This window comes from Erigeron canadensis, chromosome 6 (assembly GCF_010389155.1).
Source record: "Erigeron canadensis isolate Cc75 chromosome 6, C_canadensis_v1, whole genome shotgun sequence".
NCBI lineage: Eukaryota > Viridiplantae > Streptophyta > Magnoliopsida > Asterales > Asteraceae > Erigeron > Erigeron canadensis.
In genome coordinates this window covers 22,343,583-22,415,056 of record NC_057766.1, presented here as the reverse complement: position 1 = coordinate 22,415,056, position 71,474 = coordinate 22,343,583, and the positions used below count along the sequence as shown (strand labels likewise).

The 71,474-nt window shown below is 33.2% G+C and overlaps 6 protein-coding genes and 1 long non-coding RNA gene across 9 annotated transcripts; 5 read left to right on the top strand and 2 right to left on the bottom strand.

Annotated features, from left to right (window-relative positions):
• Positions 1-795: 795 nt before the first annotated feature.
• On the bottom strand, positions 796-9,501 carry LOC122602568. The gene is made up of 2 exons (XR_006324321.1): positions 9,388-9,501; positions 796-843 (listed from the first exon to the last, which is right to left on the bottom strand). It is a non-coding gene; the product is annotated as an uncharacterized LOC122602568 (long non-coding RNA).
• An 8,853-nt stretch (positions 9,502-18,354) lies between these two features.
• On the top strand, positions 18,355-20,429 carry LOC122605544 (DNA polymerase epsilon subunit 3-like). Its single transcript, XM_043778500.1, has 3 exons — positions 18,355-18,689; positions 19,564-19,682; positions 19,937-20,429. The coding sequence occupies exons 1-3, from the start codon at positions 18,490-18,492 to the stop codon at positions 20,173-20,175; spliced, it is 558 nt and encodes a 185-aa protein (XP_043634435.1). The 5' UTR covers positions 18,355-18,489; the 3' UTR covers positions 20,176-20,429.
• Positions 20,430-23,237: 2,808 nt separating this feature from the next.
• LOC122606107 (uncharacterized protein At2g27730, mitochondrial) lies at positions 23,238-36,381 on the top strand. 2 transcript variants are annotated; one of them, XM_043779072.1, is made up of 5 exons: positions 23,238-23,358; positions 24,431-24,545; positions 25,953-25,991; positions 26,422-26,464; positions 36,193-36,381. In XM_043779072.1, exons 2-5 carry the CDS (start codon positions 24,444-24,446, stop codon positions 36,366-36,368), a joined length of 360 nt encoding a protein of 119 aa, XP_043635007.1. In that variant the 5' UTR covers positions 23,238-23,358; positions 24,431-24,443; the 3' UTR covers positions 36,369-36,381. The 2 variants fall into 2 exon arrangements, with proteins under 2 accessions (XP_043635007.1, XP_043635006.1); XM_043779071.1 differs by lacking the exon at positions 36,193-36,381 and having other exon boundaries at positions 23,254-23,358; positions 26,422-26,840.
• A 3,310-nt stretch (positions 36,382-39,691) lies between these two features.
• Positions 39,692-48,496, top strand: LOC122606247 (vesicle-associated membrane protein 714). Its single transcript, XM_043779205.1, has 4 exons — positions 39,692-40,075; positions 42,232-42,422; positions 46,169-46,332; positions 48,195-48,496. The coding sequence occupies exons 1-4, from the start codon at positions 39,859-39,861 to the stop codon at positions 48,283-48,285; spliced, it is 663 nt and encodes a 220-aa protein (XP_043635140.1). The 5' UTR covers positions 39,692-39,858; the 3' UTR covers positions 48,286-48,496.
• Positions 48,497-50,192: 1,696 nt separating this feature from the next.
• Positions 50,193-59,404, top strand: LOC122603470 (mitochondrial fission protein ELM1). 2 transcript variants are annotated; one of them, XR_006324462.1, is made up of 11 exons: positions 50,193-50,555; positions 54,076-54,314; positions 55,224-55,320; positions 55,532-55,681; positions 55,795-55,921; positions 56,677-56,789; positions 57,036-57,099; positions 57,206-57,299; positions 57,683-57,791; positions 58,558-58,755; positions 58,891-59,404. XR_006324462.1 is itself a non-coding variant. In XM_043776181.1 (10 exons), exons 1-10 carry the CDS (start codon positions 50,370-50,372, stop codon positions 58,657-58,659), a joined length of 1,281 nt encoding a protein of 426 aa, XP_043632116.1. In that variant the 5' UTR covers positions 50,193-50,369; the 3' UTR covers positions 58,660-59,404. The 2 variants fall into 2 exon arrangements, 1 of the variants encoding a protein (XP_043632116.1); XM_043776181.1 differs by having other exon boundaries at positions 58,558-59,404.
• Positions 59,405-61,675: 2,271 nt separating this feature from the next.
• On the top strand, positions 61,676-65,943 carry LOC122605140 (aquaporin SIP1-2-like). The gene is made up of 3 exons (XM_043778020.1): positions 61,676-62,018; positions 63,534-63,806; positions 65,453-65,943. The coding sequence occupies exons 1-3, from the start codon at positions 61,713-61,715 to the stop codon at positions 65,603-65,605; spliced, it is 732 nt and encodes a 243-aa protein (XP_043633955.1). The 5' UTR covers positions 61,676-61,712; the 3' UTR covers positions 65,606-65,943.
• Positions 65,944-66,624: 681 nt separating this feature from the next.
• On the bottom strand, positions 66,625-70,073 carry LOC122605327 (mediator of RNA polymerase II transcription subunit 22a-like). Its single transcript, XM_043778254.1, has 4 exons — positions 69,923-70,073; positions 68,693-68,878; positions 67,599-67,664; positions 66,625-67,043 (listed from the first exon to the last, which is right to left on the bottom strand). The coding sequence occupies exons 2-4, from the start codon at positions 68,852-68,854 to the stop codon at positions 66,804-66,806; spliced, it is 468 nt and encodes a 155-aa protein (XP_043634189.1). The 5' UTR covers positions 68,855-68,878; positions 69,923-70,073; the 3' UTR covers positions 66,625-66,803.
• Between the last annotated feature and the right edge of the window lie 1,401 nt (positions 70,074-71,474).

Sequence of the window (71,474 nt, the reverse complement as noted above, 5' to 3'; positions counted from 1 at the left end):
ACGGTTTGTGAATTAATACATTTTGAATGATTTGGGTGAATTTTATTATTTAATTAAAGAGATAAAAAGAGGAAAAGAATGTGTGGTCCAGAATGGTTCTTAAGTTTTTTTTTAGGAGTTCTCAAAATAACTCACCCTATATATATATATATATATATATAAAAGATTTAATGTTCTTAAACTCCTATGTATTTTTTTATTTGTTTCTTCCAGAGCATTGAAACTTTTTTTTTCTTCCTATCTAAATCGTCAAAGCTTTAAAATGTATATTTATAGGCCATTTTGTTAACAAAACAACGTTGTCTTGCTAATAAAAATGCATGTATTGATGGGAATTATTAACTTAAATAAAAGAACATATATAAAAAATTTAAATCTTTTCATATCAAAAATTTATTTTTGAATTTTATTTTATGCTAACTGTAAATTAATTTAATATATCTTAAAGAAAACACTTTTATCAAACTATTAATTAAAGGAATTTACAAACTAGTGCCATTGGGACACTAGTTATATTGCATTTAGTGAAGTCAAAAATTTTTTAAATATAAAATCGATTTTTTATGATTCTTAAAAAAATGATAATTATCTGATTAAATTAATGAATATTGAATGTATTTATTTTTTAAATTAAGAAATTCATACTTCATTAAATGCACCACAACTAGTGAGTTACCCCCAACCTCTTTTTTTTTTAAGTTATATGATAGATTAATTTAGAAGTTATTTATAACTCTCTAAAGGAAAAAAGGCAATGCGGTTAAAAATGAAACAAATTATTGAAATTTTCCTTACCATGTAGTAGTAGCACTTTCCATAACTTGACGTAAATCCACCTGATGACTACAATGAGTAGTGCCAAAAGTTGAGTATGTTAATGCAGGATTAAATCTAATATATAAAACATTTAGCGAACACAGTCGAGTATGTGATCATAAACAATACAATTAACGTTAAGAATCTAATGGTTTCATTTTATTAATTAGGACATCAAGTCGGACGTGTCTATTCCGTTTCAAGATTTTTTATATACAAGAACACTTAAATATCCATGAATAGATGTTTTCTTATTAATAACAACGTGGTTTGGATAAGTGGTAAACACTTTCACATTTGGAAACAGAGATCAAGGGTTTAATTCTCATTCAATGCAAAAGACCGGAAGTCCTTTTCTACAATTGAAGTAGAACATAGAGGTAGTCTCTCTACTTTGGTAGGGATAAGATCTACCCAAATCTCAACCTCCTTCATATACAGTCAAGGTATTAGAACTCAAAACCTACGTAAAGCAACAGTTAGCAGTTTCTTTCTTTTCCTTTTAATATTTTCTTATAAATATCTACAACATATGAAATGGTAAAATATTGAAAAGGGGTAATGAAAAGGGGCTATTATATGGTTTATTGGAATTTATTAATTTTCAATAAATAAAAATGATTATTTATTGAGTCCTAATGTTAATTGTTGAGTCCTTCAACACACTTTTTAACTATTAGCTTACAAAGAATCAAAATAAAATAGTAAGTACCGATATATAATATTTATGTAGGGGTTGAGTATTGTAAAACAAGTATTAAAGTAAAACAAATAGGACAAGATCTTGACCCTTAGATCATGGTTAGATTGATGCACGAAGATTCACGAAGCAATTGATACACGATGAATTTTATGATGCACGATGATGTTCAGTGAAGAAAAACCTATTGTTTTAGTTGTTTTTACTTTAATACATGTTTTATTTTACCTAAAACATATATACACAAATATATATATATATATATATATATACCTATAGACTTTCCTTATTTTTAGAACTTTTTTTTTGTAAGAACCATGAGAACTCTCAAGTTATACAGTGAAACCCCTATAAATTAATAGTGTTGGGACTGAGATATAATTTTATTAATTTAGCGAGTTATTAATTTATCGAGTGTTGATTTTCACTAGTTATATGAAGTTGGGTCTTGACAAATTATTAATTTTATCGAGGTATTAATTTATCGATTATTAATATATAGAGGTTTGACTCTATATTGAATCACATGTTTTTTTGTTCATTCACATGTCAAATGATATAAAAAAGTATGTTGTAGAAGATTCGTTTACAAAAACCTTCAAAATAGTTTTTGTGAACTTGTGAATGAATAAATGAATATGTTCACGTTTTCATTCATATGTTAACAAATGGGTATATATAAGGTTTTGAAAAAAACTTTTTTCTGCAACATATATTTTTATAACGTTTCACGTGTGAATAAACAAAATAAAATATGTGATCCAATACATAATTTAAAAATTCTAAAGGTTCTTACAAAAAATTGGGTTCTAAAAATAAGGGTCCCCCTATACCTATATATATATATACACACGTCTCCTATATATATATATACGTCTCCTGTATATATATATATAGGAAAAGTTCATATGAGAACCATTTGAAGTGGAAGAACCATGAGAACCTCAAAATTTACTTGATATTCATATGTGAATGATGTATGTGAACAAAATTGTCACAGATGAACAGATCAAATTATAATTAAAATCACCTATGTTTATACATGAATAGTTCTTCAATGAACTTTCCCCTATATATATATATCTATATATATATATAAGAGTCTTAAAATCAACTTAAAAAAGTATGGATAAATAAGTTATTGTTGGAAAATTTATGTTACAGATGTATTTTGTTTTATATGTCAACTTAAAATAATTAAATAAATAGATAAGTTAAATTCTTTTGAAAAGTGTTGTGTTTGATGTTTAATTTGTCGCAAATTGCTATTTGAATAAACAATAAGTATGTTTATAAATAAGAGTGTTAGTGGTATATTAATTTCTTATTAGAAGTCACGCCCTTAGTTGACAAGGAGGGCACGAATGCAACAGGCCCGAGCATAGGATCAGCTCACCGACAATGAGGCGTAATATTGCATTTTAGTGGCTCACGCTCGCATCACGAGCCATTTTAGAGTCGCCTTTTGTTTTGTCTCGACCCGGCCAGCTTGCGCCTGGCTTGTTTCCTGGCTTAGTGGGTTAATGGTGCCACATGATGTTATTCTTGGTTGAACGGCACAGATGTTGCAATTAGGTGCACTGTGCTTCTATGGTATAGTATTATCATGCAACAACAACACCACTTCCACTAACCGATTAACACACACAGAATGCTCTAGTTCATCAACAAAGCTTTCCTTCCTCCTCTTTCATTCCATTATGTTCTTGAAGGTAAAATTCTGGGTGCTTGATTAACTCCAATAGTACACACATTCCATTATGTTCTTGAAGGTAAAATTCTGGGTGCTTGATTAACTCCAATAGTACACACTGCTTCAGCTGTTGTATTTTGGAAAACGCACTGGTTTACTTGGGTGGCTGAAAATTTGTTGTAAAATATGCTAAAATGTGTAATGAACCTTTATGTGAAATGGGAATGTAGGTATTGAGAGAGAATGTAGGTATTAGAACTATGAATAATTAATTGGTCAAAAGGTTAATATTTCATTCCATGAGAGGGTTTATATATGCTTATAATTTGCATATAAACCCCTTAACTAATTACAAGCAAGTACATGATTAATTACAAGATAAACCCCTTAATCTAAACATACTAAACACCAAGGACATATCAAATCCAAGTTTACAAAACACGCACTACTAAATATAAAGTTAACAATCTCCCCCTTAGTGCTGTTTTGTAAAATATCAACGATTAGATCTTTTCTTCTTCCTTTGGCGTCTATTTCGCTTCTTTGTTGATGATTCGGTTTTGTCGTGTAGAAAGGTTTGATCTTTGAAGGCTCGTTTTTCGTACTTGCGCTTTGATTCCTTCCAGTATTTCTTAGGCACAAAATGATATTTCGGGTCATCAGGTCGATTGGATGGTTCGATGATATTGTCGGCAAAGTTAACTGGGGGCATGTTGTGAAGGCCTTGCACATTATTGGGTGAATATCTGACCCATGTCCCCAGTGGATGATGAATCACACCTTCTTGTACTTTCGGCAATCTTGCTTCTTGAATTCGTCTTGATCTTGTTTTGTGATCCAATCTAGTCTTTATCCTTTTGATCACCCTTTCAATTCTCTTTCTTTCTTTGTCATTATCTTCAAATTCAATGAGGCTTTCAAACACTGCAATACACTGTCTCAACGTCCCATCAGAGTATTTACAAAGTTCTTCAAGTCTGATGAAGATTTTGTGTCCTTGATCACTAACGAATACAAATCCTCTCGAATTGTCAAATATAGCACCAGTGTTGAAGTTTTCTAGATTGATTCCTTTGATCCTTTGATTGGGTACCGGGAGGTTAACTTTCTTTCTTCTTTTCTCAATTGCCAATTGGAAGTCATTTTGAGTCTGACTAAGGACAAGACTGTCCATATATCTCTTGACAGCGTAATAAGCTTCTTGATTCTCAGGGTCCTGTTGAACAAGCTTACTTCCAAAGTGGTGAAGGAGAAAGATCAAGTCATCAGCAGATAGTAAATTAAGTCTCGCTTCTCCGAACATGTACTGGCACCCGTCTTATCTTTTAACCACAAACCACATTAGCCTCGGAGGTCTAGCAAACCCTGGTTCACGCCATTCTTTGAAGTGGAAACCAATTACTTCAACAATTTTCATCTTGAATTGGTTTTTCCACACTTTGTTTGCTCTTTGGCTTTTGGCTTTCAAAAGATCTTCTAAGTACTTGCTTCTTTGATGATCAAACTCATATGCTCTTCTTGCTCTTAGTTCATCAATGTTGATCTTTTTCAGCTCATGTTTTTCAGAGAAGATTTGAGGAGTCTTTTCTTCAAGGAATTTTGTTGATTTGAACAAGTTCGGATGAATGGTGAGATAATTGATTCTTCTCCTTTCATTTGGACGAAAGCCTCCTTCATTATTTTGGACTTGTGGTGCTCTAGGGTTGATATGAATTTGGGGATGATTGAGATGATGAATGAGTTGGTCAAGGTTCGTTTGATTGAGTGAAAGTTTTGGTTGAGGGACATTTGGATAATTAACAAAGCTTGGAGGAGGAAGATCGTCATTACCAAAAGAATTGTCGTCATCATTAGGATCAATTTCATTACCTCCAAAATCAAAATCATCAACATCTTGAGAATCATTATTTGCATCTTCAATAATAACAGTGGGATCAAGATTGAGGCCTCGAGACTGAGCATCATCTCTCATATCTGAACCATGAATAACTTCAGTTGCAGCGCTAGCTCCAGCCACTGACTCTTCAACATTAACTTCTTCAGTCCGTTCAATGTTCTCCCCCTCGTGCTGATCCTGATCATCACGCCTCTGATGAGTTACTGCAGTTGATTTACACGAAGCTTCTAGCTCGGTTATTCTTTTAAGTGCCGCTTCGAGTTGAGCTTCTTTTAAGAATAGATCTTGAGCTGCTTGATCTTGAGAAAGCTTGAGTTGGTGCATATGATCAAAGCGAGCTTGAATGGATGCTTGGATTGCAAGATCGAAAGAATCGGTTTGTCCCTCAAGAGAAATAAGATTGGCAAGAAGAGAATCGTAGAGAGAATTAAGATTTGCACGGCTTTCGGGGGGCATTGGACCAGAGAGTTTTTTAGGGAGCGAATCGGATGAAGAAGAAGAAGGTAATGAGTGAGGCGAAGATGGTTCAAGAGGTAGTGTTGGTTTTGTCGGGCGAGGATTAGTATGTCGTTGATGAAGGAGGCCTTGAGCATCTAAGGCCGCAACAGCTTCTCACTCTTCTCGATTAATTAGGATATTAACTTGTTCGGAGACAACTGAGGGCTCATAGCATGAAACAGAAGGGATGGCAACAACTTTTCCTTTTTCAATACGGAGCACTTCGGCTTGTGTTTCGGGAGACAGAGGAAGACCTTGATAGACTGACGTAGATGTCGTTGTCACAACTGTAGGCTCCGTTAGGTTTACAGTGTGGCCTGAATGGTGTGAGCCATCAAGGCTTCCCAATGATTTATGAAGCGATTACTCGACATTGGTTGTTGCAGAACGAATTGGTTTAGCACGAATGTCGAGCACAATGTTCCGGTTGGTGGGACCTCTAGAGTTTCCTAAAGAGCCCGTTGGACTGGGAGTTTTACTTCAAAAATGCACGGCAAACCTTGCTTCTTCAAAGCTTAACTCCGCAGTGCCTGTCAAGGTTACTTGTGGTATGAACACATAGACAGGACTTCCAGACACTCTTGAGACGGTGAAACCACCGACTCTCGGTCCGTTGAAGCAACATTCAAAGAATGTGCGTGCTCAGAAATATGTGTCCTAGGGGATCTAGACTCTATTGTGTGAGCAAATGAAGTTGGGAGAGAGGCAGAAGTCTCCACTGTTTCAATATCAACGTCCTCCGAATGAGAAGTCGATAGTGGATGCGGTTGGTGCCTGTGCAATGATGAAACTGGATCCTGTTGAGAGGATCCAGAGTGGCGAGAAGGTGTAGAATGCGAGGTTGGGGAGTCCTCGGCTTCTATCCTAGTGGTGGCATCCCGGTTAGTTGGTTGAACTGTCGGAGGGCCATCGTTTTCTTTATGCCCTATGCTTATCCCGGACCACACATTCTCTCCATTATGTTTTTCGATCTCTCCCTCAAGACCACCTTGTTCCTCCGGAATATCAAAGAGAACTTCATTCAAGGGAGGTTCATCATTACTGTCATCATGATGAGATGAGGATTGTTCTTCATGAGATTCCTCAAGAATAGGTAGAAGAGGAGTTCTCACACGGACAACAAATTTGGGAATTGGAATGTGCCTTTTAGCAGAAGATGGTGAAGAAGGAGTTTCAGAGGAAGAAGATGAAGTAGTGAGTGGAGAAGGAGCAGTGAAGGATGAAGTTGTTGTTGATTTAGACTTTGATTTGGAAGATTTATGTTTCTTTCATTGTGGAGCAGATGATTCTGGTATGTCGGTTGCAGAAGAAGAAGAAGATGAAGGAACAGATGAGCCAGGTGCCGATTCTACTCCAGGCCCCTCTTTTCTTTTCCTAGACCTATGACCCTCTCTTGGCGACCTATGCGAGCGTGGGGAAGGCACAGCTAATTTGTCTTAAGAGCCATTTGTCTAAGAGAATCCTTACCCAAATGCCCTTTTATTTTGTTCTTTCTTTATGTCATTTTGATTTCTGTAATCATAGTTTTGTAGTTCTATTTCCGTTACATTGTATTCGCTAATTTATAGTTACATTGTATTCACTTGTGGTGTAAAAATCATTTTCTATATCAGAAGTGGTGCACAGATAAAAGTAGTGATGTAAATATCATTTTCTATTATGCGCCTCGAAGGCATAGGCCTGTTGGAAATAGGCTCAAATTTAGACACTCACACATACTCAATTCACGTATATATGTATGTATAAATATAAAATTATAACTTGCGGGAGAAAACTTGCTTTATTTCTTGCAAAAGAGTGTACATAAAACTATGCTACCTACATCCTATTTATAAGAGTATAAAACACATGCATATAAACCCACTAACTCCTAATTACCTGGACGAAACAAAGACTCCTACAAACTTGCTAGCATCTCTAAACTCTCCTAACTAACTGGTCAAAATAATGACCCATTACTATGGGATGGCAACGGGGCGGGGGTTGTCGGGGATCTCTATCCCCATTCTCGTACCCGATTTTAAGTTGTAATCTTCATCTCCGTTCCCATCCCCATCCCCGTCGGGTAACTAAATTACATCTCCATACCTCCATCGGGTGTCGGGGATCCCCGTCGGGTATTGGGGATATCTTTTTTGAATGAACATGAATTTATCTTAATCGAAGATATGTAGGAGAATGTGTATTTTGACATTTCCTTTCCATATATAAACAAATATATATGTTAAGTAAATGATTAATAAAGTATAACACATAAAAAGTATTAAACAAAAGCTTTAAACTTAAAATTGATTCTAAAATATAGATAAGAACTTTGATTCTAGTAAATATATATAGTATTTTCAGGTTCGGGTATGGGGATTGGGGATTTACGGTTTCCCATCCCCGTCCCCTTTTCCATCGGGGATTAGATTTACATCAACATACCCGTCCCCATCCCCGGTCAACTCGAGAATTCCCCAGTCAAATCGGGTGCGGATATCGGGTACGGGTTTTTTTGCCATCCCTACCCATTACTCTATTTGATCCTAAAAATACGGTCAACACAACTTTCTATCATTTTCAAATTTCTAATAAAAACATGACTATTACTTATTCAATAACCAACTAAAATCTAAGACTAAATCTTACAAGGCCAGGGACATGCGCTTTATGGAATTATGGGTCTTCATGTTACAAGTTCGCGTCGTGGATGATTCGATTAAAATACATATGAAACAGTTAAACAATAAGGATTATTAAATGTCTAAGAAGTTTAAAATAATAGCTTGATTCATATATTGAAGTAATTTAGTGTCAATGGATCAAGGTATATTAGGTTCCTCATGTTTATAGCAAATAGATATCCAAAGGATGATTAATTGATTCAGGCTCCTCTTTCTTGCCTCTTAAGGGGGAATGAGTGGTACCAATAGGGCCGTAAACGAATCGAACGAACACAAACGGGACCTTGTTTAACTTAACGAACGGTTCACGAACAGATAAACGAACAAAATGACTTGTTCATATTCGTTCGTTTGTGTTCATGAACGATTGTTCACAAACACAAACGAACGAACGCTAATGAACAAATACAAACGAACGAAATATATACAATTTAAGTATTTTTATTTAAAATTTTTCTTAAATAGTTAGGTATTAATAATATATATATTATATAAAGCAAATACATATATTTGTAAATGAACATAACGAACAAATGTTCACAAACATAAACGAACGAACGTTCACGAACAGATTATCGAATGTTCACGAACGTAAATAAACGAACGAGAGGTTTGTTCATGTTCGTTCATTTAACTAAACGAACGAACACGAACGAACTTCCCGTCGAACCGTTCATGAACTGTTCAGTTCGTTTACAACCCTAGGTACCAAGTATCCAACCTTACCCAATTCTTCCTCCAATCAAAATTAGTCACAACTATCTAATTCTACCAACTCTTAGCCAAATCCTGGGCATAACATACCCAATTCATTAAACTTATCCAATTTTAACGGTCATTTTTTACCCAACAATCGGTTTCCCTAATCTATCTACTACCCGAGCTTTACCTGATTGGTGGCAGCAGTGTAGCCGATCAGGTTCACTGAAACTAAGTCCTAACCTAGGGGTACTCTCTCCAACCTTAATCTCCATCTAGGTTGGCATCTTGTAGGTTAGAACTTATAGGTAATTTGGATTGGCCATGATAATCTTTGCTATCTTTAAAATATGTTTTCGGCTATTATTTCATTATCATCTATTTGATTGAAGTGATATTAAGTTTTAGAAGCACTAACCAGAATAGAAGGAGCTTCGTCTACCCTTGGCAACAGGTGTCGTGGTATGTTGAGCTTGATTCTCAATATCGTGACTAATCACATGTGCATTGTCCAGGTTGGAGTCCTCTATTGGCACATCTTCAAAACAAACAGAAATATTATACTTTGAGTCTTTGAAAACATGGATAAGTGATAAACACTTTGGTCTTTAAAGACAGCGGTTATGAGTTCGATGCTCATTCTATATTTCCATGCAAAGGTAGGGGACCTTTTTTTTACCATTTAGGTAGTAAATGGAAGCAACCTCTCTACTTAGGTAGAGTTAAGGTATGCCTACATCTTAACCTCTCCCATACACTGTCAGGTATTATGACTCAAAACCCACGGAAGACGATACTGAATAGTCTCTTTCTTTTTTTCTTTGTCAGGGTAAAAGTATGTATTGTTGTTGTTGTTGTTGTTATTATTATTATTATTATTATTATTATTATTATTATTATTATTATTATTCGAAAAAGTGATTGAGTTCAGTATTAAAAATCAATCAATAGTTTATAGTCTTCATGATGCATTTAAACTGACAAATATAATTTAAAGTGACGGATCTTACAATGATAAACAAATTTTTGGTAGAAGTTGTATTTTGTTCCACTTAAATACGCGTCCGACTTTCCAGCAATAGACTTCAATGGAATATAAGCGTCCGACTTTGTTCTAGCCATGTGAGGGTGCTTCTTGATCAACTCATATGCAATTTCTGCAGATAAAATAAGGTTTATAAAACAAATATATACGTAGGAAAATATTTAGTGAATACATATATGTATGGGAAATATTACATGTGTTTCTTGATATCTGCTTAAGTTTATATCCATTTTAATCAAAGTAAAGGTTGAATATATAGCCATTTCAACATTTAAATGTTTTATGTGGAGGTCACGTTTTGTACATACCCGACGGAAAACAAAAGTAAATAAATTAAAACTTACTGAATAACCCGTTACCAATTATACTATTGAGAAGCGCGGCAGTATTATATATCGTAAACGGATCTTGTTGAGAGTGCCTAACATGACTATTTGTAACCTCTAGCAAATACTTAAAAGTGTCTGCATGAGCACCAAAAATGGCTCTATGAATGGGTAAAAGATCCTTCTTATCAGTCTTGTATAACAACGTTGGGTTTTTTTCAACCAACATTTTGGCGGCGTCAATGTTGCCAACAATTGCAGCACGGTGCAACGGGTTTTGTTGTCTCTTACACACTAGATCTGGAAGTGATTCTGAATTTATCCATTTCAGAAGATACTCAACTAACTCGATATTTTTACAAGTACTAATTCCGACATGTAGTGGGCTTTCGTCATCATCGTTGATTTTAACGGTCAATGCATCTTTGTCTTTGATGAAATATTCTTTGGCTTCATTCCAGGGGCTATTTAGAATAGCTCCATATAATGCTCTATACTTTCTTGAATCTATTAGCATTTAAAAACACACATTCAAAAAAAATGGGTAATATATACTAATAGAAAAAAAAATTTTGAACAACAAAATATATTTTACATCAACTCTTAAATTACACGAATGTCTAATGGAAGTAACCCTATTTGTCAAAAATATTCGAACTAGATAAAAGGATAATTTATAATTATATGTGGAAAGCAAAATTTGTTGCCCCGTTTAAACTTGGTAGTTGTACTAGCCTATAAGTTAAAATATGATTGAGATATTCTTTTATAGACGAGCATGGTACCCGCGCAATGCGGCGGTGGTGGTGGAAAAGACGGTCTAGTGGTGTCGGTGACGGTACTATTGGTGGTGGTGGTAGTGTCAAGTGGTGTAAGTGGAAATTTTTAGAAGATAAGGACTTAAAGTGTTAAGTATTAAAATAAGGGTTTATGGTGTAAATTAATTCATTAAAGGCAAAGTTGGTAATTTATAAAACTCTTTCCATAGTGGGTTTTTATTAAGGAGCAATTTAGTAATTTCATATGTGACATATGAGTAACAATTTCTATTTTGAGGGGGTGCATAATCTTTATATAGGAGTATAGAAGTATAGATAAATAGTGTTTTATTTGAACGACACGTGTACATTTTAATGTGCATTTGAAGATCTTACTTTTAGATATTGTAAATAGATAAAGCTTTTGAATTTGAAAAATCATGAGAATTTCTTTTTTTTATCCCTCAAACATTATGAATATTACTTTTTAAATAAAATTTAAAAAACACATTTTTTTGGAAACTATCCATCCATTAAACTGGGTTGAAAACTAACGTTTATATGTAAATGGTTCTGACATGAATTTTACCATATATATATATGGGAAAAAGGAATATAAAGTTGTTCGACACATAAGCTTAGGTGTGGAACCCCTCACATACTAATATTTTATTATTTCTTGTTAGTGAATAAATGCATGATCCCTCATATGCATGATCCCTCATGATTTTTATGGATTGAAAATAAGAACCCCTAAAAAGACAAGAACTTTTAAGAACCTTTTTTAAATTCAAATTATTCACTATAGTATTGCTTACACATGTTCAAATGGCTATATAATTGCTTAAAAATGTTCATATAACCATCTATATACATTTGATCATTACCAATCTCATAAAAATATTATTTTACAAAAATACTTGCATACATATGATCGACCTGCATATATGTGATCATAACGTTATTCGTGCACATGTGATCATAAAATTCATGTCTCCAAAAATTACATAATGGATGATAATCCATGTTTCTACATAATTATAAGATCTAAAATTTTATCTAAACAATTCAATAACAATCAGAAAACAATTATCATGTAAATAATAATTAAGGATTAAGCTTGATTTAAAAAGTTCTTAAAAGTTCTTACTTTTTAGAGGTTTTTTAAAAGAACTTTTTCACTATATATATATATATATAGTGAAGATCCTGGAAGAAGGTGTCTTAAGGAGAGAAGGGATAGAAGGTCCTATTAGCTAATCAGAACACGACATGTGGCAAAATTAAAAAAAAAAAGCACGGTGACAATTTTGTAAATAAATGAAAGTTTTGTGAAGCTTGGTCAGCTTGGGATCTCAGTGGGTTGGGTCAGCTTGGGATGGGTCAGCTTGAGTTGGATCAGCTTGGTTTGGGTCAGTTTGGTCAGTCAGCTTAGGTCTGGGTCAGTTTGTCTGGGTCAGCTTGGGGTCTTGTCAGGTTTAGGCCAACTTGGGGTTGGGCCAGTTTGGGGTCTAGGTCATCTTTGGTCATGGTTAGGTCAGCTTGGGGCCTGGTTCAGGTCAGTTTGACACAATTTACACATAATCTACACAACTACACAAATGTAGATTAATCTACACAAATGTAGATTACGGGTTTGGGTCAGCTTGGGGTTCGGTTGGGTCAGCTTTGGGTTCGGTTGGGTCAGCTTGGGATGGGTCAGCTTGGGTTTGGGTCAGCTTGGGCTAGAACCCAGACTGATCAGATCCCAAGCTGACCCAAAACCAAGCTGACCTAGAACCCAGGCTGATCAAGCTGACGCAACCAAGCTGACAGACCAAGCTGATCATAACCCAAGCTGACCCAGACCTAAGCTGACCCAAAATCATGCTGACAAAAGTTTGATTTATTTACAAAAATGCCACCACGTTTTTTTTTTAAATCCACATGTCACGTTGTGATTGGTTCATAAGACCTTCTCTCTCTTCTCTCCTTAAGACACCTTCTTATATGATATCTCTCATATATATATATATATATATATATAAAAGATGGTAATACGTGGTTGTCATTTTGCCATCATAATTTTATACTAAGGTGACGTTGTTACCAATAACAAAAATAATATTAGATCTTGGTCTATACTTTAATGACACACATTTATATATATTACTATTACTATTAGGCTGCAATTTTTGAAATACATGTGATAGAGCATCTTCAAACTTTATATTCTGTTAAAAAAAAAAATCGATTTGTGATATATAAAATTTATCCGTATATCGTACATATATGACATTCAAATTATTCTTAAATATAAATATAAATGACTAATTCGCTAAACATAGTAGATGGCCAGATGCTATATATGTTGTGCAATACTTGTATACATGTCAATTTAAGCATAATTAGTTAAAAAAAATTAATACCTCGGTTATTGGGAGGATCAGCCAAAATTTCGTACTTAACTTTAAGCTGCTGCCACACAAGTTGACTTGTATCTAGGCCGACCACTGTATCCATAACATTTTCACTTAACGAACCAAAGATCCATCCTTTGACTAAATTGTCTGACCTTTTCCATTCCATATAATTATTATTGCTTTCAGAGACACCCTTTCCACGATTATTGCATTTTTCATCAATAATAATGAATCCTAGCATATCCTGGCTTGCCAAGAGACACTTCATTTGTTCTTGCCATGAACGATAATTCGTTTTGCCGGATAGCTTGATCGAAATAAAGTTGGCCGTATTCACGTGATTCACATTTGGGTATTGTCGAAACTCTGAAAAGTATGTAGATGATAAATTAATCTCTACATATATTAATTTCAAAAACGTATCAAGTATATTGTACTATATATATTTTTAAGGAAAATGATAATGACAGCCGCTGTCATTAACAACTTATTACATGCTTAAAAACTTGTACATTATATATTAAAAACCGCCTTCTGATTTTTCTAACAGAAAGATACCAATTTTAATGCACCCAATTAATTTTTACTGACAACCCTAAGGGCTGTCACTAACAAAACCCTATTTTTAATAATAACATTGACCGCATATATATACCTTTGCTATTGTCGGCGTTGCTTGAAGAACCCATTAGCTGACACAGTAACAAAGTTTCTAGTAGTGAAGACGGTATATTTATTCTCTCATTAGACAAATGGGGAAGGTTGAACTAATTAAGTAAAGACTGGGGAAGGTTGAAGATTAATTCTGCTATTTTTATGGGTCTTTTCTTATGTTTACCTTTTGATGGTCCTCAAGAGAGACTGGAACTAACAATTTTATAGTGTTTTAGTTATATCGGGTAAGTAGACATAAAGTCAAAAAGAGGAAGAAGACAATTTATTACCTTATTGGTCCTCCTGAGATTCTGGAATTAATAATTCTATATTGTTTTAGGGGAAATGATTAAATTTTATAAAAGATTTGCTAACTAGTGCCCTTGGGGCACTAGTTAACAAGCATTTAATGAACTAATTATTTCCTTATTAATCAAAAATTATATTTAATGTGTATTAATTCAATCTAACAATTTCTATTTTGAAATGAATAGTTAATACATATTTTCATATTTTAGGAAAGTTGAACTTTATTATATGCTTCTTAACTAGTGCACTAGGAGCACTAGTTAGCAAATCTCATTTTCTAATTAAATAGCCTAATAATCTTCTTAACTATGAGATGATGACATATGAAAAAATCAGGGGGTAAAATTAAGAAAGAGAATTAGTGGATATCACATGTTACCTTCTTAATGTTTTATGAGGATCATTAGGCTATTGGGTTAGGGGGATTTATCATTTTTCTTGTTTTAATTATATGAAAAATTTAAATGAAGTCCTTAGGGTTACAGTTAACGTGGATAAAAAAAGTTGTATTTTTTCATATGAAAATCCATCCCTAAATTTTATGGCAAAAATACAAGTATTTAATACAGCTTAATGAGGTTTATAGTTTTGAGGATATTTTTGTTTTGTATTTTCATAAGTTTGTACATAATAATTTTACATGAGATGTGTATTATTTCTAACTATTGAAGATTGTTATTGCCCATAATGCAATGATATGAATTGTTAATCTATGAGAAATCAAATTCTTAATATTATTCTTAGACATTAACTTTAGAGTATTTTGACTAAAAAAGCACCCATAAAGATTAAATCTCGTCCCATTGTTCAATTTGGGTTTTCCATTGAAAATTAAAGGTTTGATTACGTATAAGATTGAATATGTTTAGAAATAGGATTCGCACATCCAGGCGTTAAATCGGGTATTTTGCCGACCTTAAAGTTTGAAACGGACTTTATGTATATACAAATACATGTTTTATGATTGGATTCGAGTCTTGTTGATATTAGTAGTTTCATAGGTTTTAAATAATGGTAGGTGAAATATGACATATTATGGTGGTAGTACTTGTCATTAGCAGTTAGATAAGAATGACAAAAGAACTTTGTTTAATACTTAATTAACTTAAGAGGAAAAAAAATCAGTTCAGCAGAGATAAAAAGGTATATTGGAAATTTATATTAGATATATATGGGATGATTTCTGTAAAAACTTTATCTCAATAGAAATAATTTGCAAACATTTTTAGCGGCGGTTACAAAACCAACTAACCAAGTGAGTTTACTTGAATTAATACTAATCGTATGGCCGCATAATACGGTGATATAGGTGGTAACGACGGTGGTGTGATGGTGGCGGCGACAGGTAGTAGTGGCGGCGGTGGCGACAGTGTGCTGGTGGCGGAGACGGGTGGTGGTAACGGCGGTGGCGACGACATATGGTGGTATGATTATTAATATAAAAGTTATTGATGTAAAAAGGAACAATGTAATTATTTGAAAGGTTAAAAAAATGTATCATAAAATAATTTATTAAAGCTAATTTAGGTATATTATACAATAGATGGGATATTAGAAACTTGGAATAGAGTTTAACGCTCTATTCTCGACTTTAAAATATAGGAAAAGAAAGGATAAGAATAGATAAGGGAAGAAAAGAAAAAATATTCTATATATAAACGGCCTTCTTGAGTTAAAATGAACGAGAATGGTACTCGCGTAAATGCGGCGGTGATGGTAGTGACAGTGATGTGGTGGCATCGACGGATGGTGACGGCAACGACAACCGTTAGCGGCGGCAAATGAGTCAAGTTATGTAAGTATATAATATAAAGATATTTGATTTAAAAGAGTAGTGGATATATATTAGAAGATAATTGAATAATTGTGTAAGTTAATAAATTTAGGGTAAAATGGTAATTTTTCATATCCTAAAATTGTTAACTTTTCAACACTTTAGGATAAAGAGTGTTATTTCTTTTATATAATAGTATAAAAGTATAGATAGATAAGAAAAGAAAGGATAAAATATACTAAATTTACAATTATATTCTACCATTCATAGTTATGCACTCATACATAACCATATGTATCCAAAATATATTGATAATTTTTCTATAAAAAAAATATAATTGATATTAATAATTAAAAAGCTACATCATCAATAAATTAAAGATGTCGCAGAAGATGTATATGTATATCATTATGATGCAATTAAAAAAAAAGAAACCTTACTTTGTAGAGATCTGAAACAATCCACCTCCTCTCTGGCTACTTCACTTTCATGCCTAAAACCTAATATCATGGGACTATTTGGCAAGAGCTTTCTAAGGGTTTTTTAGGGGCTAGAAGATGGAATTGTACAAAAAATCTCCTATAACCTTGTTTGGAAATTAAGACTTGGGCTTTTAAATTTAAAAAAAATATCCCCAAAAAGCTTATAAAAAAAAAAGCTCATGGAATAAGCTTTTTAATAAAAGCCCCAACCCTTGTTTATCAAAATTACTCAACTACCCTCAAATAACTTGCACTATCATGTTCGATCCATATTCCAGAATATGCTCTTTTACTTTGTTGGGTATAATTTCATCTTTGGGTTTTAAGAAAATTTATAAAAATAGGCAACTTCCTCTACTTCAACTCTTTTCCATATAGAACTGAAATGGTTTTCTTTATTCATGAGCATAATCGTTATCAATTTAACTTTTTACTACCATGTCTCTTAACTACCATAATGATTTTTAATTCATTGAATTCACAATTATCCTACGCCCATGATATATGTGAAATTCAGTAATATTCTTTTACTGAGCATAATTCCATCGATCACATATAAGTTTTATAAGTTTTTTATGTTTTTCTATAAAAGTTATATATTTATTAATGTAATTATACATTTTTTAGCTACATCTCGAAGCTTATTTGCCAAACAGTTTTATACAATTAGAGGCTTCATTTTTACAACCCAGTCTCTAGCTCCAACCCCTAATTTCAACCCCAGCCTTTAAGTTCAGCCCCAACTAATTTTGCCAAACATATCTAATATCAAGCGTCTCACAGGCTTTCTTTACCATCCTATCAAATTAAGTACCAGAATTAAAATCCACCTTTCATTGTTTGTCTTTTCCTACTTCACCTACAATATATATAGATCGAGTTACAGGGGGATTGATGGTTGATGTGACTGCAGAGGAATTCAACCTCTGGATTTCAGCAACAAAACAAGAGATAAATTGGTACTTTCATACTTGGATGTCAATCTTTCCTTCCAAATCCGGTCATATTTGGCTGGAAAATTTTGGAACAAAAATTATTTAAGTTTTCTTATCATTTATTTTTCTTTCTTGCTTTAAAAAATCTCAAGAATGAAAAAGTTGGTTTTTTCCCTATCTTTTCTTTTTTTATCCCTTTAAAAAAAAGTCAAAAATGCAGTGTAAAAGTAAGCGATAAATTAGTCAACTCTACTAGCATTTGTTGAAAAAGGTGGATGGGTTTCTCTTGGGAAAAATAATGAATAATCTATTTTTAATTTAATATAAAAATAATGCCCAATATGGCAATATCGATTAAGTTTAACAGTTGGATTAAAAAATTGAGTTCAATAGTAATACGAGTAGTTTAATAACATGTTGAAATTGTCGACATGTTAAAAGAGAATACTTTATTAATTAGGTTTACAAATCCATATAGTAATAACATCGATAAAATAAGGAGTTTGCTAAATACAGTTTTTACGGCTATGTTTAAGATACATAAATTGTTTGTACATTTATCATGAAAATTAAGGATTGTATTTAGCATTTCCTATAAAATAGAAGCAGATAAAATTGAGTAATTGTCTAATTGGCCGCGTGACTCCGAAAGTCCGAATCGTGAAAAAGAAGACCCATTGGATCCGAACGTTGATCCATAAGATCCAATTGATCAAAATCGGATCTCCCCATAAAAAAAAAAGAAAAGAAAAGTCCCCAAAAGCCAATGGCGGGAACAAAACCCTAGATTAACAAATCAAAAGCCCTCCAAATTTCCTTCAATCCATCAACAACAATGGCGACATCAACACCAATTGCGGCAGGGGAGAAAGTGGTGGCAGATGCTGAAGAGCTCCCAAAGGCAATTGTTAAGAGAATCGTTAAAGATAAACTTTCACAATTATCACAAGACGGCGCTGATATTCAAGTTCTGAAAGATCCCCTCTCCGCTTTTTCCGAAAGCGCCCGGATCTTTATTCATTACCTTTCGGCTACGTTAGTCTTCATTTCTCTCTCTCTCTTTTTTTTTTTTTACATATCATATATGTATATATTTATTGATAAACATAGATTAATAGTGTATCTATATCTTTATTTGTTTTGTTGGTGGGCCAATTAAATTTGGAGTTTGGACTATACAATATATAAAAAGGAAAATGATAATACATATTAAATGCTTAAAAACGTGTACATTATGATTTTTTTACTGACAACCCTAAGGGCTGTCACTAACAAAACCCATATAAAAATAGTACTAGATATATGGAGTTTTAATAGACATTGTCGGCGAGCGACGAAGAAATATAGGTCTCTGATTTTCATAGGCGACATAGAAGCCTCCGTGTTTGAGCTAGACAAAGGGCAAAAGTGTGTGTTTAAGCAGTATTATTTAGTAAAAAGGATAAGATCCCATTTTATTTATTTGTTAACGTTATGGTTATCGTTTTTCTGGCTGTAAAAGAAACGAAGTTTGATATCAAAGCTACACGTAACTGTGTCTAACTTCACTTGAATTGCTATAGTAAACTATGATTATTTTACCTTTTGATTTAAATTGGTTACATTCATTTGTAAAATAGGAAAAGAAAAAGGCTGTTATGTCGAAAGGTTAAGTTTTATGGTACAACACATACGCTAGCAATTCAATGTCAAGCTGCAGACTTTTCTGTATAGTTTGCCCTTTAGAGGTAATAGGTATTGGTTTTTCTCTTTTTTGTGATAGTATCCACTGTGGGAGAATAAAAAAGAAAGGATGGTGTGTTGGACTGAGGTATAGAGGTCCGGGCTAAGTCCGTTTTATAACTACACATGATGTGGGAATATTGGTTGATCTTTTTTCCTAACATCAGTTATATCTTGTTTTTTGCAGGGCGAATGATATATGCAAGGAATCTAAGAGACAAACGATTAGTGCTGAAGATGTGTTCAAGGCGCTTGAAGAGATAGAGTTTCCAGAATTTGTTGGTTCCTTAAGAACTTCTCTTGCAGGTTAGAACTTAATTGTTCTGTTCTTTTTTTACCGTATCATTACAAGTACAGTACCTTTTTTTTCCTGGGTAAAGCTAAATTGAAATGAGCTCGTTTGAGGTGAAACTGTCGATAATAGTAATGACAATAATAGTAGCAATAAAAGCAAATTTTATGATAATTTGGTCTAAGATAACACAGCAATGATCATCATAGAAACCTTAGTTTATTGTGACTTAAAGCGTCATGCTAACAGCTTCTTTTTATGCCGCCAGAGTTCAAGAGAAAGAACACTAAAAGAAAATCCGACTCTACTAAATCAAAGGAGGCTAAAAAGGGAAAAACAAAAGAGGCTGGAACCGAGAATGGAGAAGCACAGGATAATGTTGATGAAGATGGAACAGAAGATCCTGAAATGGAAAACGGAGAAGCACATGAAAATGGTGATGAAGATGAAACGGAAGAGCCTGAAATGGAGAATGGAGAAGCAGAGGAAGATGGTGAAGAAGATTGAAAAGAAGTTTCCGATAGTTGGTGAATTTTTATGCTCCCTGTTTCCCATGTGGTTTCTTTTTATTCGCGACTTGCAGGGGAAGCTCTATGTCAACTTTTCCCTTGTAGTTCTTTTAAGTAACTTAGGTTATGTTTAAGAGCGTTTTCATTGAAATGTTGACCAAATTTTACATTTGGATCATTATGGCTCTTCAAAAACTAGAAAATACTGCAAGTTCTGATATGAAATTATGAAGAAGTGTGACTATATTTTAATGCTTGGTGCTCACAAGACAGCTAATATATGTTAGTTCTGTTTTGATGGTGTTTTTCCATATGTAGTATTTAATATTGGATATTTCCGATTTTTACCAAGCTCTGTTTCGGTCTATGACCAATGTTCTAAGGTCTGTTAAAAGCTGCTTAAGTAGCTGTCTATCCACTGCCATTCCGATCAATATATCTTCTTAACCAAGGTACTTTAATTCCACTTTTGCTAGCACCAAACTATCGTGTTAAGCACTAGGCAGACGGTACATTATATTTACCCTTGAGCTGTATTCGTCAAATGTTAGACTTTTTAAGGACATAGTTAGGTGTTTTGAGTAAAATAGAGAGGTGAAGTGGGAGTGTTTTTTATGTTGTTAGCAATGGAACTCAACTGGCACTTGGCAGGCAGGATTTCAGTTAAAAATTTTTGCCTTCTTCCTTAAAATTTCAATGGACTTTGATCCAAAGTCCAAACTGATAGTATACATACGATATCAAGGAAATAAAATCTATTAAAAGGAATATATCTTGAACAAAATTTATATAAGGTATAATACTTGGAATAAAGTTTATCCAAAAGAATATTAAATTACCTTTTCAAGTCACCAAAAGACACCCTTATTAAGAGTTACCCTTTCAACTCACCAAGGAACACCCTTCCAGGTCATCAAGACATTTGAAAAGACACCCTTATTAAAAGTTACCCTTTCAACTCATCAAGGAACACCCTTCCAGGTCATCAAGAGATACATTTTCAAGTCACCAAATGTCACCTCAATCAATATTAATCAGAGACGGAGCCAGGAATTTTGATTGACGGGGGTCGGATTATGAAAGATACAGGGTCGGGCTTGAGTTATCTAAGACCCTAGGCGAGATAACTAGAATATGCGTCTAGTAAACAAACAACCTATGCTTTTATAATATTGTAAAGCTAAAGGCTCATTGGTACACAAATCCAACTTAAATAAATTTATTGTTATAAAACCTACAATTTTTATATTTGGTGCAAATGACCAAATATCAAATTCATCTCTTGTAAACAACCAAAAATAATACTCTTGTGCTAGAAAGAAAAAAGAATAGATTGAAATTTCATACGCAATCATCATTTAATTTCCAATTAAACTTTGGTTAAAAACAAGCCCCACAAGTCGTCAAAATATCTATATCATACCCACTATTATCTTTATATTTAGATTATTAAACCCTCTTAATTTTCCTCTATGTAGTACTAGTATAGTAGTATTCAAATCCATACAAATGTCTACAAGTTCATTCAGGGGCTAAATGAAATATACTTATAAGATAAGATCTGAAAAAAAGATTTGACAATAATATAGGGGTTATAACTGAAAATTGTTATATAATATCTAAAAATCATAAAGCACTTCATCTTCCTCACATGCCTCCAAATAGATTACAGCGACACCAACAAAAAGCTTATACATCTACTTGATTTTAATCTCAGTTCTTATAACTTCCGCCAATTCTCTCCGCTATAAAAATATGAAAGGCATAAAAATATTTATATCAAAGGTTTGGTTACTAGTTAGGGGTGACTTGACACTTGCAAATCTCCCAATTTTCTCCGGCATACCAATAACCTCCGGTGAAAAATATGGTTGTTAGGGGGGGGACCAAACACCCCCTAGCCCCCCCTCTCCCTCCGTCTCTGATATTAATAGTGACGAAAATCACGAAGGGGAGAAGAGTTTCACATAAACTCTATGCGAACACTAAAAATTATCAGAGTAACAACTCTCAAATCATCATCTATGAAACATAGTAAAAACACTTATCATCACCATAGGATTTGATGATGTAAAACCGTATACATAATGCGAGTCCCAACGGGAAATCGCCGCCCAAATATTATGATCTCCACTACAACTTCTCATGCTAGGTGCCTAGGTGGCATGGGATCTGTGTTGTATAGTGATATCATATTATCAAAGGGTGTAAATAAATCAACGTATCATCACAAACCAAATATATAAAGGGAAAAAGCCCAAAGATAAAGTAACGACACTTTAAAGACATCGTATTATAGACAATAATAAGTAGTTTTTTTTTCTTGTGAAGTTTCTAAATCATATATCAACATAACACGTAACATCTTTTGTATAACATTTATATTAACTTTTCATACATGGTGTCAAAAACAAACATAAAAATATAATAATCACTTGTACTATTATCTATATGAAGCAAAAATTAAATGAAATAGTAACTATAATTATCTAAAATTTTAATAAGAGACGGTAAAAAAAAACAGAAATGAAAAACCAAACGAAACAAACCAAAAAATAACTACAGCTCGATCATGTACAACTTGGTTATATAAATGATGCTTTTCGAGTCTGAGCAAGCGAGGTTTTACCTCTAATTTAACGTCGTGCATTTTGTAGCGGTTAAATTGGTGGGTTTTTCCTCCCTTGTGGTCCCTAACTTCGTGGATCGGTCGGTAGTGACTACCTGCCTTTATGGATGTAACGGCTAGCCATCCGTAACACGAAACTTAAAAAAAAAAAAAATAGTTTAGGAGGTGATATAGATACAATTTTGTTCAATTTATTAACTATAATAATAATAATTTATAATCTTTACACAGATTGTACACATAATCAAATTATCATCTCTAAATTTGTTACTTCATTATTAAATAACAAAATAATATTCAATTTTGGAGGAAAAAAATAAAATAAAAAGTCGAGCACATTCCTAATTTAGATTGGGCCAAACAACAAATATCAAGTAAAAACATTTATGAAAGCCCAAAAGTTACTATAATTAAGTAAGATCAGCCCAACAAAAAGTAGTGTGAGCTGCTGAGCAATAAAACGGGTGGGTGTCCTTTACTTTCCTTCTAGAATCTTGTTCAAAACCCCCAAAACCTCCTCTCTTTTTTTCATTTCATTTCATCTGTGATTTTGTAAGTTTCTTCTCTCATTCTCTTAATCTTATTTATTTCTGACATTTCTTCTTTCTTTCTTTCATTTATTATATATATGATGTATAATTGTATATGTATATATTGCATCTATTTGTGCTACTTATTTTTCAAAAAATTGTAGAATATTTTTGATTCTGAGTTTTTGAGGGTTTTAGGTGAATGTTTTGATATTTAAATCAGAGTTTATTTTACATCAATGTCATCACATTCTCTTGTTTTATGTATGTGTATATATATATATATATATGGCATCTATCTGTGTGTACTTATTTCTCAAAAAATTGTAGAATATTTTTTATTCTGAGTTTTTGAGGGTTTTGTGTTAAGATAGGTTTTAGGTGAATCTTTTGATATTTAAATCAAAGTTTATTTGACATCAATGTCATCACATTCACTTGTTTGTTATAAACAGTTACTAGCCTTTGGTGTCGGTTAAGTCTCATAGCGTCTGGCAGTTTGCAACGTGTTTCTTTATATGTTATTGTGTTTTCCGGTATTTTTTAAGTGCTTCCGAGCAGGTTCCGTTGTTGGTCACAGATGAACTGCGGTGGTGTCGGTGTGATCTTATATTTTGTATGTTTTGTGGGCATGGTTTAGATATAGAAGACCTCATTTGTTACATTCATTTTGTCAAAATATTGTTTATATGGATTAATCTATGCGTTTGAACTTTGAAGGTACCAAATGAATAAAATGCATCAGTGTCCACTCAAAAAAATCTACACCATGGTCAATGGTAGTTTATAGCAGACAATTGAAGTAACGTGCATTAAAGCGTCAAACATTGCAAAAGTTAATTTTCAAAATGTAGCGTAATCTTTGTGCTTGGTTTGAGTTTTCTATTTCGTTGATGCCTGCATAACCTGTTTTGGTTTACTTATATGTGTGTAAGTTTTAGTATGAATTTAGATGAACACGGTAAGCATTTTGTTTGTTTACTAACTTTATATTCTGGATGACATAGTTATAATAAGCGTTGTCATATGACTGTAGTTTGTAAAACCTTTGAGTCTCTAAAAGTCTGATTATAATGGCTATATTCTTGTTTAAGGTGAAAGACGACAATGGCAACAAGACGGGCATTTAGCTATGTGTCTCGCAGGTTCTCAAGTGGTGGCAAAATACTTAGTGAAGAGGAAAAGGCTGCAGAAAATATCTACATCAAGGTAAGTCTTGGTGGAAAAGAATTCAAGAATTTCATGAGTATATATTAATGTGTGAACTTGATTAAAATATGTGTAGTGTGCCTAACTGCCTGTAGTGACAAATATGTTGTGGATAATGTTTTGTAACTCTTGGTACATAAGTTTTAACTTATTAAGGCCATCTCCAACGGGTAAATGCTGCCAGCGTGCAATTCGGGTAACAAACTGAATTTCAGTTTGTATGCATTGGGCTTTCAATTTGTTTAACAATTTGTAGATACAGTTTGTGTGAGAGCAAATTGGAAACATATTATCAGGTGAGCCCTTTTTCTTTTTTTTTTTCTTGCATATCTCCTCTCCAAAGTTACGGTATTCATTTTTCTTTTTCTTTATTTTATTTTGACAGACTTCTTGTTTAATCAAATAGTTTCATGCTTTTAACATTTTAAAAACTTAAAAAAGTTTTTGAAAATTTTTGAAAACTCCATACGCTCCCCAACTGTCAATTTTTCAAATATATTTAAATTGTATGCACGTTATTAGGAACGTTTTAATGTAATTGTAATTTTTATTATAATGTATTGGTAATTATTTTCAAGGTACTAATGCGTTTTCAAATATGTTAGTGATTTATTTTTAATATAATGGTTTTTAAATGTAATATAATGCTTTTTTAGTTAATATAATGTGTTTTAATTTAATATGAATGATGATGTGGCATAAACAAACTGACTTTCAGTGTGTTGGGTTGGGTTGGAGGCAAAACAAGTTCAGTTTGTTGGTTCAGAGTGTTAGAACAGTTTGCTGATGTGTTGTTGAGGTGTCCGGTTTGCTTGAGCAAATTGATAACACCGTTGGAGATGGCCTAATATTGCCATGAACTTTCTTAAAATGTAGCATCCTGTGTATATGCCCCCTAAACAATAGCTTCTATCGGTGCGTAGCTACTTCCTCTTTTTAATATGAGAGGTTTTTAGCCCATTCTTGTAATCTTAGATGATATTTTGTTCTTTTTTTTTGCTTATATTCATTATTTGATCCATTGCATTACTTGTTCACAAATCCCTGCTCATCTAGTTCTACGTAACACCCTTTTCTGAGGCATGTCATGTTAACATTTGATAAATCAGTCACAATATTGCAATTAAAATCTGAAGATTAGTCAACTTAGGACAATTCGAGAGCACAATTCTAGAAAAAGTAAATTGGCTGCACATTTTTTGTAAGATTTTATATATCATACATTATACCAACCAAACCACTCTTCATATACCTTCTCTTATCATATGGTTTTTATATATAATTTTCTTCACATGTTTGTGGCTCCATTCTGTTAAGCTTATCTTGTTTGTTTCTATCGGTAACTTGCACATCTCCGTAACATTTTTTTTTCCTGCTTTTCTTACATTTTCTTTCTCGAGTCTGCAGAAAATGGAGCAAGAGAAGTTGGAAAAGCTTGCACGCAAGGTAAATTCATCCACCCTTATCATGCACAGTACTTAGGGGTGGCAAAATGAGTCAGTTGGGCACGTTTGGTAATGGAGTCTATACAGGTAGTGTGAAATGAGGTTGTGTTGAAGTGACCCAAAGTGCATTTTCTGCAGTTATCTTGATGGTTGGATTAACTAGTTATGAGTTATAAAATGGTTGCAAAAACTGAATTAGCTCAATGGTAGTTAAGTTGTTTTGAGTGAAACATTTTTAAGGTTTTATGCATCAAGTATACACATTTTATGACTCTTGATTTGTTCCACCCGTTAGAGATGAAGTTCACCTAAACTTACCAATTCATAAACCAATGGGTTGAAATTGTCATCTCTACACATTACATTGACTCCTTTATTCCATACACTTCTCAATTTTCATTTGACAAAGTAAATTATTGTTCTTTTTATAGGGGCAACAAGCTGAAGGTGCATCTGGAGGCTCGGGTGGTTCAGGTTCAGGAGCGGATGCAAGTGCAAGTGGATCTACAGCTTCAAGTTCATCTGCAGGTGGAGTATCCACAGACAACTACAAGAACTATGCAGTTGTAGCTGGGCTCTTAACTGGGCTTGGTGCTCTTGGATGGTACCTTACATCGAATGACAAGAAAACTGAGGAGCCTCGTGATTGAAGACTTGTGTGAAATGTGATGTATAGGTATATGCATCGTTTTCAACTATCTTGTGACCTATGTTTTCTATGAAAATAAGAAATACATGTTTGTATGAGCTATAGAACTCAAATGCTTTTAGCAACGGAAAAGGTTAACTGAAACGGACCAATACCCCTTGAAATATGATATGCTCTGTTGAAGCATGCTTTCAATGGCTATATGTTTGGATGTGTTCTGTTTATTTCGTTCATCACAGGAGTAAGATGGAAGTAATGGCTGTGTTTATGTCATAAACATAAACTTGTCTTTCATTTTTGTTCCCCCCCGTATATGATGCTTTCATATGTAATGCAGAAGTACCCTTTTGATGGTGCTTCAGATCTTTATGCTATCATTGAGCATGGTCAAAGACTCCTGCTGCTGCAGGCTAGTGAATTTGCTCATATTTGGTAAAGCAATAACTCTGTGTCTATTTATATAGGGGGGAAAAAAAGAATAGGAACTCTGCTGTAAAACTGTAAGTTGGCCATACAATAAGCTAAACTGATTCTGATCATTCTGGAATGTCAAAAGACTCCTTTCATGGCTTAGTTTTTTTTTTTTTTTGTGGAACAATTTTCATGGCTTAGTTAGGTCCACATGTGGCCATGTGGGTATGCTGACTCAATTCCAGTAGCAATACATGGTGCTGTTCCAACTACTGTTTTCGTAATTAACCCGGACTCGACCAATTGATATTCTGAATCAACATTGACACGAGATAAACCCTTTTGTTAATTATTTCAAGAGATATTTTGTTTAATATATCTGATCAGCAGATGAAACCTGTACATTGCTCTAAACAACACACAATGTTCCTCTGTATCATTTTCCTTATTTGTATACAGGTCCTTAAACTTGACTCACCTTGTCCTAAGTTCTTTTATTCATGCTTGGCCACCAACTGGCCTCAACGTGTTGTAGTTGATGCAAAACAATAGTGTAAAGTGTTTTATAATGGATTGCACCAAGAAAGAGTCTTTCACTTCCATACCTTTTTAAAACCCTAATGGTGAACCATGTATATACACACACCCTAAATTCGACCCTAATTTAACCTTGGATGGATTGAACCATAAATTAGGGATATAGGGTCCTCTATTTATAGGCTTTATTGACAATCCCTCTGACCGGCCTATTAATGTGGCACCCTTACTATAATATGGCACATCTTGTTTTCTTATTTGAATTTGGTAGCTTCTTAATGCAATGTATTGATGCAATACATATGATATGATTGGACTGTGTCATATTCCTTTCTTCTCTTAAAAGGAGATGTAGGTGCCGACGGAAATGAGATCAAAAATTGAACTATTGATTCATCTGAATACCCTCTTCAAATTATCGTTGATTCACAATTAAAGCCGATAATCTAGAAAATTCGCACACACTAACAAATTCACATAAAATCATAATACCAAGAAAGAAACGTAAGAAAGATGAAATAGTTGCAATATATAAAGCTAAGTATCTGATGTTACAACAATTATATTGTTGATCCATTTATGAGCCAGACTCATTTAGCCTCAATCCATACTCATTTATTTTGTGTCGTGTTGGAAATTACTACCCCTAATCAACACAGGTATTGACTTTCAAGCTTATTCATGATCATATACTAATCACGTAACAACTTTTTTGTTTCGCAAAAATTCATTAAAGCCAACCCAACAACCGGACGATGACACTTCAAATTAGTGATTAAATTAAACACTCATGTTTAAGTTTGAACTTGGGCTCCTATCTCGTACCACTAGAGCATGAGCTTATTGGATAATCGCTAATTAGAAGTCTAGTGGTTCATTATCATACATAAAGCACAGATTCGTATAGATTTTAAAAGAAGAAGGAATATACCCATAGTTGTATTCTAAATCACGGACTAGTGGACCAAATGGTCCCTAAGCAAAGTGCCACTAGTAATGAAAGTGGGCCAAAATTCATGTGGATATCATGGAACCGAATCAAATGTTCAATAGATCTTCTAATGTTTCTACTTTGGATTTATGAGGCTCCAACTATATGGGAATATGCCTAAGAAATCTCAGCAACACGCCAACACGATACTACTATACACAACTAAAATATTGAATATAAGTCAAGAATAATATACCGTATTCATTATATGTGAAGTATGCTAATGGTGTTAATATTGATACATTCATATACTCGTACTATAGTTTTGTGTAAAGAGAGAATAGTGACGATGCAAACATACAATATAGAAATACTAAATATGCAAATTCATTAATTGTTACTAAAATTCATAAACATGAATACATGATTGAATTTCTTTTTTTTTTTTTTGAAAGTATTACATGACAGATGATACTAATTCACGAGTTTACTCACAAAAAAAAAAAAAAATGCATGTGATTATTCGCAAAAGCGGCTTTTCATCAATGAGGACACAACTTTGATCTCCTTTCTCTAGTAACATTAAACGACTAATCGCATAACATCATGATCTTATCTCTCTTATAGCTCTTAATGATCATCTTCTTTATTTGACACTTGATCATCATCAGACTGGACAAATTGCAGCTTGAGTCGTCCATCTTCTCGACATGCATGTAATAATTCGTGGTTCGGTATTAGCACCTCCTTAAGTATGAACCTACCTTCGCTTCGAAAAGATTTAAGACACACTATTGGTTTTTTACCACTCACTGATGATGATCCTAGAGAAGAAATCAATGGAGGAAATTCCACTCCTCTTATCCTTGACCTCTTTGGCTCATCATTCTTTGTTTCATGTTGTTGTTGTTTATAAGATTGATGATCATTATTATTGATATGATCTTGATGATCCTCCTTTTTCAAGTCTTCAACATCACCAAAGCTCTCAAAACCGAGGCCTTCGGTACACATGAACAAACTTTCTGCATTCATGTTTGTATGTTTGGTGGATTTATTCATGATGTTATTAGTGAACATATCGGGGAATGAAGAACAAGAATCATGATCATCGGGTTTTATGGGATTGGTATTGGGTTTCTTTGAGAGTATGGAATCAAAGGGAGATTTTTTGGTTTCTATTAATGGCTTATCAAAGACCTGTTGTAGGCTGCTTCCACTGGCTGCAGCCATCTTAATTTCAAGCTAGTTAGCTAGGTAGTTTTGGTTATCTATTCTTTAAGAAATGATGGAACAACATAGATACATAAAAAGTCTCCATGGGTGGTAAATATTTATGTTGATCTGTATGCAATATTTTAGTGGTCACTATTTGCCTTAGAATTTATTGGTCTAAGTTTTTTCTTTCTTTTCTTTTTATCTTGGAAATTTCATTAAGTCAACGCAGTATACATCCTAAATTAGTGAATAAACGCCAATGCCCACATTTTAACCTCGGACTTTCTAGAGAGTCAAAGCTTCTCACTTTCTTGTTAAACAGACCAAAAGCTCATTGGCATTAGTTTAAGATATTACATTAATTGACTTTTACCAAAGATTATTGTTGTACACCAGCCAAAAATAGATCGAGTTATGATTTGGATACAATGATGATCACACTATTTGTGTATTAACTGTATTTCCGTTAGTTTTGGTTCGGGTGCACTTATTGTTGGAAGAGTCGAAGAGACCATTTTCAGTTGCTTAGTATCAACTAGTTTATTAGTTCTATGGATAAAATGTAACTTACTCCACACATTTACATATATTTACAATATGAACTAAAATTAAAGGGAGAATTGCATCTATCCCCAAAATTACAATCTAAATTACAAATTTCCTCAATTCAAAACCTAAATAACAAATATACCCATTATTTACTTTAAAAACACATATTTACCCATCTATATATATTTCAGCACATAGATATTATATCATTAACATTAATTTTTTTTAGAACAGTAAGGGCCGTATCACGGGTATCTGAATTGGATACCGTGGACCTACCCGATCCCCCCCCACCCCCAGCCCGCCCCACCCGGTAAAAGCTCCACGAAAGCCAGGACAAAATCCTGGCAGACAATCATAGACCGAGAGTATCGAACCTGTGACCTCTTGGACATTATACCCTTTTCAATTTATCTATACTTCTATACTATATTCTAATAATTATCACTTTCTCTCTCATAAAAATGTTAGATGCAAAATTACCATTTTTCTCTTAATAAATTAATTTACATCACAATCTCTAATCTTTTAAAAATATCTCAACTACCCTTTTACATCAATTACATTAAATCAATTACTTACACCGACCACCAACAACAGTTCGTCACCATCACAACCGCCGTCACCACCACCAGTCGTCGTCACCGCCAAACTGCCGCCGCATCGCGCGAGTACAATGCTAGTAAACTTCAATTGAAACCACGTATACACAGTGAGACTTCAATGGAAAAAAAAACCTCCAAAATAGTTATACCAAATATTGCAGCTATAGCTAGAACTTATGCCCACCAAATTCCCAGTAATCCAATGAGCAGCGAGATATTAATGACTTAACAATTACATGGCAAATCGAAATCCATAAGTAACTCAGCAATATAACAAATCAAAATCCATAACTTTTAGAACCAATTGTTCAAACATCCACCAAAAACAACTAACATTGACTTGTGAGAATCTATAACTTCCAAAATTAAATTTTTACAGGAGCATCCATTTACCAAAAGACAAAACGACTCCAAACCTAAACATGTAATTTTGGAGGGTTTAGCTCTAAAATCTTATTCCAGGAGCTTCAGCATTCTTATCTCTTTCCCTGAAAAAGCATGTAAAAATTAGGATTCTAAAACTTCGGAGATTTTTTATAACAAGGTATTAAATGAGCAGAACCTTTTACTGGTGGACGGACAACATTCCGAATTCTTGCATTTTTTTGCATGATGTCCATACTTGCTACACCTGTGACTTTTTTTGGGCTCATCATGTGGCACAATTTGGTTCTTTCTAGGTCGTCCAGGTGGACGTTTGATCTTAGGTGGGTATATCATCTCCGGTGTTTCCATCCATACTCGAGGTTTGCACACCTTGCTGTGAATCGTGTTGGTTCACTTCTTCCAATGAAGTAGTCAAACTCATTTATTATTGCATGATGGTTCAAGGCTCTTCAAAAATAAGTGACATTTGAAAATCTTGAATTCACTTTCATAGTTGAATTTTTCTTGGCATTCGAGTAAAATTCACTTTCATAATTCAGTCCCTCGTCTTCAATGTCTGAAGTTAGATGGCTATGATAACTTTCTTCACTTGGACAATTATCAGGATCATCATCTTGATGTGTTTCACCAATAACTTCATCTTGACCCTTGTACAAAGCAAAATACTACTTAGAATTTTGTTTGTTGAGTTCACTACATTCTATAGTAAAGATTACATATATTTTGTACCTTTTTTTCAACCCATTATCTCCAAGATTAGAATTATCTATTGTTACAAAAATGGTTACTTTCTCATTGTCATACATGTTAAGCCTCTCCTTGAAGTTCTCATCGGAATCCAACATTATATAAGATTGATCTACTGCATATTTGTCAGCAAAAATAATGAAGAAAGTTGAATCTCTCTTTGATGGATATCGATTTCTCACCTCTTCATTAAGATCCTCAAAGGTGTATGAGCTTGTATCTATGATAATAGATTTTTGAAACCCAAAGCAATATCTTTTCTTGCGTGAGTTCTTGGCTAACTGAAAGTAGCCTCCATATTTTAACTTTAGCTTGTATTTTGATGCTATTGGTCTAAACAAAAAGCCATTAAATCGATTTAGTTCATAAAAAATGAATATAACAACAGACGGAAATAATCACATATCATACTCGAGTATCGACGATTCAACCATGTTTTCCCATCTTGGTATTGAGGAGTCCTTAAATTTTGATGCTATTGGTCTGAAATGAAAATAAAGCCATTCAAACTAGTAATTCAAGAAAAAAAAATATATATACATACGAATATAATCACGTATCATACTCAAGTATTGGTGATTCTGAACCATTCTCCCATCTTAGTTTTGAGGAGTCTTGAAGATCGAAATCTAATAAATCATCCATCCTTTTCCAAACAAGATATCACTCGTCACATGAAAGAAATGTGATCACAGATTACAACAATGAAATGCTGAGTAAAATACATCACAATTAATAACAGTATCTAATAAAAAAGATCCTATTCTGATCCTCTAATAGCTAAATAAGTCACCGTCATTATAGCATGACAATTTATTAAAACAGTTGATTGAAGAAACAAGATAATATAATTCAAAATTAAAACATTGAAGAAATAAGATAAGAATGACAATTTATTACATTATTAAAGAAGAAAAGAAGGAAAAACCTACATCATCGATATACAGTTGCTGTGATCAAAAGCAATATGTGAGAATTGAAAAACTTGATCAATTGTAGAGTGGAAAAATCAGGGTATCCTGTGACCGTTTCGGGCCACTTTTGATTAGCAGAAATTTATAGTATATAATATAGAAAATAGAAGATAAAGAAATATGGTAACTTTTGGTTATGTGTGTAGGTTAGTTTATTTAGGTTCTTGAAAGTGGTACTTAAAATAAACAAAATCCTAAATACCCTTTAATATACGAATCTTTAACAGAATAGAAGAGAGAATCCCATTGGAGTTTGTGATTTTTCTTGACTCAATATCAATGACAAAACCCATGTTAGATACTTCCATGAACATAGACTATGAAACCCGTAAAATGAATAGTTTATAGTTGCATGAGTTTTGCAATCTAAAGCACCAACTTGACCGATGTTGTGATGCTATCAGGGAGATCCTTTATGACATTAATTTACTTTGTTCTTCTATGATCGAGGAGCCTTGAACATACAGGATCTTCTGAGATGAACACTAAATACTAATAACTTTTGTTGTTTCTTTGCATGACGAACTCTAGTGAATCTAAAAGTGTTTTTCTAATGTTTAAGTAATGCAGGGTGTAACACATAACGTACGAAATGTCTCATGACCTTGTAATATTTTCACTTGTGGGACAGATTGAGTTTTTTTGATCAACTTTTAGTCCACAACGAAACCTCTTGTTTCAAGGCTTGTTTCCCTCTGTTACATACTCTGTCATTTCATGCTTGAAGTCCTTTAAAGGAATATCGTTGAACCTTATGTGGCTACCTGCTACCAATGAAACTTGCCTCTTATTTTACATCGTACGATTAATGATGGTATATATATGGCTCAGAAACATCCTCAACTAACCAGTCGGTTATTACTACCGCGTAAATTAATGTCCCACTGTCATATTTTGGTTGCTCTTGGTTATTTCTGTTTTTTTTTATTCTACTAGTTCACTCAAATCCTCCCTTTCTTTAGCTTTCTTCTTTTTTGTCCTTAATTGTTTTGGTAACACACTGAAAGGCTATACGAGAAGTGTGAGTGTGTGACACTCGTTGTGTTGTGTTTGGGTATTCGGTACCAGAAAACAACAGACAGCCTTGCATTTTATTTCATGGTAGTTATATCATTATAAATGGCTTAGTATAACTGTATAAATCTTTGGTATTATTACTTTGTAGAAATATTATGTTAATCAATTGATCTTATCTGGATAAGCAATAACCAATCGAATGTTATATGTGTGACAATTTGTACGAGAAAATTTACCTACTTTAATAAATGGAGGTTAGAGCCACGTGGATTACTTGAAGAGTTATTAAGGTAGAATGCATGTATACTAGGAAAATTAGGCATGCCTTTCAACTATGTGAACAAAGGTAGTAAGTCCCTGACTTGTACTTTTTGAAGCATTAAAGAGACATATGCTGTTAATTGTTATTGACACATGTCTTAAGTTAAATTGACAAGCCCGTTCACTACTCTATTAGTTATGCATCGTTCTTGCATCTTTCGTGTTGCTTTAGTGTCATCAAGACAAGACATAATTAAGTAAGTTGGTCACATTTCATTTCAATGCTACAGGTTGTACTGACTAGTGATCTGTTTAGTTTCCAACTTTTAATGATTTATATAATTAGATGACTAAATCACTCAAAGAAGTATTCTCATTGTGTTTTTGCACATCTGTGAAGTTTTCAAGTATGTGCTGATAATAGAGGATACTTTTTCCAGGAAGAATCCCATTTGCATACTTGGAGGACATTCAGATGAGGTTTATGAAAAACTATGGCAAAGTGGCACCATACGCTCCTGCTTATGCCATGAATGATGAATTTTCAAGAGTTTTGCATCAGCAGATGGAGTTTTTCTCCAGTAACCCTAGTGCAGATACGCTCAACCGTGTTAGGAGTGAAGTAGGTGAGGCAAGTATTCTATTTAGGATGAGATAGAAACTCATTTTCCATTTAGTGATGTGTATAGGATTGTTATCTATATTATATTATAAAGCAGATTTCCTCTAGATTTTCAACATTGAACTTAAAATTTCAATATTGATTTTAAGTTTCAACATTTATTTCCCTAAAATGCCCCTCCCATCTATTCTATATTTACCTAAAAAAATAACTATAATACTATTTCTCTCTCCTCAAATCTCAACCAATCATTTTTTTTTTCTCTCCCCTATAAATCATTTTATTTTTCTAGTTTATTCAAAATCATTTAACTCAGAAATCGTACATTGATACAAAGCATAATCTAGGTTTACTTCATAGTCTTCTGTCTCCATAATCAGTTTGAGTCATACTCTTTTCAAGCCTTTATATTTGAAACTACCGTCAGGTTTGATTAGCTCTCAATTAATGCGCAATGTAGAAACATCATATACTTTTTCCGGTACTATAGATGAGCTTTGTATGGCCTCTTTCATGTCTGGAGTTCTTATTCTTGCTTTTGCAAGATTACCTATTAGTTCCAAGATAATAGAAGGACACAAGGAACATTTTAGAAATCAGTTTGTATCAGATAAGCCATTTCTTTAGTATACTAGCAATCATTTTGTACACCTTCCATTTCTCTACTTGGGATCTAGATTTCTGTATCATATACAGTACCAAGTACAAGCTATGATGACTTTGGGGCTGTTTAATTTATACCATCCATTCTTGGCTGTTTATTATGCTTAAGTGTCCTATTAGTTGAACAAATGATTCATGTCTGTCTACTCAGGTACGCACCATTATGGTGGATAACATTGAGAAAATACTAGAGATAGGTGATCGGATTGAGCTTCTTGTTGATAAAACTTCAACAATGCAAGACAGTGCATTTCATTTCAAGAAACAATCGAAGACACTTCGCAGATCACTTTGGATGAAAAATGCCAAAGTTCTGTAAGTAACTCACTCCGATATTAATGCACACTTTGTAGTGCTAATAAATATTCTGCACTAAGGATGCTTTAAGCCGATCACAATCCCTGATGGAATGCGTAGCCAATGAAAGATCATTTTTGGTAGATTTATCTTGTATTTGCATGTATGGTTACCTGAATCACAATTTATCAGCTTATATCGTTGAATATATAATCAGGTATTCCCATTATCGAGTCATTAATGCCCATGGCTATTTTTTTAGAGGTGGCAAGATGGGTGAGTTGGTTAACACTGAATATGTTTGGCTATTTTTTTAGAGGCTCGGGTGGTTCAGGTTCAGGAGCGGATGCAAGTGCAAGTGGGTCTACAGCTTCAAGTTCACCTGCAGGTGGAGTACCCACAGACAACTACAGGAACTATGCAGTTGTAGCTGGGCTCTTAACTGGGCTTGGTGCTCTTGGATGGTACCTTACATCAAATGACAAGAAAACTGAGAAGCCTCATGATTGAAGACTTGTGTGAAATATGATGTATAGGTATATATCGTTTTTAGCTATCTTGTGACCTATGTTATGTATGAAAAATAAGAAATACATGTTTGTATGAGCTATAGAACTCGAATGCTTTTAGCAACGGAAAAGGTCAACTGAAACGGACCAACACCCCTGATATATGATATGCTCTGTTGAAGCATGCTTTCAATGGCTATATGTTTGGCTGTGTTCTGTAGTTTTCATCTATCACAGGAGTAAGATGGAAGTAATGGCTGTGTTTATGTCAAACATAAACTTGTCTTTCATTTTTGTTTTTCCCCTTATATGATGCTTTCATATGTAAGAAGTACCCTTTTGGTGGTGTGCTTCAGATCTTTATGCTATCATTGAGCATGGTCAAAGACTGCTGCTGCTGCAGTCTAGTGAATTTGCTCATATTTGGGAAAGCAATAACTCCGTGTCTTTGTTTATAGGGAAGAAAAATAGAATAGTAACTCTGCTGTAAAACTGTAAGTTGGCCATACAATAAGCTAAACTGATCCTGATCATTCTGGAATGTCAAAAGACTCCTTTCAATGGCCATACATATTTTTATCTCTTATTATAGCTCTTGATCATGTTCATCATCTTCATACTGAACAAAATGCAGCTTCAGTCGCCCATCTTCAAGACATGCATGTAATAGTTCGTGGTTCGGTATTAGTACCTCCTTAAGTATGAACCTACCTTCGCTTCGGAAAAATTTAAGACACACTATTGGTTTTTTACCACTCACTGATCCTCGAGAAGAAATCAATGGAGGAAATTCCATTCCTCTTATTCTTGACCTCTTTGGCTCACAAGTCACAACTCTCACGAGTTACAATCATTTCTGATATATCATTCTTTGTTTCATGTTGTTGTTGTTTATAAGATTGATATGATTTTGATCCTCCTTTTTCAAGTCTTCAACATCACCAAAGCTCTCAAAACCGAGGCCTTCGGTACACATGAACAAACTTTCTGCATTCATGTTTGTATGTTTGGTGGATTTATTGATATTATTAGTGAACATATCGGGGAATGAAGAAAAAAAAAACATGATCATCGGGTTTTATGGGATTGGTAGTGTGTTTCTTTGAGAGTATATGGAATCAAAGGGAGATGTTTTGGTCACTATTAATGGCTTATCAAAGACCTGTTGTAGGCTGCTTCCACTTGCTGCAGCCATCTTTCAAGCTAACTAGCTAGGTAGTTTTGGACCTTTTGGTTATCTATTTTTTAAGAAAATGGAACAACATAAATACATAGTCTCCATGGGTGGTCAATATTTATGTTGATCTGTATGCAAGGTCAGTATTTGCCTTTAAATTTATTGGTCTAACTTTCTTTTTTTTTTCCTTACCTGGAAATTTCGAAGTTTTTTATTTTTTAATACACAAATTGTGTAAAGAGAGTATCTAAAAATAGTGAATAAACGCTAATGCCCACATTTAAACCGCGGACTTCCTAGAGAGTCAAAGTTTATCACTTTCTTGTAAGACTACTAGTCCAAAACTCATCCGCATTAGTTTAAGTATTACAATAATTGACTAGCTTTTACCAAAGATTATTGTTGTCACCAGCCAAAAATAGATCGATTTATGATTTGGATACGATGATGATCACACTATTTGTGTATTAACTGTATTTCCGTTGTCATTAGTTTTGGTTCAGGTGTACCTATTGTTGCAAGAGACCATTTAAAGTTTCTTATCGGATCGACTAGTTTATTAGTTCAATGAATAAATGTAACTTACTCCACACTTGGATATATTTACAATATATGTAGTTATGAACCTAAATTAAATGATTATACCCAACACTATGCATACGACTAAAGCAGATATATTTTAAACATTTTCTTTTTTAAAACAGCATCTATAAAGTAGAGACTAGATAGCGCCTCACCATCCAAAGGTGACGGTCCATTCAGATTAGAGTAGTCAATTGTCTTAATCAAGCCTCTTTACATCCTTGCTAAGTAGGCATGCAAGAAAAAACCTACACAGGCTCGAAAAAAATAAGATTAACAAGGATCAAACCCTTACCTAAAAAATAAGATTTAAATACCTCACTTGTAAAACTACTTGATCATGGGGACCTTCTAAAATATACAAGTCAAACGAATGGAAACAAAATGAATCTACAACACATGAATTTCAATAACAAGTTTTTAATACCCAAATTGTAAACTTAACACCATAATGAAAATAAAGTTTCAAGACAAAGCTGGAATAGTGAAACTATAAAATCTGCTACAGAATCAATTGTATATCATTGACCGGCCGATGGCAGGTGAGTTCACAGAAGCCCACAATCGATCATAAGCAACTACAACAACAAAATAGAACAAGTCCTGCAGAAATCTTAAATTCTTAATTAGTTTTATGGTTTCGAGAGGATCATATAAACCTTTGAACTTTCTAAACATTTTTGCATCACATTATCACGGTAAGGCAGAGTTGCAGGGTAGAGTGGAGTATACAATTTATGAAGTCTCAAAAATGGCCTATGTGTTACCATTTGCTTATTATGTCGTTAACTACTCGTTAAGGACATTAAGGATATCTAAGTTTGAGTTTCTTTATAAACTTTAACTCTGGAGTTAAGGGGGATTAAAGGAAACCGAAATTCCATTTGAGCCTCTATTGAAGCCTTTGCAAGCTACGTGGTGATCTTTGCAATCTATTTTTTAATAACTAACACTAAATTTAATACCTTAATTGAGTTGAGCCGATTCCATCCGAGTTTGACAAGTTTGAATAGGTAATCGAGCTCGAGCTTCAAAATAGAGGCTGAGTTGAGCTTGAGTTAAGCTTTGAGTTTAGTGATCAAGTCAAGCTTGTGTCAAACTTAAGGTCTTTGACTTTGGGATATTTCGCTACAGTTTGAATCTCACTTATACATCTGTAGGGATAAACTATTGAGTATAGTGGTTTAAAAATAAAATAAATAAAAATCAAATTAATCTAGGTAAACCCTTTACTAAATTGGTATTATATTTATAACCGATTTGGTTTTTATCGTGCACTATCACTTGTGACAAAATTTATGTTAATTTGTATCCTAAAAAACAAAAAATTTAAATATATCAATATATTACTAACTTTAATTAATACATAGACATAAAAGAAAATAAATTATATTTGGTTTGATTCGGTTCAGTTTTTTTTACACGAAACCAATACATGAGGTGATCGGTTTGATTTTTATAAAAAGGGAAACTACACCTATCGATTTTATTCGGTTTTTGGTTTTAAGAGTTCGAGTTTTCAGTTTTATTATTTTCGATTCACTTTTTCACACTAAAAAAAAAGTATGTAGTCCTATGTACCTTTCTAAAAAAACAAAACATCTTTTTCTCGCAAGTGAGTCAACTAAAGTTCCAACAACCAAACACCAGGGTTGTTCAAAATCCTAAACAATCATAAATCACCAAACTTTGAGTCTTCACAAAACCTGTAATCAAGCCAACAAATCAATATATGGCGATTCTGTATGCCCAGGTGGCAAGAGGTACGACAGTACTAGCAGAATTCAGTGCGGTATCAGGTAACACCGGAGCAGTTGCTCGCCGGATTCTTGAAAAGTTACCGGCGGAGAATGAATCACGGTTATGCTTTTCACAAGATCGATATATATTTCATATTCTTAGATCTGAATCTATCACCTTTCTTTGTATGGCCAACGATACTTTCGGAAGTATGCATCTGTCTCTGTTTTTTTTTATTTATTATCTATATTTATACTTTATATATATATACACTGTTACACACACATATAGGTTTGTTGTACTAGGTTGAATTAAGAATGTTTGAAAGCCTTTATTTAAAAAAAAATAAAATTGAATGATTTATTTATAGTTTTGATTAACAGAATAGGATTGGTTTTACCTGTTAAAGTTACCCGGGTAGGGCGAGTCTTTTGACTCTTGTATATATAGTGTAACCCGGGTATCCGGTATCCTGTGACTGTTTCGGGCCACTTTTGATTAGCAGAAATTTATACTATATGAATGATTTTGGTGAATATATAAAATAGAAGATAAAGAAATCTGGTAACTTTTGGTTGTGTGTGTAGGTTAGTTTATTTAGGTTCTTGAAAGTGGTAACTTTTTGTGTTTATTACTGAATTGTTGGTTTCTATTTGGTTTGGTATTAGTGATTGAGAGGCTCTACTCCTTGACTTTGTTTAGTTCGTTTTTTGCTAAAAGAGAACCTTTAGGGACTACTCCTTGACTTTGTTTAGTTCGTTTTTGCGAAAAGAGAACCTTTAGGGACGCTTGGATTGCTTATCTTATTTGTGTTAAATAGTGTTTGTTATTGTTTATCTGTTGTATCAATAAGTATAAGTAAAACAAAATCCTAAATACCCTTTAATATATGAATTTGTAATAGAATTGAAGAGAGGATTATATTGAATTGAGATATTTCTTGGCTCAATATTAATGACCTGCAAAACCCATGTTAGATACTTCCATGAACCTAGACTATGAAACACAAAAAATGAATAGTTTATAGCTACATGAGCTTTGCAATCTAAAGCACCCAACTTGGCCGCTTTTGTGATGCTATATATCGATGCTACAGGGAGATCCTTTATGACATTAATGTCCTTTCTTTTGTTCTTCCTTGATCGAGGAGCCTTGAACGTACAGTATTTTTTTGAAATGAACACTAAATACTAATAACTTTTGTCATTTCTTTGCCTGAAGAACTCTTGAGAATCTAATCTAGTGTTTTGGTAGTCTTTAAGTAATATAGGGTCGTAACACATAACTTATGAAATGTGTCATGACCTTGTACTATTTCCAATTGTGGCACAGATTGAGTTTTTTTGATCAACTTGTATCCCACGGCAAAACCTCTTGTTTCAAGCCTTTTTCCCCCCTGTTTCATACTCAGTCATTTCATGCTTGAAGTCCTATAAAAGAATATCCTTGAACCTTATATGGCTACCAATCAAAATTTGTTTTTTTATTTTAAATCGTAAGATTGATGATGGTATGTGGCTCAGAAACGTTCTTTGACAAGTCGGCTATTACCACCGGGTTAGACAAATAATGTCCCACTGTCATATTTTGGTTGCTCTTGATTATTCCTCTTTTCTTCAATTCTACTAGTTCACTCATATCCTCCCTCTCTTTGGCTTTCTCCTTTTTTTTGTCCTTAATTATTTTTGGTAACACAGTGAAAGGCTATACAAGAAGTGTGACACTCATTGTGTTGTGTTTGGGTCTTTGGTACCCACAAAACAACAGACAACCTTGCGTTTTATTTGAAGGAGTTATATCATTAAAATTGGCTTAGTTTAAGTCTTTGGTATTATTATTTTGTAGAATATTATGTTAATCAGGTGATCTTATCTGGATAAACAATAACCAATTGAATGTGATGTGTAACAATTTTTACGAGTAAATATACCTACTTTAACGAATGCAGGTTAGAGCCATGTGACTTACTTGAAGAATTATTAAAGTAAAATGCAAGTATACTAGGAAAATTAACATATCTTGTTTTTGAACAAAGGTAGTAAGGCCCTGACTTATACTTTTTGAAGCATTAAAGAGACATATCTTGTTTTTGACACATGTCCTAAGTTAAATTAACAAGCCCATTCACTATCTAATAGGTGTTCATCGTTATTTAATCTTTCATATTCCTTTAGTTTCATCAAGTCAATTACCTATGTTGGTTGCGTTCAATCGATGTTACAGGTTGTAGTGATATGTTTAGCTTCCAACTATTAATGATTTATATAGTTAGATGACTAGGTTACCCAAAGAAGTTTCCTCATTGTGTTTTCGCACATCTGTTAAGTATTCAAATATGTGCTGATAATATATGATACTTTTTCAGGAAGAATCCCATTTGCATACTTGGAGGACATTCAAATGAGGTTTATGAAAAACTATGGCAAAGTGGCACCGTACGCTCCTGCTTATGCCATGAATGATGAGTTTTCAAGAGTTTTGCATCAGCAGATGGAGTTTTTCTCTAGTAACCCTAGTGCAGATACGCTCAACCGTGTTAGGAGTGAAGTTGGCGAGGCAAGTGTTCTATTTAGGTTTATATATAAACTCATTTTTCATTTAGTAATTTGTATAGGATTATTATTTTCATTGATACAAATTATGATAAGAGCCTGAGGTATGGTTGAAGTATAAAGAACCATCCAAAACATCACCTCAACGTATCAGCTTTTATCATTTCATCAGATTTAAGCCGTTATGGATGCAAAATCATCCAAAACGCAGAACAATAAATTTCTTTCATTTTTTTATTACTTTCATAAATCACATAAATTATTTTTTAACTACAATGTTATAAGAACAGAAAGATTCAATAATAAAAACTCAAAGACATTATGAGTAAAAAAAATACACTAATATAGTAACCTAATATACATTATTAAAAACAAACTTAAGATTACATTAATAAAAAACCCAAAAAACCTTTATGTACTACTTAAAAATATTAATTTGGACAAATACAAATCATATTTTTTTAAGCTCATATCTGTTGAAAACTTTATTTTTGAAAGTAAACCCATAATTTATGTATTATTTGTTGAAAATATTATAAAAGAAAAAAAAAATTGGTAATACACAAAAATCCATGTTTACAGTTTACATATGGGCTACCTTTACATATCTATATCTATACTATATTATAAAGCAAAAAGCCTCTAGATTTTCAACATTGAACTTAAATTTTCAATATTGATTTTAAGTACTTCCCCAAAATGCCCCTCTCATCTATTCTATATTTATCTAAAATAACTATAATACCCTCTCTCTCCCCTCAAATCTCAACCAATCATTTTTTTTTCTCTCTACTCCATTAATTTTTTATCCCTCCAATTCATTTAAAATCTTTTATCTCAAAAACCGTACATCGAAAAATTATAAAAATCATATGGGTGTTCTTAAAATTTCATGTTCTTTCATTAGAGATGTCATTCGATATATTTTCAAAAAAATTTTAAATCTAAGGACGGAACCCATACGGTTAAGGCATTTGGCTATCACATTCTATGACCTATCACCCCCATCATCTCACCGCCGTAATGCGCGGGTACTTACTCTCGCACCTAGTAAATAGTAAATGATATCTATTCTCTCCCATTAATTTTTCAATCCTATCCTGATATCCTTTTATCATTAAATAAAAAAAAATCTCACACATACTAAACTAGATCTGAAGAAATATCCAAAGCAACATAAGAACTCCGGCCGAATCATCAGTCCCATTTCTCTTGAATACAAACAATCAAACGAATGAAGGTTACTGGTAACTTTTAATCCTCTTGTAATAATATTTAATCTCAGAACATTTTTTCTTCGCATCTATTATTTAGTATCTAAAAGAAAACTAAGAAGAAAAGACAAATGATAATTGCACAAAAGGCCAAAGAAATTCTGACGCTGAACATCGGCAATTTTACAAAGAATCCCAGGGTCTTTATCATTGTCGAATGGGGGAGTTATGGAGAAGTGGTCGGCGCCGATTGCCATGTCACTGTTCGGGGTCGGCATTAGAGCACCATACCTGATGCTTTAATAAGGAACGGATATCGTATGATTTGTTTCTTGAAACAATTTATAATTACAATTCATGGCACAGACTCTTTTTTTAAGAAGGTAGCTTCTCTGCAGTTCAAGTTATTTTTAGGTTTGTCTATGTATTATCGGAATGTGAATTTGTAAAGTGGTTATAATAGCATGTTTCTTAAATGTATGATGGTCACGGTGCTCAAGGTTGTTATTTATGCTTGTGTAGCTTTGGTGGGATGCTATGATATGCAAAGAATGGTCACATTATAAATTCTTTATAAAGGATAATTTAGGTTTACTTCATAGTCTCCGTAATCAGTTTGATACTTTTTTCAAGCCTTTATTTTTATATAAAACATCTGTCAGATTTGATTAGTTCTCAATTGACGCGCAAGGTAAAAATATCATATACTTATTTAGGCACTGAACCCTCTAGTCCCATGTACCATCTTGATATCTATAGCGCACACTACATATAACTCATGCCCGGTGAAGCACCATCCTCACACATGGAGCACAAGATATATTTCCACCACTTGCCTTTGGCAAGGTTTGAATTTATGACCTTGCAGTCTTAATCTTGTGGTCCCATGTTATCACATGGTGGCAGTACCAATTGATCTATGATCAATTGGTTTAATTAGGTACTATAGATAAGCTTTGTATGGTCTCTTTTATGTCTAGATTTCTTATTTTCGAAATCAGTTTGTGTCAAATAAACCATTTCGATAGGATACCAGCAATCTGATGTGTAACAGACCAGAAAATAAAGAACGAACAAGAAAAGAGATAGATAGTCTGGATTAATGCCCCAGTAGCCCCTAGTTCCTAAGAACAATGATAATATTCTCCATACCTAAAACACGATGGCCTAATGCCCTTATTTAAATAACATAGACTCCTAACCTAACTTGTTCATCAAGTCACTAATAATATTAATAATAATAATAAATAATAATAATTATAATCACTTAGCCCCTGACTTCTTTCTGCTATGCGGCCCAGCCCATTTATTCTCTTGATCCGTATCATTACTTCCCGCCGCAAAACACACCTTGTCCTCAAGGTATGGCTTCAAAGATTGCTTCAGGTGATACCTGGATCCCATGTTTTGATGTGTAATGTTGCCATTCGTAGATCATAGGAATGCAACAGAATAGAACCCACAATGGCATTGCTTCCCGTGTCAAATTTGAAGTCATACATGGCTGCATTCTGTTGATGTGGCATAAATTCAACCTGAGCAACAATAGGATCATATTGAACCCGTATGAAAGGCTCAACTATCAGCTTCTGAGGCTGCTTGCTATGTCTTCCAACTTTGTATGATCAGGTTCCTTGCTTGTTCTAAAAACAGCTTCCTTGTGTTCTTTAGAATCTGCTTCCTTTAATTCTAATAGCTCAGAATTGAACCCATCATCCCTACTCTCAGTTATCTCTGGATTAATAAAATTTTCCTTTTCAGCCTCGTCATCATCTTTTTGCAGTTTTTCTTCAGCCACTGTTGGTTTAATAGAAGCATCATTAAACTGATCTTCATCCTCTTCATACTTTGTGTTCTCTACACGATCAGTAGGGGCTAATGTTGGTACAACTTTGGTGGAGAAAGTTGGCTGGCATGCCAGTCGCATCTCTTCCCTAAATTGCCTCACACAGATCAAGGCCTGTTCTATATCAACCGATATGGCAGCCACCTTTTGCTGGAAATCAGCATCAAGATCAACAATTATATGAGCCATAATACCCACAAGTTGCAAGATCCAAATCTCTGATACCAATTGATGTGTAACAGACCAGAAAATAAAGAAAGAACAAGAAAAGAGATAGATAGTCTGGATTAATGCCCCAGTAGCCCCTAGTTCCTAGGAACAATGATAATATTCTCCATACCTAAAACACGATGGCCTAATGCCCTTATTTAAATAACATAGACTCCTAACCTAACTTGTTCATCAAGTCACTAATAATATTAATAATGATAGTAAATAATAATAATTATCTCTAAGCCCCTGACTTCTTTTTGCTATGCGGCCCAGCCCATTTATTCTCTTGATCCGTATCACAATCATTTTGTACACTTTCTATTTCTCTACTTCGGGCCTAGATCTCCGTATCATATAGAAAGTACAAGCTATGACAAATTGACGATTATGGGGCTGTAATTTATACCATCCAGTCTTGGCTGTATATTATGCTTAAGACCTATTAATTGAACCAATGATTCATGTCTGTCTACTCAGGTACGCACCATTATGGTGGATAACATTGAGAAAATATTAGAGAGAGGTGATCGGATTGAGCTTCTTGTTGATAAAACTTCAACAATGCAAGACAGTGCCTTTCATTTTAAGAAACAATCAAAGACACTGCGTAGATCACTTTGGATGAAAAATGCCAAACTACTGTAAGTAACTTGCTCTGATATTAATGCAAACTTTGTGCGCTGTTCATTATTTCACTAAGAAAGCTTTAAGCCAATCACAATCCACGATGGAATGCATAGGCAGCATAGCCAATGAAAGATCACTTTTGGTAGATTTATCCTTTATTTGCGCGTATGTTTACCTGAATCACTATTTATTAGCTTATGTTAACTAGTATCCCTGGTAAGATAAGATGTCGGGTTTTCCCATTATGTAGTCATTAATGCCTGTGGCTATTTTTTAAAGGTAGCAAGATGGGTGAATTGGGTAACAGATCGATGTTAGTCGATGTGGAGTTGATTGACTTACCAATCACTTTTTCAGTCTTTTCCCATTATGTAGTCATTAATGCCTGTGGCTATGAATAATTAATGTGTTAACTATGGCTAACAAAACTATCATCACAGATAATTTGATCTTTTTTGAATAAAGCCCATTTATGAGGTTCAACTAATCAAAGGTAGCATGAAGTAAAAAATACACTCTGGATGGCTTCCAATCCCCCTTTTAGCTAACTTATATATTTCACCTTCTTTACATGTTAGAAACATAACGCATATCCACTATTTGATAGTGTAAATGGGTCGAATATTCCACCTCTAGCTAATTTGATCATTTTAAATTTTTAAGATGAACTTAGAAAAGGTTTATTTTTTGGATATCTGTTTGTAAATATATTAACTGATGTGACTCTTACTCTTCTTCTAAGTACGCACTTTTTAAGTATTATTTGAAATTTTGAAGTTATCCATGGCATCTAATACTGCTAGTATCTAACACGGAAGTAGATCTTGTACCCTGGGAGTTCATTTTCTTTAAAATTTGAATATGTAACGAGCATATCACATTATAAAAAGTCAATCTACTGCTGACATGTGATGTTTAGGGCTACAGGAAATATATGTGTATATATGGTACTTTGTTGGCCATCAGAAATTTCCAGCAACTTCTCAAAATTGCTCATTGTTTACACAACACTGCGTGAAGGGCACTCATTCTAAAATTTGTTACTCGTACTTATTTGTTTTTGTAACTATTACGTATAAGTTTCTTATGTTCTTTTAAAGTGTAAATAGTGGTGTACTTTCTGCTTGGTATTGAAACATAAAATCATTTGGTAGTTGTGCTGAAAGATAAGATCTCAAATGAGAATAGAATAGTTTTAGAGGTGGTGTTTTATCTGGTCTAAAGATTAATCTTATTAAAGTCATAGCAGTTGATGTCGATTTGTTTGTCTGATCATCAACTTCTGTCAAATATGAAAATACATTGTGCCCCCCATTAAAAGGTTTTTAAGGGAAACGTCGTTTATCAAGCTGCAGATGGTATATACTCTTATAATGGTTCTGTATTGTCGTACCAATGTTTTGAATGGGAAAAATGTAGATCGGAGATAAACCATCTTCGAAGAATAGTTAAATTGTGATTTTTAAATTTCATTCCAATGCTTAAAGTTCATTAAAAACCCTGTATACTGATTAAGTGATTATGTGTCTACTGCAAGTTCAGATATTGGAACCTAACAGGACAAAATTTCGATTTTTTTTTTTTTTTTAACTACAATGGGACTTGAAACCGACAATGTCTTAGTTGTTGGAGCAACTCGAATAGAAGCCCTTTGGTTCCATTTTCTATGTTTGACGTTGAAGTTTTCCATTAATTTTTGTTTAATACAGGGTGGTCCTGTTTTGATTTAATTGTAGTCTCAGATTCGTACCTTTTTTCACATTCTCTTAAATCAAATTGGAAATATACGACCTAAATGCTACTAAGTTGGACCAGGTTTATCACTCTCACATACTGTTTTGTAATTTTTTGTCCTTTTTTTTTTTTTTTTTGACAGGGGCTTGATGACTTGCTTGATATTTCTATTTCTATACATTATAATTGCAGCTTGTTGTGGAGGAATCACTCTATCATCCTGCAGATCTTAACTTATCTCGCTTGGGGGGTATGCAATAGGCGGATTCTACATTGCTTTATTACTTGTTATGTTGTGTCGATTGTTAAGCTTATACTTTGACTAGATTGTGTATATGAGTTTTGCATATTTGTTCAGTCTTGTGACGCTATCTGAGTTGGTCCTCAACAGTGAGTTATCTTCAATATCTTGTAAATTATATAAGGGTTTTAGCTTGGAAAGTACTTTAACTTGTCATGTTTTACTTTATTGGAGTCTAAACAAAAATGTGTCTTATCTTGGGAAAAAAAAGCGGCTAAAACACCTTTGTTGGGTCTACCATCAGGTAGCCGGTCATTTTTAATTTGAAAATGCATTTTCTTTTTAATTAATGCCAGGCGGTATCTAATAACTATAATATATATATATATATATATATATATATATATATATATGAGAGTCATCCAATGAGAAAAAAAAAATAAGAACATGTAAGAATCAATAAGAAACTTTCAAATCATTAAACTTTTAAAAGGGTAATTAAGAGAATTACAAAATACAATTAATTAATTTGTAATTTTATTCAAGCAGTTATTATACATCAATTGGTTACTCATTCAATAGATAATTCATTTTTTCAAATTCAGTTTTACATTGGATGATTGGTTCGACATTCTTCTTCAAAATGGATGCACAATCTATTCCAAAACTGGATGCACAATATATTATCTATTTTAACAATGGATGCACAATTGTTGGATCTGGAATGAAGGATAGTATTTGATGGAAAAAAAGGTTTGAAGAAGAAGAAGTTATAAATATATGAATGAATGTTAATTTTTCAAAATATATATATATATAATTAAAAAGATAGGGTTTGGTGGAATTTTATTGTACACATGGTTGCCAACTAAGTGTTTACCTGTTACATTTCATGTCTCAGCCGTTAAATCCCAATATAAATGGTTTAGCCGCTTTTTTTCCTTTAGATAGGACAGATTTTTGTTTAGACCCCAATAAAATAAACGTGACAAGTTGAGGTACTTTTCAAGCTAAAAGTCCAATGATTAATATATTCAGTCAACGCCACGTCATATTATTAATTTAACAAAAAGTGTGAATGGTAACCGGATAACTTTGAAACTGGTAATCGGTTACATGCTTTTGACCAATTTAAAAAGTTTCTTACATATAATAGACAAATGTATAGTACACTACATAACATAAATAAAATGACATATTTTCTTACACTTTGGTGCCATAAACCTTAATAATAATAATAATAATTTTTTTATAAGTTTTAATAACTACGATGTTTTAAAAAAGGCTAATGCAATACGAAATATTTTAAGAATGAAACAAAAAATAGAGCGCCATGATATTTTTTTTATAAGGATTTTCAATTAAAGGCGGCCTATTTATTAAATATATATTAAAAAAATAAAAGATTAATAAGGAAAGAGAATATTAGACTAAATGAGGGGGATTAGGGATGTCAAGTGTACCTCAACCCCTCTTTGTATAGATAGATGTTCTAATTAAATTAAATTAAAGAAATGGAAACTTGTGATTGCTCAATGGAGATTAGGTCAGCTGTATTTAAGTATATATTAAGGGGGTGTTTGGGGTTGCGTATAGAAAATAACTTATGCGTTTTTTTCAAAACTGCGTTTTCATAGCAAAATAATCACTTTTTCACACAAACACTTTTTTAGATTATTTGCGTTTTACAAACGTAATAATCACTTTATATCGTAACCCCAAACACTCTTCAAGATTAAGATATTAAGATTAAGATTAAGATTAAGATAAGATAAAATTAAGATTTGTTATAAAAGTATAGGACTGTTTTTGTAAACTTGAAAAGTTATAAAATAACCGAGTCACAACTGCCAACTCAGTCACTAAAACCACCGAGTCATAAGTCCCGTATCATAATTCCCAAACAGCAAAAACCACCCTCCGCCATCATTCTTACACACACAACTTTTTATATATACAAATTCCACATCTTTCCTGTATCTATCTATCTTAATATACACAAAATATTTATATCTGTATCTATATATTCATATATCTATATATATATACCAGGGTTTATATATAAAAGAGACGCAGATGAAGCCAATAAGGCTACCGGAACCACCAGGCAGTCCACCGAGAGGCGTACCGGATATATTTGAAGGCGGTGTTTACGGTGTTGTTAAGCGCGCCGTGATTATCGGTAACGGTTTTCCGGCGTCGGAGAATCAGAGTATTGGTTTAGTTAAAGCGCTTGGCTTGTCAGAAAAGCAAACTTTATATGTAAGTTTTTTAGATATTTTTTTTCTAAATTTTTATTTTAATTTTGTTGATGAATTTTTTAAGTGTTACTGTAATTTAAGTGTTTAGTATGTAGGTTAAATTAGGTTTTTGGATTGATTAGATTCGAGAATTTCGGAAATTAGTTGAGGTTCAGATTTGAAGTTAATGACTTTGCCTGTTGTTCCTTCCTACTCGAGATGATAAGGAAGATGGTACAGTTGAGTTGTATTAGTTAAGTGCTTATTGCTTGCCAAATATCATACTTGGAATATATGTCAAAGGGATGGATTTGTAGAATTGATATGCATATAGGGTATGTGTAGTGTCTCATACTAGGTTGATTTTTAGAGACCCGGGAGTACCTTAGCTTCTTGTTCCTCATCTTACTGCGACATCACCACCATAGTACTCTCCCTCCCCGACTTTCCCGTCTTTCTTTAATCAATGTATCCATCAAACCCCTCCATTAATGTTTGTGTGTGTGTGTGTGTGAAGAATGTGGGAAAGCATGTGGTTAAAAGACCCCATAAGGGTCCCTTAAGTCGAAGGAGGTGCATGGAGGTTTTTTCCGTGGCCTCGGGGACTCATTATGTCGGCCCACCCTGCAGGATCTTATGGCACTTCTGATGATCTAAAGGATGTATCATTTGTTAAAAAGTAGGGATTTTTTTTGTTTTCAAGGTTGCTTGATTAGGAGTAGCTTGTGGGGATCTGTGTGTACACCACTGCACAAAATTTGTCAATGAACATAGGTTATGTATTAACATTGGCTTGGTGAGCATCTGACAAACTCACCGCATCCAGCTTGGTGAAAGCTGGGCTGGTTTAGTTGGCTGTATGTTAAGTGATATTTTGTGAATGGAAGGTATATCTGTGGTGCAATGCTGAAACATGTCAGTGTAACCCCATTTAATAAGTTTTGTAGGATGTGTATGATGGTGAGTACAAATTCTAGTGGCGATAGATGAACATTTTTATCTATTAAACCAACTAGGGCTAGACTACTCATAGTTTTTTTTTTTATCAAGGAAAGATAGTTATAGCTTGGAATAAATCTTAAGGTCCCAATTTCTATGTATATTCATATGATGCACATATGTTGAAAAAAGTAGGTGGAGGAAAGCCTTCTTGGTGGCCCTCCTTAGATTTTAGAGATGGGAGTATCATTATTAGTTCTAGTGGTTGTGTTTTGAAATCTGGCTTGGATCTTTGAATCAGCTGGAGGCAAACTACATCTGCGAAAAATAGGCCATAGGGATCTATGAATGGCTGAATTTGTGAAGAGAATAAACCCTATTTAGAGGATCTCCTCGCACATATTATTGATTTATTTTGAAAAATTTGCCATGTCTTCAACGGACCTACATTTATCTTCTGTGTCTAGTTTATTTAATTCCTGTCTTCAAGTCTGCACATGCAAGTACATGGGTCTTTTCTTTTTTGGCTTTCTTTTTAGCCATATTTCTGTTCAATGATAGTGTTCTTCCTATTTTGTTGCTTTCAGATTTCTTTCTGTTAAATTCAACTTTGTTTGTTCGACTATCAAAATGTTGTTTGATTTTCATCAGATCTGTGGATTACCATTTTCTGATTTACATTAGAGGCTTAGGGCCGTCCCTCCTTATTTTGACATTTGAACCTACCAAATTTTGTTTTTCAGATAGGAAGATGATAGCAAATAGGATGATGTTCTTTTGTTTGAGGATACCTATGCTCATTAGTTTAGGGCAAGTTTTCTTTATGACCGCTATAAAAATGTTACCTAAACGGCTAAACATAGAATGAAACTAGTTATTGACCCCGCGCGTTGCCGCGTAGTACGTTATTTATACAATAAAGTCTTGACAAATTTATGTCAAATATTCTAACCCAAACTTTAAAATGACAACTAACCATCTAGCAATAACACTAGAAATATTGTGAAGGAATAATAAGTCGTATAAAAACACAAACAACAACTATATTAATGCTTTAAATGTTTCATGAATGTAAAATGTAAGCATGATGAAAATTATTATATATTAAAAACGTTATATATATATGTATAAAAACGGAAGAAAATAATCCAAACCAAATCTTTAAAAGTAAAATCATAACTGTGTGCAAATTGTATGATGAAAACCTGAGAACCCAAAAGTTTAGTGTCAATAAAAATAAAAACCAAAATTTTAATGTGGGATACAAGTTAAAAGATGAAAACTTTCATTAAAAAAACAACTAAACATGTTGCAATACAATAAAAATAATGTAAAAGAATATCAAGATGTATAAGAACATAAACAATGATTATATTAATGCTTTAAATGTAACATGAATGTAAGACGTAACGATGATAAAAGTTATTGTATAATGAAAACGCTATATGTATAGAAAGACAAATGAAAATAATCAATGACCAAATGTTTAAAAGTAAAACCGTAATTGTGTGAAAGTTGTTTGATGAAAACATGAGAACCTAAAAGTTTAGTGTCACGAAAATGAAAGCGAAAACTTTGATGTGGGGTAAAAGTTAAAAAAATAGAAGTTTTAGGGAGTTAAAACGTACTATCATTTAAGGGGTTAAAACGAAATTTGGTTAAAGTTAGTTTGTGCTTTAACAACTTGTACATTCCACGCATAAAACACTTGTTTTCATTATCAAAGCCCAAATGTTTAAAAGTAAAACCGTAACTGTGTGAAAGTTGTTTGATGAAAACATGAGAACCTAAAAGTTTAGTGTCACGAAAATGAAAGCGAAAACTTTGATGTGGGGTAAAAGTTAAAAAATTGAATTTTTAGGGAGTTAAAACGAAATTTGGTTATAGTTTAAGGGGTTAAAACAAATTTGGTTAAAGTTAGTTTGTGCTTTAAAAACTTGTACATTCCACGCATAAAACACTTGTACATTTACATTAGGTTTTTAGTATATATATAATGAAACAGAAACGCAGATGGTATAACTTGTAGCGGAATTTAGGTGCAAGCTAATGGAAGAAACTATAATGAATCAAGACTTAAATTAGTATTTTAACAATATTACACATTTAAAGGAAAAATATGCAGATTAAGCTCAGTGCCCATTGATATGCTTTTTGGATTTGGATAAACCTTATGCTAATTGAAAAATGTAGCATTATGTTTTATTTTTATCTTGTTCAACCTTTGAATCGGAATATAATCAGCAGAATATTTTTAGATTGCAACGGAGAGTCTTGCTTTTTATTTGCATTTTACTTTGTTACTTTAATCGCACAGCATTAACTAGTTAGTTCATGTCAAATCAATTTAGGTTAAGAAAATGTGTTGGTAACTTAGTTGATATTTTGATTGATTTGTAAAAGGATCAAGTAATCAACAATCATGTCATTTACATTTATAATTTTGTGCGGATATGTCGGAATTTGGGGCTTTTATGATTCATACTACAACATGTTATAATGTTATGCAATAAATTCCAAGGCAGCAACCAACATGTTTTATGTGTATTGAGTAATTAATCCTGCCTCTATGTTCACTAAGTTCTTCTGACAATAAAATGCAGCGTGTTACAAGGCCAAGTGGGGGAATTAATGAGTGGCTGCATTGGCTCCCAGTTTCTGTCCATAAACAGATATACTACATTCTTAGACTTATTTATGGTTATTCACGGGTCCTATTTACAAAGAGAGGCAGTAGAGTTCAATCTTTGACTGGAGAAAATGGTGGCGGTGTAGGCTTATCATCTATACTTGAAGCTGATGTGAAGTCAATAGTAACAATGGCAAAGGGAACTGCTGAGAAGTAAGCATTTCTCTTATATTGTTATTATATTTATGAACATTCCTATAGGTTAATTTAAGTCTGTATATGCTTAAGTAAATTATAAGTGAAGGCCTGTAAGTGGTTATCTAAATAATTATTTTTTAAGTATAATCATTATGTAAAGGTAGCACTATGTACATTGTGAATGTCTTCTTTTAAAACACATACTCACAAACGCTGGTTTCTAAAAGCATTTGAAATAACAACCACTTGCTTAGTGAGATATCTTGGTATCACAAGACCAAAGGTTGTTGGGCATTGGGAAGTGGTTCGTAAAATAAAATAAGAAACAATTGTTCTTTATCTTTATCTTTGAGGAGATATAAGTTTATGTTTCAATTTCTTAAACTATATGCTAGTTCCCATACAGATGAACCTCCTTCATTTTAGTCTAAATTAGGATCTTTTATCTGCTGCCACATGGGACTGGTTATGTTCTAAAGCTAAATGCAAAAAAAAAAGCATCTGATATGGTCTAGAAAAGCATGCTTCTTCTTTTTAATAAGGTCAATAAAGTATCTTTACTTAATCTGTTGTATTGTTATATAAAAATCCTCCCTTTCATATTAGCCGGTACATATCTTTGGAATGATATTCAACTTTACATGGTCTAACACTTTTTGCCTGTTGTAATGTATACAGGAACTGTAACAGTAATTCCCTTGACATCTCATGTGATTTTGTGTGCAATTCTCCGTATATTTAAAAATAAATAAATGTGAATTATTTTATTCAGTGATCTTTATATGATAAAGTGAACAATTAACATATCCTCCTTAACTTTAAGGGAAAATTTGTACCTAAAAATTCATCATATTCGGTTTATTTAGCTCAAGATAACATAATTTTGTCACGTATCTTATCATTAATGTTTTAATGCTTTTTTAGGGATGGACCTCTATTGGTGGTTGCATGTGGCAGAGACACCATATCTATTGCAAGCTCAATAAAAAAGCTAGCATCCGATAATGTGTTTGTTGTTCAGGTGGGTTAACTGGGATCTTATCTGTGGAAGCCTTTTACAATTTTTATGACTCTCTCTCTCTTTTCCGTTTGGGATCTATCGCATAGAATATATATATATGTTTGTCGGATCTAAGAACTTCCACGTTCCGTTGATTAGATATGACTCGTTGCATGGTTTTGCAGTATACTTACATCTGATCTTCTTTTCTCTTTTGACAATCTGGTTTTAGATTCAACATCCACGAACACGAGTGAGTCGGTTTGATTTGGTGGTCACTCCCCAACATGATTATTATGCTCTGACCCCTCAAGCACAAGAGCAGGTTCCTAGGTTTTTACGCAAGTATGTAACTCCTGATGAGCCCCCTAACAAGAATGTGGTATGCATTTGCAGTACCCATAATTATTAGGTTCATGTTGTGTCATTTTATTAGGGAATTTTTGTCCAAAAGAATCTTAGTTGAGTACTTAGCTATAGCTCATGCTTTATTAGGTCCTTACTATGGGTGCTCTGCATCAAGTTGATTCTGCTGCCCTTCGTAGTGCAGCTGTTGCCTGGCATGATGAGTTTGCACCTTTGCCAAAACCCTTAATTGTGGTTAATATTGGGGGACCTACAAGTAAGTATCTTGTATATTTTAGTTCTAGTTTAGTAGTTTTATCTAATGTGTAAGTTTTTGTTGGACATCGATATATACACATGTTATCTCTGTATACTATGGCTCATTTTTTAGTTTTAGCATATTACGAGTATATATTGTTAGTTAATTAATAATTGGGGTGGTACATGAAGTTCATGTTCAACTATATTGTGTGATTGGAACAGCATGGATATGTCACTATGTAGTCTGCATCTCCCTAGGGAATTATTTCTATTGCTTCCTTGTTATTAGCGTGGTCTCAGGTTTGAAATACTTGTTTGCTGGTTACATTTTTATTAGAGCTAATGGAAGAAAAGTATCCCAACTTTTTTTTTAGTCCAAAAAAAGTCATCACAGTTAAAAAAATGAGTTAGTTTAGGTAATCAACTTCTAAAATCACGATACACATTGTCAAAAGAATTGAGTTCAGGGTAAAACCTGACCCTGATAACTGTTCAAATTGTTGATGTGGCATCTGACATGTTGGTAACCTATTACTGTTTTGACTTTATCTGATGTCGAACATGTCTGGCGCTGACATGGCAACAGGAAAAGAAGTTCAAATTAGTTTTCTTGGAATTTTGTTGATTTTTTCTTTCCTAAAATAAGTTGGTACATGTTTATGCAATTAGTGATCTTCCTAGTCAAGTAATGCAAGGTTCCATATTTTCGTGCTGCTTTTATACGCATTCAAATATTTGTGAATATATCACATATTCCCTGGTTCTCTGTAGGTCGTTGTAAATATGGTGCAGACCTTGCAAAGCAGTTAACAACCCAGTTGCATGGCGTTCTTGACAGCTGTGGGAGTGTGAGAATTTCGTTTTCAAGGAGGACTCCAGATAAGGTATCTTGTTAGCTATTACATGCTATCAATGAGACTTGCCACCCTTTCTATTATAAAAGGAAGTGGGTTAACATGTCATGTCCTTAAGGTGTGGCAAATGAACAATGTAATTAGGCGTATGTATATCTTATGTTTCTTTCTTGTATTAATGTTCTCTAGATTAATCATTTTTTGCAGTTAATGCATGTTTGAAGTGAAATCTTTTATCTACTATTGTGGGTTTACGTGCTATGTTTGTATCAACAGGTTGCAACTATTGTACGGAAAGAACTTGAAGACATTCCAAAAGTCTATGTATGGGATGGCGAAGGTAATATCGGCTGATTACAAAACATTTTAATGATTGGACTCTTAAGAATTCACTCAGTCTTGCTATTTTTATTTACATTTGAGGTTTTTATATTTTGTCAATTTAGAACCGAATCCGCACATGGGACATCTAGCTTGGGCAGACGCTTTCATAGTAACAGCAGATTCAGTCAGCATGTTGAGTGAAGCCTGCAGTACTGGGTAAGCATGAAAGGCTGTAATAGAAGACCTCACCCTTTGCATTAGATGTGGCAAAATTGGTGGGCTGTATATCTGGTTGACATGCAAATACCTTTGTCCTTTTTTGTTTTGTCACTATAAAATTGGTTAATGCTTTTTTTGAGATTATAAAAACTGAGTAACTGAAAATAATAATCTACTTTTAAATAAGCAATGAATGAGGTTTTAAGCATTTGAGAGCCCTTAGGGAGACTTTTGAACCATTTAACCACTTCTCCCTTTTATTATGTATATACTTTTATTATTGGATACGACTATGTTTAAGTAAATGGAGCTAAATCTTCATCTATTTAATCCACATACCTAACATTTTTCTTTGTTTTTTTCTTCCTTACTTTTTTCAGGAAGCCTGTATATGTTGTTGGAGCTGAGAGATGTAAATGGAAATTTGGCGAATTTCATAAAACTCTACGAGAAAGAGGTCTTGTTCGGGCATTTACAGGCCTTGAGGATGTAAGTTGGCTGCTACCAGCAATTTCTTGATATCTAAATGACATATAATGTTATATAGGAAAAGTGCACCATTTTCATCCTTTCTCGTTGACTGGATTTTAACAGTTTTAGCTGCTATTTTATTGCATAACAAACCCCTAATTTATTCCTGAAAATGCAAAAAGTTGCATATGTAGGTAATTAACTTTCATTCAATGTAATTTCAGGTTATAACTTTGTTTTTTCCAAATACAGACTATTGAACTTCCAAGTTTTTTTGATATAAGCCTTGTAAAAGAATTCATGAAAACTTCTTAAACTCAAAATTTTTGGCAAAATTTTTGAAACTTATAGAAAAACCAGAGACTCTTTTTGCGTGATGCTGATGGAGCTGTTTGTAGATCTGTTTATCTGCCATGAATGTTGAACATTACATTGAATCAGATATTTTTTCAACTTTGAGGGGTCATTGTGGGTGAAAAAACTTGTTTACTCGAAATAGAAATGGTCAACAGTTGGTCAAGTTTATAGCAATATGCTTTAAAGAAAAATTCACTTTGTAGGGTAATATTGTGAACATGTGAATGTTGAAAGCACTGCATTTGCAGCGCTGGTATAGTTTTTCATCTTGCAGCTAAATATTTCACAAGTTAATAACTTCTTCACTTTTAAGCTTGCTGGTTTGAAGGAAAGATAAGCTGAAGTCCAATTTAGTGTTTAGCATTTGCATTTATTTTAGTCATCTTTTATCACGAGTTATGCAATTTTAAGTATGAAAATCTTGCAGATGTCAGAAAGCTGGAGTTATCCGCCTCTAAATGACACTGCTGAGGCTGCAAATCGTGTACATCAAGCACTTGCTGACCGAGGATGGAGATTACGGCCATAGTGTTGCGACATGTGCTGTTTTTGGCTTAATATGCCACATCCTGGTGATGTTGCAGCGCCAAAGTATGTTGAAGATTCATGCAGATATACCAGACTGGTCAGACTTTCCAAGAATTTTGTCCAAAGTTTTCTTTGCCTTTTGCACAATTCCGGGATTATACATATTTAGTATTGGTACAAAAAGGAGGTCCTTGAGAGGAAGATTTATATTATTCGTATTCTTTGACCATAGGTGTCATGAAATGGAAGTTAATAAAAGATCAGCGTATCTTACAAACAGTTTGTTGCTCTATTTTTGTCACTGGATGTCATATTACCAACAAGATGTGTTGTTAGGGTCTATTGCTGTTTTGGTGAGCCAGCACAAAGGTTGATCTGAAGTCTCCAGCTCGGCAGGGCAGAGAAGAGTGGTTGGCCTTATTCACTTCATTCTGTTGTGCCATAAATGCTCCTTCACTGAGCAATGTTACCTTAATGGTATCATTCGAGATCTATAATTCTGTTAGGTGTCTATATAAGTATGAGTATATATTGGGTAGCATATACATTGAAATTCATATTGGATTTTAGATGATTATGATTTGAACCCTTGGGCTAACTTCTTACACTTTAAGATTTCATTTTTTAGATATTGTTATGTTTTGCAAGGAATGACACTGTTGCATCATTCGGACTTCAAAAAATTCAACCCTATTAGGGCCCGAACCAGTTTCTGAAAGTTCAAATGGTGTTTTGTTTCTATTGTATTTACAATTTTGAATGTTTGAATTCGGCATCGAATACTGGATTATCTGAATATCCAAAACAGTTTTTTTTATGTGTGTTGGTAACACAATCTGTCGTATATCTAGAGACATTTATAGCACATAGTTGATAAAAGTGTCAGATGCTAGCCAATCAGATCGCAAGGTTCTTATTGTGATGTGGTTATTCCCTTGCAATTCGCCAAATCCCAAAGATGACATGATATTGTGATGTGACCAAATCCAAAAGACGGACCTAGTGCTTCTCATTTAGATCTGGCCTCAACCATTTCACTTTGCTATTTTCGATTGATTTTTTGCAAGTTCATTTTCTAAACAAGGGTTGATCTAAGTTATCGGTGTCCATCACTCTTTCTTAAGTCTCATATTGCTTCCCTTGATCTCCAAATCTAAACCCTTATCACAAATTTTGAGCAAAAATCATCAATTCGACATATGGAAAACAATACGAGATTCTTAACCTCATGGTAACTATTACTGTATAACTCTCTCAGTCTTGTTATGGCGTCTCACAATCGGTGATGGACTTAGTTTTAGGTCTTTGTAGGAGGAGGTAAGGTGATATGATTAAATCTGGAAATTTTCACCCATTTGCTATATATATATATATATATATATATATATATATATATATATGTATGTATGTATGAATGGGTCTGACTGGATTTACATATATTAACAAATCAAATGGGTCAAAAGTAGTGTCTAATGTATATTATCTGTTTTCAGTAAGTAAACCAACAGCAGACGTAAAGGTAAAAGCAAAGGGCAAAGGCCACCACCACCAAGTGAAGCAAACCAACAACTAAAAGATGATGGTGAACCTTCCTGCCAAAGTGGATTGGTTGGTCCTATTATCGTTGGCTATCACTCTATTATCTTTGCTTTTATTGAATATGAATAAAAATAATAATCTATATATACTTACAACTCTTTTCAAATTATCCATTGGAATTAAACACTATTCACTATTCCCTTAAGCAGTCAGTTAAACTTCTTTCTTTTCATAATTACCAATTAAGTTATTGTAAGTTGATTTTCTACACAATTGACATTATCATGTATTACTATCACTATATATTACATCTTCAATGAAATATATTCCGTCGCATTAACACGAACCTTAAGCTAGTCATAGATGATAAGTCTTGAAAGTGAGAAAAAGAATCTTGTTTATTATTCAAAATCTTTCCTCTCTTTTGGCATGTGTCATCTTTCTTTTTCTTTTTTATATTTACAATAAAAAATAAATATTTTTAATAAAATACTTTTTCTACTTTGCTTTTCATTGGATCTGATGACTGACATGTGCAACATATATATATATATATATATATATATATATATATATTTTTTTTTTTAACGGCGCAACATATTTATATATATACTAAAAACCAAATGATTTTTTACAAGTTTCTATGGACATGGTACAACTATACATGGATGCAACTTTGAACTCTTTATCTTTTAACCCTTTAAAGATTTTACCTTTTACATTTAAGCCCATCACCTTTTACTATTTTACATTTTAACTCCCTAAAGTTTTCTCTTTACTTTTTAACCCCCAGATTTAAGCTCATCACCTTATACTACTTTACATTTTAACTCCTTAAAGTTTTCTGTTTACTTTTTAACCCCCAAATTTTTTTCCTTTTACAGTTTAGCCCATCAACTTTTACGTCTTTACCTTTTAACCCTCTAAAGTTTTTATCTTTTATATTTTAGCCTATCAATAAAATGCTTTATCGTTACAATGTTAAATAAATGTTGGTTGGTGACTTTATCAAATTTGTACCAAAACATTGTCATCTGAAAAGATAATCTACTTAAGTTTCGCCGCAAGGTGTATAATATAATCTGCGGCAACGTGTTTAAGCTTAATAAATCATTGTCCATGACGTTACTATAAAAACTCTGCGTCTAACACGCGGGTGTTCATTTATAGTATAATAACTAAAACTGAAAAAGTAGTATCAAAGCTTTTTTACTTGTGTTTTTAACTGGTCGACATATACCTATAGGCTATAGATATAATCATATAGATATAGATACATTACGTTCAGCTCATAAGTCAAACAACATTTTTGTCATTTTTTATCTCCAAAATATCTAATCAAAAATCCCAATACCCCACCTGAGTACCTGACCTCATTCCAGGTACAAATCCAAGATTCAGATTTCACTGATTCCCATACTGATCCCCTGTATTCCTCCTATAGTCCTATCTATCTATCTATCTTTTTTTTACAAAAACAAAAAAAAAAAAAAACCAAAAAAAGATTAAACAAAAATGGGTGGGGTGGTGAAAGCAGCAATAGGTGATGCAATTGTGACATTCATGTGGATAATATGTGCATCAACACTTGGTGCTGCAACTTCTATTATTTCAAACTTTTTTCATAAAAATGATGATCCCATGGCCATCTTTGCAATCACTGCCTCACTTATATTTGTAATCTCTTTTTTGTTTGGAATTATTAGTGAGGCTTTTGGTGGTGCCAGTTTTAATGCTACCGGCACTGTTGCTTTTTATATTGCTGGTGTTCATGCTGATGATGATTCTTTTATGTCCACTGCTGTTCGCTTTCCAGCTCAGGTTCCTTAATTACTTACTTATAATTCTATTTATATGTTAATTTTGTTGGTTTTGGTGTGTTTATATATATATATATATAATTCTATAAAATGATAATCTTGGTAGTGTTTAGTTACAACATCTAAATGAATAAGGTTTTTCTTGTTTTGGTTACCTTGGTGGAAAGTCTTTGACTCAGATGTACGTGGCCTAACCGAATAAGTTTTCCCTGTTCGGGTTACCCTCAAAAGGAAGTCTTTGACTCAAATGTACGTGGACTAACGGGCTATTTTTGTGACATTGGAAAAACCCTTCTCTTGCCATCCTAAGATGTTTAACTAGTGAGGTTAGACTTCTTTTGTTAACCTTAGGACACTCAGAGGTCACACTGGAAAGCCGCTATTGAGTGCCTTGTGGTGGCTCGTGCACCAAGATGGTGATGTTGCACCATTTTGGTGCAAAAGGAATATTTCTTTTGAATATGTTCACATTTCCAAAAGAAAAAATATTATACTCGTAATGTTTTTTGCTTTTGGTTTGGAATTTTACTTTTAACCATCTCCATGAATGGGATTATAAGAAATGATTGTCTTTTGATAAAGAAATCTGTTAAGTTGAAAAAATAAGTGGGTGGTTCAACTAAAAAATAATACGATTGTGTCTATAGGAGGACGAAATGAACCAACAAAGTTGTCTGATACGAAAGATTGAAGTAAAATAAGTCCTTTAGTAGTTCCTTTAACTTATACTCGTAATAAATAAGGTCAATCAAGACTCGGAAATCCTCAATATACTGCAGCAAATAATCATCTTCAACTTTGTATATGCTAAACTTATCATTATACATTTAGTTTGGTTCATTCAAATTATCTTATTAATTTGCATTGCTAAACTTATGATTATACATTTATTTTGGTTCATTCAAATTATCTTATTAATTTGCAATAACATTACTACTTCAAAAGTCAATCATTTTATGTTATCAATCAAAAAGAGTATGAATGGTTGATAAAAAAATAGTTATATCAAGCATCAGTCAATATGGTATAAGTTTTAAAGATATCAGTGACCTTGTACTAATATATATTATGCATCAGTCGATATGGCATCAGTCCCTAGCTCAAATGCATTGGGTCAAAGGTTTCTGTTCACCTAAGATGTATTGCATAATGAATGTGCCGATAATGTTTAGTTCTCATGGGATCGCATGAGCATCTCTCTTGTCTCCGTCATCAGTGGAATTCTCATAATTTGTTACAGAAATGAAGGCACTAACAGTCTCCAGGTTTCCATTCGCCAAAAATGTTAGTTTTTGTTTTTAGGTGAATGCAGTGTGTTATTGCAACCATGGATAGCATACAATGGACAATTAGATTAGTAGAGTATACACATATGAAGTTCAAAATGTAACAAATGGCTTGAATTTCTCAACTATAATTGTTGGTTTTAGTGTTAAATGTTTAGGTAAGCATTTTATGTGATAAATGTTATGTTGCTTAAAAAGAAATTTTCACAGTTATGAGGCATTCTTGACAGGCAGTTGGTGCGGTTGGTGGTGTATTGCTGCTTACGGAGATGATGCCATTACAATATAAACATATGCTAGAAGGACCTTCTTTGAAAGTTGACTTGCATACTGGAGCGATTGCTGAGGGGGTGTTGACTTTTGCTATTACCTTTGTTGTTCTATGGATTATCATCAAGGGTCCTAAGAGCTTCTTTATAAAGAATTGGATGCTCTCCTTTGCGACTATGGCAGTGATTATTCCTGGTTCAAGTTATACCGGTCCTTCAATGAACCCTGCTAATGTAAGTAGTCCAAAACTCTTTCTTCGCAGTCTACTAGTTTTTCCACAAACCTGCAAAAATCAATGGAGATTATTTTATTATCTTATATGCTATTGAGTGTTGTGGTATTAGATAATTAGTGAGTTGGAACCTCAAAGGTAGTCTATTGTATATGATGTATCTTTGGAATATAGTGTTGCGAGATTAAAGGTGATGACATGATAAATTATAAAGTTATTAATAAACGTGACCCCTTTGTTCCAAAAACAATGAAGTAAACTTTGATTTTGGATGTCGAACTGTCTTTTATGTCAAATATATATACAGAACTTTATTGCAAAACTAAAAGAGATAAATACTAATGTTTTCTGTTGAAAATCTTGGGAAAAATAGTTAAGAGAGGTAATAAAAGCAATGTTTGAACTTGGCAATTGGCACAAATTGGGTAAACATTGCTCTCGGATTATCTCGTATACCTGTTTCTGGTCTTCATATTGCCTTTAGAAACTATACCTTGTGCAAATCAACCATACATTAGGGTCAGTCATCATCTAGTGATATGTATGATCTTTGACTGGATTTTTGTCTTGCACCACTTTTCTCATCACAGCGTGTAATATTGACCCGTTTACCTGAAATGCCTCAGTTCTGGCAACACTTATCTTCAACAGATAGTATGTGTAATTTTAAAAACTTGCTTATCGTAAAATAGGTCAAACGGGTACAAAGTTTCCTAAAGTATTTATATGGTCTAAATCACTGACAAAATATTACTCGTATATCATAATACTAATATAACTTTGTAATCATCTTTAATACACTAATTATTTTTGAAGAAATACATTTCACAGAATTTGTTGACAATCAGCGTGGCACAATTGAATTTGACCCGTATCAAAAAGTTATGCCTTTTGACACGTTACACAATTCGTCGACCTATCTATTTTCCATTTCTAGTGGCAGCATTTCCAGGCTTGTTAAGTGCTCGATAACTACATGTACTCTCCCTGTTTAGGCAAAGCAACAATGTGATGTGAAGTGGAAACTGACCTTCTAATTGACTATGCAACTTTCAAAGGATATTATTAATCCTCTTGCAAACCAATATCCAAATGTTACTATAAAAACTCTATCTAACATGCAGTTTATGTATAAAAAGTTCTCATGCCTTTGGTTTTGCTCTGTTTCTATTGTCTGTTAGTAACAAAACTAGTTGTCTTTAATCATTATGATTGACGAGTTCGTTTATTTGAAAGACTACAGTCTACAGACTTTCCATCTTAACCAAAAATGATATCTTTGTTTGCTATAATATTTATCTTAGATCTTAACCAAAAATGATATCTTTGTTTGCTATAATATTTATCTTAAAGCTCTGGTTTAGCATCAATTCTAACCAAATCAAGAACAATACATGTATCTAATCGAGTATAAGTATTATTGGTTTAATTGAAAATAACTGGTAATGGCTATTGATGATAATATCCTTGTACTGAGGTGACTGTCAGCATCATTTGTAGTGGTATCTCTGAATATGGTTATGTTTTGGTCGGCTGTATCAGGCTATTATATGCATCATCAGCTGCTTACTTGATAAGTTTTGGCTTTTGATCAGAAACATGATTATTAATTACAGATGAACATGACTAATATTCTGGCATGTGCAGGCATTTGGGTGGGCGTATGTTAATAATAAACACAATACATGGGAGCAATTCTATGTTTACTGGATATGTCCATCATTAGGGGCTATCTTGGCTGCTTGGTGTTACCGGCTTGTCTTCCCACCTCAACCGGCTTCAAAGACGAAAACAGCCTAAAGAAGGCAAAAGTAAGCTTTCATTATCAACGGAACAATGGTAGGAGATTCGTGAAAGAGTCAAGAGTAAGCCTTTATTATTAATGGAACAATGGCAGGGTGATTCGTTTTCTTTAGGCATAATAAGTCGTATTGTATGTTATTTGTCCATCATTAGTTAGCATTTGTAGATTAGGGACATTTTACAGTTATAGAATAAATTATACATATGATTTCTTTAAAAACTATCGCCAACTTGTGTATTTATGCATATATAACGCAAATGTACATTGAATTGAAAAGGTCGCTCATCATATCGTGAGACACTGTTGAATCTGATAACCAAGTGTTTCCTATCGATTTCTTTAGGCATAATACATCTTTCATTCTTAAGACGGCTCCTATTATATGAAAGGCTGCTACTATCACATTATATCGAGTGCTATGAGGGAACGATTAAGCATTATTAGTGTTGGAGAGATGCATTGTGAATGGCCAATTGTTGACATTAGCTTCTTTATAATGACTTGAACCTACTAAAAAGGAAAGGACATCATTTAAATGCTTTGTTTATAACTCTATGTGCATCATATTGTAACCAATCGGGTTGAAACTAGACTGAAAGTGCAAAATAATAATAGAGTAAAAAACCTCACTAATTGAAACTGGTCCAGATCTTGTTTTTACTTCTGTCGGTAGAAACAAGAAAAACACACTCTGAATGTCTAATACTGTATAAATTAAAAGTATGATATAATGGCGAAGGTATATTTTTCACCTGCAAGACTTGCGTGTATTCAGTAATCAGTATGCCAGTTTCTGTAAGTATGCTACCAATCTTATATAAGGCAAACTTGGCAAACTCCATTCAACACTATATCGTGTTACACCACCCAGATGATAGTTCAGGTATAGTGTTTTGATACACAGTCTAGAGGTTGTTGGCACTATACATGGTTGCTCAATTGTTAATGAATCATAAGTCAGCTGTACTCTGACAAATTAAAGCTTCAAATACCAAATAGTACTGCTACGACAATATCGCATAAATCAACCACTGAAGTAAGCAATGGATTGAGTTTTGAATCTAACTTGCAGCAAATATAGTACAAAAAGGCTGTTTCATATCCTTTACAACAATTAATTACCAAGATACTAAACTTTGAAAAACTAAATTAACATAAAAATGCCTAGCAAATTAAAGCCATACATCTAATATTTCATTGTTCCAAGCGGTTGTTTGACCTAAGAACAGAAGAATAGTAATGTGATTCCATTTCCTTGAGGCTAGCGGCAGCATCTTCACCAATCCTAGCCAATATGCTATCAGTTTTCTCAGCCTGTTGGTTTAGCTCCTTGGTTCTCTTATCTACATGATCATTTAATGAAGCAAATCCTGAAAATATTGCCGTCTGCTTTAACTCTGACACCAGTTTTAACAAAGAATCTGCTGCTTGTACCTGTTTTTATCAAGTAGTAAATCAATTTTCAATCATGGTTGGATAACGTTAGAAAAGGGAGCTTGCCATACCGAAAGTATAGTGACATGAGGCAACTTCAACCCGTTTAAACGGAAATTTAGGTTGTGTTTCTTGGCAACAAGTCAAATGGGAAAACTGCATTAGGTTCTTACTCTTGCAACCTTTTATTAATTTTAATATAGTAGGTTGTTATTATAAAAGAATGGTATTTACAATTATATTTACAACATTACTTGTGAACTTTAAAAAATGGAAAAAGAATGTTGGTGTGTCAACCAGGCTCAACCCTATCCGTTTGATCTGCACAAAAAATTACGTGTTTTGACCCCAACCCTTTCCAAATGTTACCCCAGCAGGTGATATTGCCATCTATACTGTAGAGTCTAGGACTTTCAAAAATCCATACATTTGACTAAGAATTGCATGCAATATTTCTCTATCTTGTTCAGAAATTAGTAAGCTCTAATAGAAGCTTTGGAAACATCGAGAGTAAAGTAGTAATAGTGTAATACTCATAAAAGGTCAGATCCTTACCATTCTTGCCGCCCGCACCTCCATCATGAAAGCTTCCTGTGAGTTTCTGACAGGAGGATCATTAACCTACATGATGTAAATGCACCAACAATATCAGGTGGTTTTAAATATTCGATTAGATGATGAATCTCATGGTCAATTTATAAACCACAGACAAATTTTGAAATATGTTGACAGTATCCGTTTGAGTAGCAAATAACTCACAACGCTCATGGTTCACAAGTAGTAGAATACAACAAAAACCATAAAAGAAGTAAAAAAAGATAAATATTACATATATTATAATTAAAGCACACGGAAGAAAGCCAAACAGGTTAAAAAGATGAATCTAACAAAATTTACCACTTGTCTCAAACTTACCTTCCATTAGAAAATTGCTCCGAGACGCACCAAAAATACCCTAAGTATAAATCACTAATTAAACCAACTGGTTTGCTTGTTTGAGATTCGCAACCAGTATACAACACCCACTTTTATCCTTTTTTTTTTGTTCAGGATCAAATTAAAAGTCCCTAATGACCTTTCATAAACACTATAGTCTATACTTTTATTAAGGTATATACAAACTCCCCAGGTTCATGGCCATTTTCACTTTATTACCAACTACCACAGATCCATTTCTTCACTTTCCATCAACATTTACCAGATGAACCTGTAGCTTAAGCTGGTACTAATATTTTAGAGGTAAAACTTGTGGACCAACAAAAAAAATTGACTTTTGTACGAAAACTTTGAAACGAGTAGACCAATGTACAATTATTTATGTGTTAAAGAGAGTAACCAGGATCTTGAAGGGTAAGAATGTACATTAACTCGCAGCCTTTTATCTATAAGCAGAGATTTTGGGAAGTTCAATAGTAGGAGTACCCAGTGCCTATGTAATTTACTTGCTACAACTAATAAAAAAGACTCCTGCTAATCATTCAAAGAACTACACGCTTAAATTAGTTAATCTTTGTATGTTCTTGCGGATAGCAAAATAAAAATAAAAATTGGCTCACGTGAAATTATGCGAATGGAGAGACATTCGATTAAATATAGGAAAAAAGGTAAAATATATACAGGTTATGTGCATGCATATATTACGAACATACCCGGGCAACATTAACAACACTGTTGAAATTGTCAACAATGCTTCCAATGTCATTGTCAACTCTCTGCAGCAATGATTTTTGCTTTTGGGCAGCGGCTGCAGCAGCCCCCACTGTGGGACCACCTGCCCCGCTTGTGCCTCCACCTGCCCCTCCCTTGTTCATTTCAAATTATCAATTTTCTGCTTGCTGCACAACATTACCACACAAAAGACCAGTCAGTACATGAGCCATGATGGCCAAGTAAAGCAACAAAATTTCATACACAAAGTCATTATTAAGTACCATATTTCAAAACTCCATTTGATATTTAAGTTGTTTGATTATGCTTTGGACGAATATTTGAAGGTTCCCTTATCCTCAAATTTTCAAAACCACAAGAATTAGAAAATCCGGTTCTATTCATTGTGTGTTATTTACTTACATATTTTCAAAATAAACAGAAAAACTCAAACTAATAAAATACACCCCTTACATCAAATTCACCTATTAAAAAAAAACATTCATTTACGGTTTCAAACAGCAACAAACAGCCTATACTCAACAAAAACAAGGTGGGCTAAATATTCCACTTCAATATTGATTCATTACAATTTAATGCCTAAATATATACTTCCTATGTTTAAGTACCACAGAAAAAAAAAACCTCTATTCCATTTTTGAGATTAACACCAATTCGATTAAAAAAAGTGACGTATCACCCTAAACCCAAAAACCAAGTGATATGTCATCTCTCCCTTACACCAATACCGCCATCCAGCTGGCACTTTGACCCTCATTCGCCGTTTCTGGAATTTCTTCTATCCGTTAAATTTTTTATATCTAAACTTAAACTTTTAAACTACCTAACAATCAACCGTATCACACGGGCACTGTTCTAGTATACATATAATGTCATCATAACTCAACTTTAAAAATAATGATATGTCAAAATGTAGCAAATTTGGAATCTTTACCTCGTTTCGACTGTCCGTTTAGTCAAGACTATACAAACTGAGAGCAAATTAGTAAAGCAATAAGATTTGATAGTTTTGCTTGCAATTTATAGTTAAAGTGGGTTAATTTGGTTCAAGCATTTTGTCAAACACCTAATGGACATAATTAATAATAACACTGTACATATACTAAACACTCTATATTACAAAGCTGTTAAAACCCTAAATGCATATATATATGCAGCTGGAAATTATATATAAGAAAATGATATTAATAAAAGGAAAAAGAGAGACATACATGTGGGTATTTTGCAGATAATCTGAAAAGCAAAAAATTATAATTTTTATTTGCAGCAGCAGCAACACGGCAGCGGCTATGGTGATGAAGGAGATCGGCGGTAGTTTTTCTGCCTGCTAACTTCAGCCTCAGTTTTGTATTTATTATTACTTCATTATTTTAATTTTGAAATTAAAATTGTTGTTTTCATTATTTTAATTTTGACATATTTGTTTCTTTTTCAATTAAGAGATATGTTGATCTTAATTAGACCTTCTAAAAATCTTTTTAAATCATAAAAATTGAATATTGAGATTAACAAAAATAACTAGTGAAATTCAGTTTTTATGACTTAAAGATATTATGGAGACTTTTGAAAATATATTTTAAAAAATTAATCATTTTTTTAAATTATTAGATTTAGATTTTTTAAGAAAATTAAAAAATCTTAACTTTAGACTAAATATGAATTTAAATCTTGACTCGGTCAAAATTTACTCAATTTAATCTTATCTTAATATATATTATAAGATAGTTGAACTAATGACTAATAAACCAATCACATTGTTCGATTTCATCAAATTGACTTTTGATAATGTCATCATTTAGATAAACTACAAATTAAAAATACTAATAATCCTTAACTAAATATATTATTATATTAATATTTATATTAATTTGTAAAAAAAGTCTCATTAATTTACATTTTTTTGTTTTCCATCAATAATTTACACTTTTTAGCCCTGAATACTTAATTTATATTTATTTTTAGCCATCAACTTGAGAGAATTTTTTAAAATTTACAATCATTTAATTAAATAAAAAAAATTTAACATATCTAATATTTTCTAAAAAAAATTATTTGAAAACCTAATGACTTATTAACAGATATTAGAAGAGTCCTAATTGTTATCAAAGAATATAAAAACAATCTTAATTGTTATCATATTATCATAGAACAAGTGATTGAAAATAAACATATGCGTGTTATGAATGCGCATCATGATTAAATACATATACTTGAATGTCAAGTTCGGGATTACAAATATGTTTATATTTTAATTCTTAATTATTTTTCCTAATAATATCACATTATGAGTACATCTGTTTCAAAATATATTATAATGGAGAAATTATTATATATAGCATGTGTCTTTGTGGAATAACTACGACAAACAATTCCATCAATATGTCTAGACTAATAATGACAGTGAAGAACATATGATTATTGTACTACAACTTGCAAAATATAACACTATAAAACCGTGTTTTTTTAAAATTGTAAGCTTTTATGACTTAAATGTATGAAGATATAATATTGTTAATATCGATTTGAAGAATTCTTGAGAAAGTTAAAATTCTTACTCTTTTAATATATATATATATATATATAGACAATCAAATGAGAACAATCTTAAAATAAGAACACGGTGAGAACACTTAAAAACGATATTTTAATGGTTTAAAAGTCCATAAAATTGACATAGTGCATAACTAAATTATCATTATTTAAGTGTTTAACAACACATTGATCCATCAAAATCAAAAAAATCATGTTTTTTTGTTGGATGCA

What these genes read in the sequence shown, in the direction of transcription:
- LOC122606107 (XM_043779072.1), top strand. Translation starts at nt 24,444, where the DNA reads ATGGCAACAAGACGGGCATTTAGCTATGTGTCTCGCAGGTTCTCAAGT. An exon ending in TGGAAAAGCTTGCACGCAAG is followed by an intron (nt 25,992 to 26,421) that starts GTAAATTCATCC and finishes TTCTTTTTATAG; the next exon opens with GGGCAACAAGCTGAAGGTGC. An exon ending in TGGAGGCTCGGGTGGTTCAG is followed by an intron (nt 26,465 to 36,192) that starts GTTCAGGAGCGG and finishes CGGGTGGTTCAG; the next exon opens with GTTCAGGAGCGGATGCAAGT.
- LOC122603470 (XM_043776181.1), top strand. Translation starts at nt 50,370, where the DNA reads ATGAAGCCAATAAGGCTACCGGAACCACCAGGCAGTCCACCGAGAGGC. An exon ending in CTATGTATGGGATGGCGAAG is followed by an intron (nt 57,100 to 57,205) that starts GTAATATCGGCT and finishes TTGTCAATTTAG; the next exon opens with AACCGAATCCGCACATGGGA. An exon ending in AGTGAAGCCTGCAGTACTGG is followed by an intron (nt 57,300 to 57,682) that starts GTAAGCATGAAA and finishes TACTTTTTTCAG; the next exon opens with GAAGCCTGTATATGTTGTTG.
- LOC122605327 (XM_043778254.1), bottom strand. Translation starts at nt 68,854, where the DNA reads ATGAACAAGGGAGGGGCAGGTGGAGGCACAAGCGGGGCAGGTGGTCCC. An exon ending in GTGTTGTTAATGTTGCCCGG is followed by an intron (nt 67,665 to 68,692) that starts GTATGTTCGTAA and finishes TACATCATGTAG; the next exon opens with GTTAATGATCCTCCTGTCAG. An exon ending in AGGTGCGGGCGGCAAGAATG is followed by an intron (nt 67,044 to 67,598) that starts GTAAGGATCTGA and finishes TGATAAAAACAG; the next exon opens with GTACAAGCAGCAGATTCTTT.
- LOC122606247 (XM_043779205.1), top strand. Translation starts at nt 39,859, where the DNA reads ATGGCGATTCTGTATGCCCAGGTGGCAAGAGGTACGACAGTACTAGCA. An exon ending in TTAGGAGTGAAGTTGGCGAG is followed by an intron (nt 42,423 to 46,168) that starts GCAAGTGTTCTA and finishes CTGTCTACTCAG; the next exon opens with GTACGCACCATTATGGTGGA. An exon ending in ATGAAAAATGCCAAACTACT is followed by an intron (nt 46,333 to 48,194) that starts GTAAGTAACTTG and finishes TTTTTTTGACAG; the next exon opens with GGGCTTGATGACTTGCTTGA.
- LOC122605544 (XM_043778500.1), top strand. Translation starts at nt 18,490, where the DNA reads ATGGCGACATCAACACCAATTGCGGCAGGGGAGAAAGTGGTGGCAGAT. An exon ending in ATTCATTACCTTTCGGCTAC is followed by an intron (nt 18,690 to 19,563) that starts GTTAGTCTTCAT and finishes TGTTTTTTGCAG; the next exon opens with GGCGAATGATATATGCAAGG. An exon ending in CTTAAGAACTTCTCTTGCAG is followed by an intron (nt 19,683 to 19,936) that starts GTTAGAACTTAA and finishes TTATGCCGCCAG; the next exon opens with AGTTCAAGAGAAAGAACACT.
- LOC122605140 (XM_043778020.1), top strand. Translation starts at nt 61,713, where the DNA reads ATGGGTGGGGTGGTGAAAGCAGCAATAGGTGATGCAATTGTGACATTC. An exon ending in CTGTTCGCTTTCCAGCTCAG is followed by an intron (nt 62,019 to 63,533) that starts GTTCCTTAATTA and finishes CATTCTTGACAG; the next exon opens with GCAGTTGGTGCGGTTGGTGG. An exon ending in CTTCAATGAACCCTGCTAAT is followed by an intron (nt 63,807 to 65,452) that starts GTAAGTAGTCCA and finishes TGGCATGTGCAG; the next exon opens with GCATTTGGGTGGGCGTATGT.